Source organism: Dermacentor silvarum, chromosome 6 (genome assembly GCF_013339745.2).
Source record: "Dermacentor silvarum isolate Dsil-2018 chromosome 6, BIME_Dsil_1.4, whole genome shotgun sequence".
Lineage (NCBI taxonomy): Eukaryota > Metazoa > Arthropoda > Arachnida > Ixodida > Ixodidae > Dermacentor > Dermacentor silvarum.
The window spans coordinates 152,630,178-152,702,266 of record NC_051159.1 but is presented as its reverse complement, the minus strand read 5'-3'; the positions used below and the strand labels follow the sequence as shown (position 1 = coordinate 152,702,266).

Sequence of the window (72,089 nt, the reverse complement as noted above, 5' to 3'; positions counted from 1 at the left end):
ATTCACTAAGACAAGTTCGAACATATAAATTTCTCTCTAGAACTCAAAAAGCGCCGTCAGATTGTTGCTCCAGGAGGTCATGGGAAAAATAATAAATTAATAATTAAAAAAATTAATTTGAAGACCACCGTCAGTATGGTTGTGTCAGAGTGCAGTTGTGTCTCTGGTTCTTTGTTGTCGGGAACCTCCAAATGAGTTGCGTAATTTTTATTTTGTTCTAAGCGTCCGCATTTCTGGTAATACTTGCACTATTTCTCCATAGATATGTTCCTTGATTATTCTTTTTTATTTTATTTTTGCACAGATTCCGGTCGCATCCGGAGAACTCCGCCTTCTTCTCACGGAAGGATCCTCGTAGCTGCTTTCATCACATATTGATGACAAAGAGTGAGTTCATGTTCATGTAAAATTTTATTTCTCCTTCCCACTCTATGCCGTCACATACTTAACGGATCAGAAGCGGTCATAGTCCTAGCTAGGAAACCAATTTTCTAAACCAGGCTTTATAAGCATTTATTTTAGCACCGTTCTAGATTGACCTCAGATACATGCACGAGGTCCAATAATCCTTCTCATTTACCCGGCTTAAGCATGTACAGCCTCTCTTGCAGCAAAATCCTCGTTACCAAGTTTTCCTCACTGTCATCTCGCGGAACTTCTTTGCCATTTTTAAATGTTCTTTTTAGTCTGTTCTCTCACTGCGAATCATACCAAACTATATTACCATGATTCTCATCAATGTTATTTTTAATCACGAAACTCGCGCCTAAGTTGCATTTCACGCCCAAGAAGGGCTACCAACAAAAGGCGAGCAATCAGATCTTTTACCGGCCATCACAGAAAAAAAAGAAGAAAAAAGAAAACCTGTCTGGTTTCGTTAAGTGCATATTTTATTCGTTTTATTACTTGAGAAACTGTAATCCTTAACGTCATTAGTCGTTGGCGCTTTTCTTTGTGTAATATTCAGCAATTCTTGATTACGAGGTTTTAACCAGATGAACCCGGTTGTCAAGGCTCTATAGTTTGCTTGACATGCGAGGCTATAGTAATAGTTCCTATGTAAGCATGCATTGCATTTTTATGTTCTCAGTAGTTAGACCCGCTCGGTGTTCTAGTCTGCCCCATAATGATTTAAATTATCTGCGGTGTTTTTCTCGGTCAACACTATTATTGGTCTTGGTCTTGGTTCTTTAATGCAGAATTGAAGGACTCTTGGTTAAAGCTTTACGAGCTATGTGATGGCGTCCAAGCCAGCTAGCTTCGTTCTTCTTGCCGAGCAAGCTGCTGTTGAATGCAGCCTGTTCTGGATGATAACGTTACGAAAAATGCAGATGAAACGTTGAATGACGTGTTTGGTCTGAGAGGCTTGTCACTCAGGTCTTTTTCAGTCCCATTCCTGACATTCACGTATTAGTCAATTGTAAGGCCTTTTATCGCACACCGAAATCAATATTATTTATTTATTTATTTATTTATTTATTTATTTATTTATTTATTTATTTATTTATTTATTTATTTATTTATTTATTTATTTATTTATTTATTTAGTTATTTATTTATTTATTTATTTATTTATTATGCCCTCAGAGCCTAAGGTAATATACTCGTAGAGGGGAGTGGTTGCAGCAAACAAACAAAAATACAGTGAGTTACAAAAAAACGTTACAAAAGCTTTTGATTATACAACGTATGTAAAGCGGTTAGAAATTATTTCAAGTTAGTGTTTTATGGCGCAATTGGGCCAAGTAGGGCCAAAGAGCGCCAAGCTAGTGTTAATGAGTTGGCAATTTTGCGATCAAATACAAGGTAGACGTGATCGGGTTGTATATAGGGGCCTTATAAATACAGTCGTTGTAGAAGTGCGTAAAATGTATCTGTAAAAAAGTATGGCAATTACTAAAGAAGTGCGCTATGAACGCAAAAGTGACATTACTGATGGATGATGCGATAAACTAAAGTATGTTAGTGGTGAAAATTAGAAGCATTACTGTCTTAACACTTAACAAAGCCCTCAAGAAACTCAAGCGCCTGGAGGCGTGTCCATTATGCGTGTATCCTATTAGTTGTTCGTTTTACGTGCATCACGTTGAACTTGTTAACGTAATTTTTTTTTATAATCCAATCTTTGTACCAGTTAGCTATAGTGTTAGGATCAGGCTGGAGGTGGTTAATGTCATCAGCAGGAATTATTTCACGAAAGATAACGCAATCCTCAGCAAAAAGTTGTATGTTAGAGAACGAGGAAGGGAGATCGATAACATAAATTAGGAACATGAAAAGCCCCAGCACCGATCCTTGTGGCACACCGGAAGTTATATCCCATATCGGTGAGTTAAAGCCGTTTGGAGTAACAAATTGCATGCGATTCGTAAGGCGCACCAAGACGTTACTGTCAAGGTTAAGTTGATTTAGTTTATAAAGCAAGGGCTTATGCAATACCTTATCTAATGCTTTTGAGAAGTCTAAATAATGCAATCTGCTAGTGATGAGTGATCAAGAATACGAATACGATGCAATTTGTGTGCAAATAATGCAAGCTGTGTTTCACAAGATAATGTTTTCCTGCATCCATGGTGTGTTGATGTGAAAAATGCATTAGATTCTAGAAAGCTAACAATATTCGTGAATAATGTGTGCTCTAGCTTATCATACTATAGTGAACTGTACTATATTCCTATTTTATACTATTTTCTACCCGCTCTTAGTAAACTAACGGGTATAGCGACGAAATGAATGCGTGAAAGAAAGCAATGCATTTCTTTGCTCTATCTGAAACGACATGAATAGTCGTGGCATTGAAGAAAACTGACATCACAAACAGAAAAATAGGGCGCGACCAAATATGACTTCTTGACAATGACGAAGTAAACTATGACCGCACTCACCGTGGCGATTGCCGGTCGAACTTGCGCTCTCAACTTTCAAAAGAGCAAATTTGAAATATCTTAAACGAGAATCAGATAACTGGGCTCAGAAATTTTTTTACCGTAGTTACTGAAATGAAGAATGGAGCACTATGGTTATAAGGTAGATACTGATAAAGCGACGATTTTCGCCAGCCACGACGGCTTCACTCTGTATAATTAGGTTCTACAGCAATAGTGCGCTGGCAAGCTCGAATCTTGAATATACTTAGGAACAGTAGCAAATGGCGGTAAATAATAACATAAGCGAATAAGATAAAAGAATACCAGAGGCGCAAATCGAGTGCACCATGTGCTCCTCAGATGGTTGCTTTTGCCTTTTGTGGAGTGGTTCACTGGGCTGCATACCAGCTATGCTTCAATCATTCAGCACTGTTCAAAAGCGAATGCAGGCTTTTGCGGTAAAGAGGGGAGGACAGGAAGTGTGAGCGTAGTACCTTTACTCAGATTATCCATGTTTATGACCATCCGGCTTTGACAAGATGGCTACTACCTTGAAAAGCACAATACAAGATTTTTGGGGAGGTTGTTTTCCATTTCTAGGAAGAAATGACCTTTTGGGTGTCCTAAGTTTTTTTTTATTCATGTAGCCTAAAGGCCCTTTTACAGGCATTATATATGGGGTTGAGAAAAATAGCAATGAATGAACATTATACATAGCACCGCAAGTAAAAGGAAGAAACCCTACATGGAATAGAAGATTGAGATATACGAATACAAGATTGAAATATACAAATATAAGTTTGAATTACAAGCTAAAAGTATAGGTCGTGGAAACGCTTTTATTTATCAGTATGCATTCAGCACTTCAGTTTATTAACAAAAGGATCGTGATTGTTCTCGATAGCGATTTCAGCTGGCAGTCTGTTCCAATGATAGATGGCAAGGATAAGTGGTGACTGATGCATAAGTTTAGTACGAGCGAACTTTGGCTGCACTTTAAAAGCGCTGATCTAATTGGGGAAAGACGCGATAGGCCGTTTTGATATGGGCTTCTGTGAATGCCGAGGGATTATGATATAGTCGGTGAAAGTGAGATAGCAGCGTAACAATTAAGTCTTGTTCTTTTGAGCATGCATAAATGTAGAGATAATTTAATATCAGTTATGCTGTAGTAACGAGAATATTTTTTTTCATGACAAATCTAGCAGCCTTATTCTGTAGCGATTCGAGTTTGTTGTTGAGGTATTCTTGATCAAGATTACAAATGATAGCGGCATATTCCAGTTGCGGTCCAACTAAAGTAATGTATGCTAAAAGCTTGGTCGCCTGGTCTGCGAAGTACAGGTGTCGCCTGACAAAGCCGAGGGTTTTGGACGCTTTGCTACTTATGTAATCGATGTGCTGGTGCCACGTCAGGTCTGAAGAAACGTGAACGCCTAGATATTTCACTGTGGACACTTTTTCAATGGCCGCGTAATTAACAGTGTAAAAGCAGTATGGGGTACACTGGTCGTGGTAAATGTCATGGCTTTTGTTTTAGAGGTGTTTATCTCCGTCTGCCATTTTTCGCACCACTTAGCGATTTCATCAATGTCCGACTGCAGCAAAATTATTAATCTTTCTGTAAATAACACAGTCGTCAGCAAATAACCGTATACAGTGAAAGTAAGGTTATTGCTTAAATTAATAATGTAGATAAGGAAACAGAGCTGGCCCAAGCACCGATCCTTGAGGCACGCCAGATTTTGCAGGTATTAGTGTGGAGCAATATTAATTTGCAGAAACAAACTGCTATCGGTTGCCTAGAAAACTGACCATCCAGTTCATCACATTCCTGCTTATATTAAGGTTATCCATTTTCAGTATAAGACGATTATGAGCCATCTTATCAAACGCTTTTACGAAGTCGATGAATACAGCGTCTATTCTAATTAGATTGTGTACAGCGTCATGAAGGTCAGCCGTCAGTAAAAATAACTGTGATTCGCAGGAACGACCACGGAAGAACCTGTGCTGGTTTTGGAGAAAGAAGTTGTGCTGATCTAAGTACTTCATTATATTGCAGATGAAATTATGTGTTCAAGTATTTTACAGGGTATGCTTGTTAATGAGATAGGTCTGTAATTTGTGAGTGCAAAACGGTCTCCAGGGCCGGTATTTTGTAGCGATGACTTTAAAGTAATAATGCCTTTTCGCGCTTATCGCGCTTTGTCAGTGGTCAGAGCGACGGTCCGCTCGCGTTATCAACGGGCCGTGAGCGGTGGATGATAAGACTATTCTAAAATAAGTCATAAGGCATCGCTACAAAATCGCGGCCCAGATTGAAATATAGGTATAACACGAGTAATTTTCCATGCATCAGGCACTCAATCTGTCTCTATAGACTGCTGAAATAATGCAGCGAAAATGCGGGCTATTGTTGATTTAGTTAGTTTGAGCAGTTTGCGGCAAATACTATCAGGACCAGGGGTGCTATAACGTAAAATGATTCCAAACTGTCTTGATTCCAAACTCCTGACGTCAAATTTACGTAACCACCGACGCAAGCATCGGGCGGTGACCCGCAGCGTTGTCTGAACAACCCAATTAAACACTCTCCTCGTTTATAGGAGGTCACCTTTGTTCGCTGTCAAAACCAATAACATTTTCTACACTCAGCGGTTTTTCTTATCTGATTGGCTGACAAGAGGCGAGGAGCATGCTCTAGTGGGGAGGGTTTCGATGGGGCCGAGCCAGCACAGTGAAAATAGATAACCGCATGAAGAGAGTGGTGCCGGCTTCTCCGATTGGTCCGCTTCGCCTTAGTTAGCTTGCGGTGGCTGGTCTAAAATCGTGGTGGGGTGCAACAGAAGGATAAGAATGCCGCTAAAACGGATCCTCAGCAAGGAAGAGTTGGCAGAGCGATGTCGTATGCATGCCGAAAGGGCTCGATAACGTTTTACTGCCACGCAAAAAGGTTTATTATGCGCAAATAAATACATGCTCACCGGCAGATCCGAGTAGCGAGGGCCTGAGCGATCGGCTTTCGCAACGGGGCAGTCTGTGGCATTTCAGAAAAAAAAATTCAGTTTTGTTCGGCATATTAATGCATTTATTTCGCGTACACGTCATTGTGACGTGGTGAGTATTCGCGGTTTTGTGAGGTTGCGTGACAAACAGGCGAAGTGGGCGTAGTAAAAAAACATTGGACCAATAGCAGAGGGTTAATGGTGAAAAGGCGTCGAATCAGGAGTGATTATTTTTCCTTTGTGCTGTTTAATCATGCATAATGTGTGTACACGTTATATCAGATGGGGAGCTATCGCGGTTTTCGTGACGTGGCGTGACAGACAGGCGAAGTTGGGAGTGGCCCGAAAATGTTTTGACTGGCTGGTTTGGTGGAGGCTGATTGCAGAAATTGGAATCAAAGCTGTTTGGAATCATTTTAAGTTATAGCGCCCCAAGTTAACGAAACGACCATGAGAGCACCAAGACGCAGGCGACTGTTTCATGACCTACATGACACCCATGTCATTGCATTCATGTCGTGAGTCCTCAAAAGTCCGTTTAGCTAGACCTCAGGGCGAAACCTTAGTCATGCTCATCACTATGACTGCGGTCATCAACCTTTATGCTTTTCCTTCACCTAGTACCATATCCGAACCCATCCCATTGTTTTTGAGTGTTAATGTTTTTCGCTGAGTCATTGTCATTTTTGCTGAGTCATAGTCATGACTATGACTTCTACCACCACCATTTAGTGTTTCTTTCACTTAGTACCCAAGTCCGAACCCATTTCAGTGGTTTTTGAGTGTTAATCTTTTTTCGCTGAGTCATTGTTTTTGCCGAGTCACGCTCATGACTATGACTTCAAACCATCATCCTTCAGTGTTTCCTTCACTTCGTGATCTCGTCCGAACCCATTCCAGGGGTTTTTGAGTGTTAATCTTTTTCGCTGAGTCAGGCTCATTACTATGACTTTATACCATCCTCTTTTAGTGTTTCCTTCACTTAGTACCCACGTCCGAAACCATTTCAGTGGTTTTCAAGTGCTAATCTTTTTTCGCTGGGTCATTGTCATAGCCTACATTACACGCATGTCATGAAATTTATGTCATGACCTATCATTTATGTTGGTCGTACACTCTTGTCATGCAATGTCAATTTTGGTACCTACCAAGTTATTGAAACAACCATGACAGTACCAAGACGTAGGCGGTTGTTTCAGGAGCTACATGACACGCATGTCATGACATTCATGCCATGACCGATCATTTATGTTCGTCATACACTCTTGTCATACTATGACAATTTTGGTACACACCAAGTACACACGGACGGACGGACGGACGGACGGACGGACGGACACTGTCAAAGGGGCAAATGTTCGCCAAGAAATGCTTCGCATTTAAAACTGCTCACGGAATAATGACAATTCACTGTTCAGTTGATCAACGTTAGCACGTGCGTAGTCGTAGACAGTTTTCCTTGGTGCTTCTGGTTTGTTACTACTTAACACGTATTCATTAAGACAATCTGAAACACTAAGACAATCTAAAATGTGCACAGTCATATTTTCAGGATGGGTTGTCAACACGAGGTCTAAAATCGGCTTTCCACACGTCGGCGCAGAAACCACTTGTGATAAACCAAACTGGGAAAGCAGATCGATGAATTCTTTACATTCGTTTTTCCTAGTATCGCCTTCGGCTGTGCACCTCCGCCACCTTCGGCTGGGTAGTTAAAGTCGCCAGCAACAATTGTTACTGATGCTGGACACTTATGGTGAATGAAACTGAGTGATTCGTTCAGGTTTTCGGTGAAATCACCAGGCGAATCTGGCGGACGATAAAATGCGCCTACGATACAGGTTACAAAATTGGACAGCTGCAAGGAAATCCAAAAAATGTCTATGCGTGACGAATTGTCAAGTAGTCTAGCTTGCAGGTGTTTTTTACAGCTATAATGACACCACCGCCGCGTGAGATGCACCTATCCTTCCTAAAACAGAAAAGTTACGAGACATAGATAGTTCATATTCGTCAATAACGGGAAAAAAAATACATGGTTCCGTTGCCAAGACAATGTCTGCTTCACAGCATTCGATGAGTGCGGTAACGCTGTTCTGCTTTCTTAGCAAACTACGAAAATTAGACACGATGAACGACACTTTCATATTGGTACAATGCTTCGCGCGTCAATTTGAACTATTGATTGTCTCATAAACTGGAAGGAAGACGACCCCTTGAGTTGAAATATCAAATTTATAGAGTTTATTACCAATGACAAATTTAACGAACAGTAATTTGTACTTCTCTCCGGGTTTCGGTTGGTTGCGTACAAAATCTCTGAGTGTTTTTCTGATCATTTGAATTCGAGGTGAAAAGTCCTCCTCGATCCAGACACGAGCTGAATCCAGGTCTTTTAGCTTAAATGCATTTTTCAAAATGTTAGTCTTGTCCTTGAAACTTGATAGGGCGGTCATAGCCCTACTTTTTCTGTCCTATTTGGTGCGCGCGTTCTATTTCACCTGCTTGAACGCCAACTATTTGCGGATTATGTAGTACAAAAAGAGTTTACCGTTAATCAATCAATCAATAAATCAATCAATCAAAATGAGCTTTATTTATACAATGCAAAGAATGCGTACAAAAATAGTTGGACCAATAGCCTATGTGTCTACTACCTGGTCCAATACAGAAATAGCATATAGGTCAACCACGTACATAATTTCTCGGTGAATAATAACATTGCGTACATGAACAAGTATTAATTTGTTTCATTAATATTGTTTCATTGCTCCAGTTGTATCATAGTGCTCTGTTTATGGTTGCAGGTCCTTTAAACTAGGATGCGGACAAAACACTCATTGCTCAACACCTAACTCCTTACAAAGAAAAAAGTGTAATGAGCAATTATTAAGTAAGAAATATTAGATTCTATGGTTGCTTTTCAATTCTCGTTGAATGTCCGTGAAATGTCCCAGGGTGGATAGCACACGAAAAAGAAATATGGGGAGGGGGGGGGGGGGAGGCAATGCAAGATAGTTCGACCCCCCTAAGGAAAGTCCCACGAACGCCTAGGCTTATGGAGAATAATGTCTGTGTTTTACTACAGACCCCACTTGTTTTACGCGTGCAAAGACAGGGCGATGTCCCTGTAAATCGGTTTCGATGATAAAACAACCCTGCATTTCGATGAGCGCTGCTTGAAATAAGCCGCTTACAACTTTGTTCTGTAAACACTTTCCTTGAAGTTGCCAGCCTTTCACCTAAGGTGCCAAAAAAAGAAGAAAAGAAAACCGTGACGAATGCGTTCTAGGTCGTTGTACCTGCCACCGCTCCCTTATCCTCCCTCTTCAATTTTTATATCATTCATAAACTTGCCTACAATTGAAACCCGGGCCAGGACAATAGAATGATTCTATTCTATTCCAACTATTCCTTTATACGCTTCGTCTGTGGTACAAGCAGCCTACGTTATCACCAGGATCGACGGGTCAATGACCGAGGGTGATGGAACGATGGCGGATGACGTAACGGTATAACGGCCAACAGAAATAGACCCCTGTGAAAGAAATCGTTATGTTATGCCAGCCCGCTCTTCGCGTGAAGTCTAAGAGGGTATTTACATGTGCAAATCTGGACCGGTAATGTAAAAATTAATTCTATTTTTTTCTGTATGGTTAACCAGTGGTAACGCATGCGAAGCGCCCCTGGGACGGAGAAGCAGAGCGAAAGCTGCGGTCATGAAACCAGTGCCCGACTGTCGATGAGCAGTACCTTGCATAGTGCGTGTGAATGAGCTAGACTCGAGTGTTCTCTCTCTATATTTTTTTCACTCCCCCAACCCTCTCCCCAGGTGTAGGGTAGCAAACTGGACAAAGCCGAATTAACTCTCCTGCCTTTCCTTCCATCCTTCTCTCTTAAAGCTAACAAAGATAAGTCATTGCTAGATGCTAGCTAGAGCCGGCGCCCCTATTTTCTCCGAGCTCTATAATAACCGAAAATACCTATATACGAACGCAACGATTGCAAAATGAGCTGGTTGGTGCATATTTGCGTGAATTCTTGGCGTTTGTACGAAAAAAAAGAAAAAAAGAGAAAAAATAAAGAAAGAAAGAGGCGCAAGACCAGGCAACAAGATCACAGAATACTTTTTGTTAGTGTGTGTGCGTGTGTGTGTGTGTGTGTGTGTGTGTGTGCGTGTGCGTGTGTGCGTGCGTGCGTGCGTGTGCGTGCGTGCGTGCGTGTGTGCGTGTGTGTGTGTGTGTGCGTGTGTGTGCGTGTGTGTGCGTGGGTGCGTGTGTGCGTGTGTGTGTGTGTGTGTGTGTGTGTGTGTGTGTGTGTGTGTGTGTGTGTGTGTGTGTGTGTGTGTGTGTGTGTGTGTGTGTGTGTGTGTGTGTGTGTGTGTGTGTGTGTGTGTGTGTGTGTGCCCGTGTGTGTGCGCGTGCGTGTGCCCGTGTGTGTGCGCGTGTCTGTATGTGTTGGTGTTAGTGCCTGCGTCTGTACATTGCGGGAGTTCGCAGGTTGTTCTGCACCCTCTACACGAAGGAAGAAACTACAACTTCAGACCGTAGTTGAAATGGCAGCATGCATACGTCGTAAAGGCGGCACAGCCCTAGTACCTAAGCTGGGCGTGATAAACGTATTTTCACGTTACTTCTGAGCGTAAGGGCTAGACTGGTAAGGGCTTTAACTGCGCCAGAGCTTAAGTTATTCATACACACACGCACTTATCACTACCACATTCCGCACGACTAACTTTATTTCTTTTCTGTGCCACATGTTTTTCTTTCATTGACCGCTGTTTCCTGCGTCCTTCGAGGAAAGTGTTTGCAGGAGGGCGAGCGTGATGAACGACAAAAATGAAACTATAGGCTATAGAAAGGCAAGCTTACAGCACAGTACGCGTCCCGCGTCATTTCGTTTCGTAATTTGTAGAGATGCCCTTTTCTTGAGGCTTCCTGCTCATGTGCCGGTTGTGCACAAGCTCGCTAAAGGCGTCCTTCATCGACCGATAGCACGGGCATGAAAACATGTCACTAATGGCTGTCAGACCCAGAGCAGCGCCCTGACAAGCGGCCTGTCTGCACGGTTTTGACATTGTGCCCGAGAAGAAAGGTGAACTTAAGTTCCCTCCGTTTCGCTTTTTGTCTTAGCACGTTTCCTGTGGGTTACACAATCTGTTTCTTTCTTTCATTTTTTCGCTACTTCTTTTGCCTGTTCTTATTCATTTATTTATTGTCTCTCTGTGTTCGCTGCAAGGCGCTTCTTGATCGCCGGCTGCTTATAAGATCACGTGTGTGACGGCTCTTGTAACACTCGCTTTCCTTATCTTACGTTTTTACTACTTCGTATCAGGACTGTGAGATGTTATCCCAGGCGATAGGAGTTGAAAAGCATCGCCACTTGTCCGTAACTGTTGTGGGACGGTCAAGCGGTGGTCCCGTCTCTTCACTCATTATTCGTTGCCAACCGTTACCAGCGATTTCGTAAGGACTGAGATGAGTGCAGCGTGTACAATATCCTGGTATTTTTCCTATACTGTACCGCTTTGATCACGACCGTCCTCGTACTTAGCATGCTCCTCTCTTATTCGAAGTATTATAATACATGTACATGCTGCAGTAATGCCTTTACAATATATCGGATGACAGAAAGAAAAACGCAGAAAGATCACTATTAATCATTGGTAAGCGCCATTATTCCGCTAATGGCTATCTTTGTATCTTTCTCTCGGCGGCATATCCTTCTAGTCTAAGCAGCCAGCAGGGACCAGTGTGAGCAGAGTTTATATTGATCGACACGTTTTCATTGCTGGAAATTGCGAGCCGTGCGATAAAAGGAGCGCACGCGCATTTCCTTGCCTAACTCTTGGAGCAGCGGTTAGGTTGTGTATAGATGTGATCACTATCTTCCTTGTCGTAGCGCTGGCTGTATTGCGCTCTCCTCCCACCTTCCATTCAAATAGAAATATTTGCTTTTGCATGACTAATAGCATTCATTTATTGTGAGCAGCCGATCGAAATGGAGACCGACTCCCAGAAAGCTAGCAAATTCGAGCGCAACACTAGAGCGGCGCCAACGCATGCACCCCACAGCGTCCCTCCTCACGGTTTAGCTCGCTGTAAGCACCGCGTCTTAAAGGCTCCACGGTGAGCTTCCGATGGATCCCCTCACACGTCAGAGTCGTCGAATGGGACTCGACGATTCGCTTGCCGCAGTTGGGGGAGGGGGGGGGGGGAGAGGGGGGTGTTGTGACACTGCTCGTCAGAAGCTGTCACAAAAGATATAATTCTTGTAAAAACAACTCTTTGTTCGCAAGACTTATCTTGCACAAGTACCGCCCACGAATAGCCATTGCGGCGGCGATAGTTTTGTCACCGTGTTGATTGCTGAAATGTGTGGCAGGCGCCCCAACGCCCGCCAATGAAGGAACGCTGGTGTGTGATTAGAGTTTTGCCTATGAGGGCTCAGGATTCGCATCTACAGAGCGTCTCTTTTACATTAGCGCCGACCACAATTGGCCATCATGTCGAGAGAGAGAGAGAGAGAGAATAAACTTTATGCAAAAGAGCACACGAGCGTAGGTAGCTCCTCCGCTCTGCAGTGGGTGGTCCCCTCAGTCTAGGAGTCCAGCGGCCATGATGCCAACGGTCGTGCCGTCATCAAGCCAGTCGCTGTCCTGAGTGGCCGGTTGCTCGAATGCCCGCCAATAAAAAAAAAAAAAAAAAAAAAAAAAACGCTCTTGCCCAAGAGAAGTTTTGCTAACATGGAACCTCAAAAGGCCATTAAATAAATATTCTAATCATGGTAAAAACGATCTACAGCGCAAAGGACAAGGACTGACAGAGACGGCAAACACTGCGCTGACTTCCAACAATATTTTATTGCCGTTGCCACATCATGTGTACATGTATACAAGAGGGGGCATGCGCAGAAAATGAACGGTGGTCAAAAAAGGGTTGCTCTAACAGCAAGTCATTGGTACTCAGTATATGGTCCCGTGAAAAAGAAAGACGTACATTACTAACACTATTTGTTCAGGTATAATATATCTACAACATATAATGTATAGGTGTTAGTAATGTGTTTTTTTTTTCACGTGACCATATACTGAGTACCAATGACTTGCTGTTAGAGCAACCCTTTTTTGACCACCTTTCATTTTCTGCGCCACTTACTTGCATAGTAAGTTTCTCGCACGTCATTTACACATATCTACCCCTACTCGCACGCAAACTTACACCTACTCTATCGCCTACGTATCGATAATAATTGACTGGGTGCTCACTTGAATTCATGGGCTAAAACATGAGTGACGGCGACTACACCGACAAGACACGAATGTTGGAAGCTGAATGTTTCGTGACGGTCCACAGAGTAAGCGAGGGACTAGCGATAATACGTCTTTGCTACAAGCAGCCACAAAGTACGTACAATTTGCATTACAAGCTTTGTGCGCAGCAAGAACAAATATATCGCAGCAGAGCACACCAGCCAGCGATTAGCTGAAAATAAACAATCAGGTAGCGGCTGCACCGAGGAACCGAGGAACTTTACTGAGTCAGAAACATGACAAGCCACTGCTTCAAAATGTTCGAAGAAGGAAGAGTACACTGATCCTGTTTTAATTCATAAGTCGAAAGTTTGGAAAGCTTGGAATACATTTCTAGCCCCGCTTTTAGTACAAGCACCGTGTACGCTGCTCGCGCCGTTAGGCAAGGCGTAATGAGCTCTGAAAGCACTTACATGTCCTCTAAAGCTGTGGCCAAAGCTTCGTGTCGTCCACACAGTCGCCGTATACGATATGCGTTGAAACAAGGTTTTGCTACGCCGCACCGGCCTCACATTCTTGCATGTAAACACGGAGGCAGCGGAGGCAGCTGAGGCAAGCAATGGACGCGTCACCACGTGCTCAAACATGACAGCGCACACGGGAGCGCCGGTAAAAGGGTCAATAACATTAAAATACTCCACAATGGTTCTGAAAGCGAGCATTGGCAAAAGAGAAAATTTAGGGTTAAAAGATTCAGCGCGTTCTTGAATAGGAATCGTGAAGTCTGTGCACTGGTGTAGTGACAAAACGGCGTCGCATTGTCACATTGTTTTTAGCGCTTGCTCTTGATATCGGGCGTTTAAGCTCATGTCCTGCCTGCAGTTTATTGGAAACATAGGGGACAAGATGCGATAACAATTTGATTAGTCGAACGGAGGGTGGTACCTCGAGTGTTCGAATTACAAACGATCGATGGGTGATTGTCCCCCCCTTCTGCCTCCCTCGACAGCGATTTTTCCGCACGTGGAATTTTGTAGGCCGCTGAGACGACCATCGCACTGTCCACGGCGAGCAAAGCACCCCTCACTTCTACCTTTTTGTTAGGCGCGAAAACTGGCCTCATCCACTGCCTTTGTGGTAGCGAGCTTATCGCTTCCTCCCCGCCCCCAATTTCGCCCCTTCACAGAGTAGAAGGTTGTTTAAATAAGCGGGGCAGATAGGCCTACTGCAGATACTGGCCACCCTACCTGTGAATATTGCCAATGCCAAAAGGTCTTTCTCTGCTCCACGCCGTTTGGAGACTTGGATGCGTTCTCAAATGAGCGAAGGACGCTTGACTGGACTGGCATTGTTACATGGTCATATAGGGACATTGCCATTGACCCGACAAAAGGAATTCAGTAGTGGTTCGCAACCAAAGAGCGGACAATAGAGATTAGTGTTTGTGATCTAAGTAGCTTGCATAGGTTGGGTCTTTGCAAGATTGCCGAAGACGCCAACCCTTATTCTTTTATAACAAACCTGTGAACCTTGTTATCGCAAACGGACATCTTTGTTCTTGTATAGATATTGCCTTTCCGTTGCATGTGTTGCTTTTCGATTCTTCTGTTTTCATTGGTTAAGATTGTCGCCTGTTCCGATGCAGTTGTATGTTTATTTTTAGTAGACGTTACTGTAGTAGTTTTGCTTCTGTCTACATATCTGTATAATATTTGAATTTTCTTCTCCCATAGTTTACTTGTTGTTCATGACTCATCAGTGTTATACAGGTGTCAACACGACCACTTTTGATCTGATTGGCTTCCTCGCGCAGCTTGCGCAAATGAGCCAATCTCGACCGATAAATTCGATCCGGGTCGGGTTTGATAGCAATCAAAAGTGCGCCGTGTGACATCCGCATTACTCTACTTCCCCACAGGAAAAGCTCGGCAGGACTGTTAGGGTAAATGATGAAATCGCCGCACTCTCATGGTTAATGCTGCTTGTATATTTTTCCCAATTCCTTCTTGTGTTCATATTTGTAGCCGATATTATCCAGATTACTGTATAAAATTTTGCAGCGAAGCTGTTAAGGGCTCACTCTTCGATGGTCGCGTCCGGCAGTAGAAAAGAACTCTCACTGACCGTATGCTGTATATGCGAGTGAAAGCGCGCGCGGGCGAGGGACGCCCGCTTTCACGGAGAGCGAACGCACGGCGGAGAGGAAACTCGACTTAGGTGCGAGTGAAAGCGCGCGAGGGCGAGGGACGCCCGCTTTCACCTTTCACTCATTCTTTAACAGTTCAAATAACCAATTACACCATCACATCTTTATAGTCATAATTGCAAATACATAATTCCCACCATACAGCTTCGCTGGTCTTCCATCTCCACCCTAGTGGAAGGGCTGACAGTTTTTTTTTTTTTTTTTAGTTTTTGGGGCTTTTACAAGCTTTGACCACGCTCACCGGTGTCAATAGATTGTTTTCAAACTGCTCACATGGTTGTATGCGAGATGTTTTTGATGAAAAAGGCACTAAATATTATTATTATTATTTGATTTGTACACATATACACAGGAAAGCGAAAGCGAGGAGCAAGGCTGGCAACTGCCATAGGAAGGGGCACAATGCCTGCCTACTCTTCCGAAAGCAGGAGACAAACATAGAAACGAAAAATAGGAAGGAGGGGAGGAAAGAAGAAAGAAAGAGCGAGATGACAAATCTCAAAGAAAACAAGAATGCAAATGAGAACAAATCATGACCATTTGGTTGCGGACGTGTGGTTATTTGCCCCCCCCCCCCCCCCCCCCCGACCGCATTAAGAAACATTTTGCAAGCTTTTTATTTTTCCATTATTGTATATTGTAAAACAACCGAGCATCAGGCTTAAAAGATGAAATGTAATTAATGATTGTGTCCAGGCACAAGAATTTAGTTTCATTCGTGAAACGTAAACAGCGCAGCACGAATATTTGCTTTGAAAATGCACGCTTCGAGCAAACATCGCGACCACTGTCCAAATTTTAATTTGTTCGGAAATTACTCTCAGTGTCTAATTATTGGGCTGCCTTGAAGGAACGAATAATGTCAAAACAGATCTAATTAGGATTCCAGACAACCGGGCAGCGTGCGCCCACATCATTTTCATTTCCATGACTGATTTCTCAGCGGTCGTGCCAGATGTTCTCGTAAATCGGAATTTATATTATGTGGCATTTAGGAGATGTCTTTAATTGTCTTCGACTACTCCTTTTCACACAGAGATATCAAAAGATAGTTTTAATGCTACCTTCATATCGTTAAAACTAAAAGTAAACTCCAAACAACAATAACACAAAATCCAGTCACATAGTAACACTAATGCCACACTAAAACTGAAAGTCAACTCAGAAACAAAGCAACACAAAGTCCAGTCACGTAAGTACACAAATGTCGATAGAAATTCCGGTCACATAACTACACTAAAATCAGCGCACATAAGAAAACACGGATTAGATTCAAACGAAGGTATACGAATGCAGGCATAGAATAGACCAAAGTCGGTTCAAATTAATCACATAGAGTCGAGCTTATGCTTGTTAATTTAGTTAGTTAACGAATGTTTCCAAGTTTATAAAGCCGACAAAATTGCTATACTTACTTCGTATAGCTGTCTAAAAATTTGATATCACTTGAACACTTTACTCAATAGTTCCCGAGAATATTGCTTGCTTTTAAAAATCTTTGTTGGGCCAGTAACGCTCGTCTTTGTAATTAATATGTTGGACAAGGGCGTAAGATCTTCCTGAGGCCTAAAGACCTGAGACCCAATGCCATTAAATCACGAGCTAAACGTTGTCTCTGTGTGTCGCGTTGCGGACATTCTAACACAAGATCTTATATGCTCATCCACGTGGGCACAAGTGCATTCCAGACTATCGGCTCTTGAAATTTTATTGTGATAGTAATTATATCGACACTCCAAGTGAATTTCAGCCGTCGGCGTCGTCGTCGCCGTGAGGTTCCGTATAGAGTCCAACAGCGATGAAATCGTAGCCGCGCGCTGTATGCTGTATGTGCGAGTGAAAGCGCGCGAGGGACGCACGCTTTCACAGGGAGCGAACGCACGGCGGGGAGCAAACGCGACTTCTTTCGTCGCGCAAAAGGCCGTAGGGGGGCGGGAGAGAGGGAGGTGAGGCGACGTTTAGCTGCGGCACCAAATGCGTATTTATATAAAAACGTTGCAAGGCGAGAAGGTGGTAAAGACTTCCTACGCTGCTCGACGACTGCCTCGTTCCGATCTCGTCGAAAACCTCCGAGCCGCCCTCAGAGGCACCGGCAACAGTCACCAACGCCGCGCGCCTGTTCGGCGCGAACGCGGGAAAAACACCGACGGCATCGACAACACTTCTGCGCGTTGCTGGTGCTGTTGCATGTCCAAGTTTATACAGCTGATAAAACTAATATCCTTACTCCGTATAGCTCGCTACTAATTTGCTATCGCAATTGATGCTTCGCCTTTCGAGTGAAACTGCGACATTTTTTTGTAGAAAGTGTTTTATATACGTGGTATACGGAGCCGCAGATGTTCAATGAGCGTTCCAAAGGCTCTGGTGGAATCCAATGTGGACGAGATTTTAGATCACAGTGAAGGGTGAATGGGATGCAAATCAGAATATTTCGAGTTTTGATCAAGGCCATGTCACTCTGCAACCACGGGCTGAGATCTGTCTTAGTATATACTGAGTTACAATTCGCCTTGCGTTCGAGGAGACCATGCGTGCAGTTAACATGCGCTTGTCCAGTTGCCTCGATCATCTGCTGCAACATTGCCAAGGGATATTGCAGTGGCAAGGTATCGATTGGAAAATTATTACGCGATTCTCTTCGCTCGGTTTTTTTTAGTTACTTTAGTGTGTGGTAAACTAACACCAAGTTTCGCGAATTGCTGATGTCACCATGAAGTGACGAAAAAGCTGCCTACGAGTGACGAAGGATGACCCATTGTTTACTTTTTCGCATTGAACTTATGTATCGCAACAAAGGCAATATCGCAAGAAGTCCTGCTGTTGTTATGATGCCGTGTGAGGCTGTTTAAACGGTTCCATTCCGAAATGACAAAGGCGACTGTAGAAAATTTGTTTGACAAGAACCATCTGTATACGCCTGAATATAACCAGAGAATCGAGAGTATATCTGGTATAACCATAGTTGTCGTGCTCCTAGCATAAACATATCTCATTTGCTAATAATTCCTTCAACTGAACGTTCAATTTTCAGGGGCGACGAGTCACCGTGGCGGGTTGGAGATATATGGGAACCATAATTCGTAATGTGGTAGCAGATCTTTCGGCACCTGAATCACCATATTGACGCAAGCTCTGTCTCTCTCAATATCGTCGAAATATCCGTGCAAGTTCTTGTCGAGACCGCGTTACTTGCACTTATGGGATGTTTTCGGTTTCCTTGATTCTAAGTAGCTGTCTAATTATTTGCTATCGCAATCGATGTTTCGCCTTCCGGGCGAAAATGGGGCATTTGTTTAGTAAACTTGAAATCAATCGCTTAATTTATTACAAAAACAAAATCCAAGAAAATATTTATCATGTATTCTGCTCCAAGTAGCATACTTTATGATTAGGTAGTAACACTTGAATCCGATGTAGTTCTGAAAGCACCACGCTTACAGGGAACAGGGCAAAAGGACGGATCAAATAGTGAGTACGCATGCTACTCGCGTGTCCCCTCCTCCAGCGCTGTTCCCTCTATACGTACATAACTTGCTTAGAGTGCGCTGTCTTAAGCTTGATTGTTATGTTAGGCATGTAACACTTTGTAGCGGCAGTATTTTCTTTTTTTTTTTCCAAAACGTAGTTATAAAAGCACGCTTTGTTTCATCGTCAAACGTTTTAGTGTCCTCAAAAACCCGGAGTTATACCTGCCAGCATTTTATTCTTATAGCACTCCAGGCGAATTTCCGCCATCGTCGTCGGCGTCGATGTCGCCGTCGCCGTGATGTTCCGTACAAACTCCAAGTACGATAACATCGTGGCCGCATGCCGTATGCTGTAGGTGCGAGTGAAAATGTGCGAGTGCGAGTATAAATTTGGTGGCTCGATCTCGCGTGCGCAAGGGAGGAAGGAGGGAAGGAAGCAAGCCGTCTTCTACCGCGCGCGAGGCACGGGGGGAGGAGGCGTTTTACCCCAGCGGCGGGTGCGTGTGGCGCGGCTGAACACTATATACCGCGCGGGCCCTATCTTGAAAGCTATCAGCAATAGGCACAGGGGCTAGGCTCGCCGAGGGCTCGCGGGTTCGTGTGCACTGTGTTCTCGCCACTTAGTTCGCGCTGAAGCGAGTGGCAGAACGAAGGGCAATTCTGTCGCTGCTGCTGCCATTCTTCCACGCGCCAGCGTTTTGACAGCGAGTGTCCGCGGTCACCTAGTGGGATGTGTCCATGTTTGCCTGGACAGGCGTGACGCTATGGTTGGCAATTTAGTTAGGAAACGAATGTTTCCAAGTTTATACGGTCGATAAAATTGCTATCCTTACTTCGTATAGCTGTCTAATAATTTGCTACCGCAATCAATGTTTCGCCTTCCGGGCGAAAATGTGGCATTTCTTTCGTAAACTTGAAATCAATCGCTTAATTTATTACAGAAACAAAATGCAAGAAAATATTTATGATGTATTCTGCACCAAGGGACTCCGAAAGGGAGCTCGTTGCTGATAATAGCGAAACAAAATATGCACATACAAACGAGAAGCTTATGCACTTCCTAAAACAACTGTTCATTGCGTCGACGTTACGGTTAAGCCCGGCCTTTTGTAAGCCAAAGTTTTGTCTTCTGAAAGACCGGGCTGTGAAACAAGCTGCTTATATAAAAAATGTCACAGTTTCGCCCTAAGGGCGAAGCAATGAATGCGATAGCAACACAGCAATGTCATACGAAGTAAGGTGAGCGGCTTTGGTAGCAACAACACGCAGAACTGTTGTCGACGCCATCGGCGTTTTGCCCGCGTTAGCTCAAAATGCGTGCGGCGTTGGTGACTGTTGCTGGAGCCTCTAATATAAATAGGCACTTGGTGCCGCAGCTAAACGTCGCCTCCCTTCCCTCCCCCTCCCCCACGGCCTCTCGCGCGTCCGAAGAAGGCGCGTTTGCTCTACATATATGGTGATTGTAAAGGAGAAAAGAGACGCCTACTTCTGCAGCCCTTAAGCGAGCACGGCGCAGAACGCGCGTTTGTTCTCCGCCGTGCGTTCACTCCCCGTGAAAGACGCGCCCCTCGCGCCCTTTCACTCGCACATACAGCGTTCGGCGCGCGGCGACGATTTCATCTCCAAATGACGTCATACGGAACCTCACGGCGACGGCGACGGCGACGCCGACGGCAGAAATCTGCTTTTGAGTGTCCATATAATTGCTATCGCAATAAAAAATCACCGGGAAACTCGTTCAATCAATTATGTTTTGACAATTGTTTATGGTAGCCTCGGCAATTATTTGTTATAACTTGTGCGCTTCCAAGGAACTCAAGTCAGAGAATGGAACACCTTAAGACAGGGCACGTCGGTGACATTTGGTTGCACCATACACTCTTAATCTGGTTCCACATAAGTTCCAGCTAGTAAGCGGAACTTTTTTGCAAAAATAGTTCCGCTTACTTATGTGTAACTTGCGCCCCAGATAAAATCTAAAATATGCGGAGCAGTGTTTCGGTTATTTTTACTTTGTTTTATACGCAGCAGCGTCCCATTTATTTACTAGCTGGATCAGAGTTCCAGTAATTCTATATAATTTCATATACTACGTGGAACAACGTTTCGTATATATTTTCTGTAAGTTTACCTGTAATTGTGTTCCACAAGAACATATGTGGGCAGCATTGCAGCAAAGCGACAACTGTTTTATAATCAATGTCCTTACTATATTATACTGAAAAACAATCTTGAGATTGTTGGTTCAGGTATACAACTAGTGTATAAGAAATATCAATGCTTACTTCTCTAATATAAATGTCATTTCGATTTAGTTATACTAAATATAACGGTGACGCGAACTGTTTTCTGTATAAGCGGATTCCACAAGATGCCCCATCATTAAGTCACCCATATATTTATTGTGCTTAAAAATGGCAACATAAATTTTATGTGCATCTGGAAACAGCCATGGTATTAGTGAGTGCTCAATAGCATCAATGAAATCATTTGTAAAGTATTGAGAAGAGCCGCAGTCAAGACGTGTGCATTCCGGTGTCGTGCTATAGGATTTGGTGTAGATGCATGCCTGCATTATCCAATAATAAAACACATCGCAATGCTGCACAATCTATGTCAGGTTACAATCACAATAGCTGATGCAAATGCTTTACGTGGGCATGATATGAAAGCTGAAGCCTAAGAAGAAGTAGTTTAATGATTGGAAAATGTAGAGAGGTCGGCCGGAAAATGGAGCATCTGGCCTGCTACTCTACGTAAGGGAAGGGGAAGAGGGGAAGAAAGAGAATCGCAATGGAGCATGATAAGGGGAGGAACGAGGTGAAAGGACACATTGCATGAATGTTATTTCTGAAGGCACTCAACCCTATGAAATGCTACTCACCGAGGAACAATACTGCTAACAAACCCTGCTATTCTGGCTGACAGTAAAGAAGGATGGAAAATTCTTTTGAACACTTTATTTCACAGAAAACTTTCTGCAGCAGGGTTAGGTGGAAACAAATACACTATATATACATAATACAAAGCCAGCCTCCACACTCAAAGAATAAATCATAGTACACAACTATATACAGGGTGTCCCAGCTATCACGCAGCACGATTTTTAAAAATAGGAACGGCGTTATGCGAATCAAGCCTAGTGCGTATTGTTTGCAGTACAGTGTAGTAGCCACCAGCAATTTTTTGTTACTGAGATCTAATTAGTTAATTGTACCTAATTATCTAACTCGAGAAGTACTGTCCTAATTAGCAAGTGTCAATGAGAAAATTGTACAGCAACATGAAAAACTCCCGATACAGCTTTCTGTTGCTCAATACGTGCTGCATAAATGTGTTTTTCCGAGCGTGAAAGGAGCCCGCGAATACACGCAAAGTGCCTCAAGCGGCCAGTCGCGCGGCCATTCTGCGTGTATTCGCGGGCGTCTTTCACATATAGCTGGAACATGAGATCCAGATACGGCGTTGCTTCCCAGTCGTAGGTGGAACAAATAAAAAAAACATGAAATTCGGTAACCGGAACAAATCCCTGGTTTTGTCTAAGTATAACTCGTTCCACTTAACTAAGCAAAAAATAAAAGCAAAAACAGCTGCTGTTTCGGATAAAACTGGCGAATCAACTCGGATCCACATAAAATTCCCGCCCGTTGCGGTTAAATTATCTGGACTATTGTTTTAACTGGAACCTATGTGCAACAAGATTAAGAGTGTAGTTCACAGGTTCTCGATGTCATCATGTATAGGTTCATCCGCGGTTTTCGTAGCGATCGACTGTATTGTGTCAGCTCGCCCCAATGTCGCAATACCACTTTCACCTCACTAGTGGTGGCTCCAGATAGGCGTGCCGCGCACAAGTGGCAGAAAGGAGCACTATATTGCGAGCCACTCGAAATGACTTCCTACGCGAGGAAGTCGAACAGGCCCTATTCACGCTCTCGAACATTTGAGAGACACGCCGTGCTTGCCCGACACAGGGGAAGCACGGCGCTTCTTCCTACAATCGACACAGGGCATTGAGCAATAACCTTTTCTCTTAGAGCAGGGAGGTATACCACGGAAGAAGGTTTCCGCCAGCGGTAGCCAAGTGCGTCGAAGCAAGACATGGAAATACCTCTTGAGTTTATTTTTTATAAGCCTTGTTTCAGCTATACGATCGCCGACGGCATAGCAACCACCCTTTCATGGGTAAGCACGTGTTCTGGTTTGTGGAAACGCAGCAGTCGCCGTTTCGTGTAAGGTTGGAGCTGCGACCAATTACTTTGTCGACGAGGGATCTAGTTGCTTTCTTCTGGAAGGATCGAGTTCAAAAAGAAACGAACAGAAGTAGGGCAATTTCTGCACTGTCCAAGAAGATTGCATCGCAGCCGTTTCTTTTACGCGCCCTGAATAAAGAATGAGTGCGCGAGAGTCTCACTTGGTTATTGCCTGATTTGGTTCTGTCGTTGCCACACAAGATAGAGAGATCGGGGCGCCAACAATTTCAAGTTTGCCCCAGCGTACACGACACGCTTGGAACTGAAGACGGCACCAAGTAGCGGAAACGCGGAAGGCCTGACAGCGTGCTGTTGGAAATTAGAGCCACCGGAGTGGAGTAACTTCTCAAAGGACAACTTCCACTGGTTAGTGAATAAGTAATTTGTCAACGTGTTTAATAGAGAAACCATTCACGACTGACACGCGATCTCGCTAAGACTATTTGGGTTTGAAAGTGGCGCTGCATCTTTTAAAACTCAAGGGCCACCGTGCGAGCGATCTCGAACGATTTATATCAGTGTTCGCCGCGCCGCTCCTTAGTGACTTTGAGCAGGTGCAAGTACACAGTGTGAGTGTGTGAGTAGTCAATGAGTAAATGCAGAATGACAGCATGCGAGAGCTTATAGAATAAGAATTCCATTTTGTTAATGTTATACGAAAGAGAAATATTCAACCAAATTTCAGCAAATGATTGGTTCATATTTCACACTGAATTTGAGAATAATGTTGATACGATAACGTTGATATTTCACACCAGATTTAATACCGAATACAAGCACTTTCAGTGACCTGGGGCTCCTGGCAAATGCGTTCGTTACTTTATAACTATTCCAGCGCTTATTTATATAACATTACATTTTGTTTAGATATAACAACTTTTAACAAAAGGTAAGTCATGTGAAGATTGTTCTGTATGGTTATTACAGTCATACACAGAACCAACGTATTACGTAGTTTCTGCCAAGCACGGGTTGCGCTTAAAGCAAAGATTAAAAAACAAAAACAAAGTAAGACAAGGACAATCTTGGACTGGCAGATATATGTTGAAACAAAGAAATGAGTTCCCGTGCTGGGCGTGCCCGCCAAGCTATTAATATTCTAATTTTGAAAAGCAGTTACCATGAAATGAGGATACATCTAGTAAGATCCTAGCAAAAAAAAAAAAAAAGATTGTTCACAAAAATATTCTCATTAAGATTATTATCCGAAGAATGACTTAGATGAAAATCTGACATTATTTGACTTTCTACTTTCCCACAAATAGCACGCACTCAGAGTCTTACTTTCTTGCCCTGCTTTGTGCAGTCTTAAGTTTAGAAAGTGTGATGCATGCTGGGACAGCTAGCTGGTGCCCTAACCTCACTGTCTATTGTGTCAACGACAGACCCAAATTATAAAATGTCCAAATCAGGATCACAATATTTCAAGATAGCAAATCACTTCATCGGTCCCCACTATAAGGGCAAGTGCTCCGAGGTGCCCATATTTGTTTATCTTGCGCCAAACTGTGTAATTTTGGAGCCTCTTGACAGCAAATATTTTAACTGATCTCGTATACGACTTCGATGCTTTTCACATCAATGGCATGAAATATCATAATCTATATCCAATAAATTTCGTTTCGTGCGAAATTTGGTTTGATAGTTTTTGTTTGGTATTCAGCGATAACCTCAGAAGCGTTCGCTTTTCGTGATTGTTTCTGTCGCTAAAATCAAGACAGTCGCCTTTTCTGATCAACAGTCTTTTTTTTTTGTTTTTTTTGCACACGTCGTAGGCACGTGGTAAATATATACAGGCAAGGCCGGTAGGTCACTTAATGTCACATTAGTCAGTCAGCGAACGTGGGGTGTGCTGATTAAACCACCTGTGCTCCCGTAGTTAGACACCTACGCGCTTTTAGTACGGCGTGACAATTAGTTGCTCTTAATGTACCTTTTATTTCTCCTCATCGGCAGCTAGACCTGCGTGAATTGGGACACACATGTCGTTTTCATTGTGAAGCCCCAGTTCCCGACCGTGCGAATGAGCCTGCTCACGTCATTGGCTGCCATAGCAGCGGCCGTTACTAAATCTGCTCTTCAGCTCGCAACTTTTCTCGCTTTTGCTCGACGCTCAGGCCTGCCTTTATCGCCGGCACTTGCTCAATGCCTCCAGAAGCTGCATGACCCGGATTACGGCGCATCTTCGTCCGGCACGCCTGCTTCGCTCCGGCGCGCATAATCCTAACGAGGCTTTGTCACGTCCCACCGAGGAGCTCTGAATGGCCTATCGGACGTCGGAACTTTCCTATACTGACCATCCATGCTTCACGCCACGAGGTGCGCGTAGCGGCAGAGTGGTCCTGCCGAAAGAGATAAAAAGCATAGGTAGTGTAATCCGGGCTGATGAGCGGACTCGGTGGCGCAAATCGCAACGTGAACACACTGTTTCGGGGAATATTCGGTTCGCTTATATTGTCGTGAAACACGTCTTAGGTTTACGCGACTGTTTTGGTGTTACTCTGAAAAAAAAATCGGTTAATTTCAGTGATTCTCCCAGCTCTGACTTCATTTACTGCGACATTTTAGCTTCTCCAATGATTGAGACACGCTGAAAAAAGATTTATTCGAACTTCCATCATCTATGCATACGGCCGTTCGCGCCCGCCACGACCGCCTTCGTATTCTTCTCTTCTGGTCGCGTTCACCGTCCGGCATTTAGCACTGTAGCGGCGGCGCTAGCGATCAAGAAACTTCTAACAGACAACAGCAGGTTGTCACAGCGGACACTAGCATCTTATCAAGAACGACTGTCCTTGCGATGTCCACAACGCCCTCCTCGTGCGCACCTTAAAGCTCTAGAACTCTAGAACGTAACGTAAGCTCGTCTTAAGAGGCAGAAATATGAGGGAAGGTGTGCGGGGGAGGCCGGTACACATGCCAGAGAGTCGCGAGCCGCACTTGGACCCGCGAGCACCCGTATGCAGCTCACAAGTCGCCGCCGCCGCTACTGCTGCTGCTGTTCTTACTACTACAAACACTACTACTAGCATTACTCCTATAACTACTACTACTACTACTACTACTACTGCTAATAACGATGATGATGATGATGATAGTAATAATAATAACAACAACACTCAACCGTGGACGCCTTCTCAGACAATTTTTTTTTCGTTTCCACTTCCTTCACTCGATGCTACATTTAACTCACCCTTACATACTGGCCAGGAGATTGTATACTCGTACGTGGCCATGTTTTCTACCCACACAAGGCCGTCTGATGACGTCTCGCGTGCTTTTTTCTTGTCAGCTGTTCAGAGCGGCCACCGCACTGTCTACTTTACGGCCACCATCGCGGCCCGAGTATCACAAACCGTAAAACAGGCACACTGACGCCAAATGAGGACAGCGACGGAGTTAATGCCGACTTACTTTCGAAACAGTTTCGCGCCTTCTGGATGCCTGGCATGACGTTCTGAATGATTGGTTATTTACGCTCGTTCTCCGTCTGGTATTATTAGCACGGTAGTGAACGAGAGAACTTCAGAAGTCATAATTTGTACGTTCGAAAGAAATCGTGAGAATTAATGCAGCCGTGACGCTGCGACGCTGGCGGAGCTGGCGAAATAGCTGACGGAGAAGGCGAAATGGGTCGCGCACCTATTAAGCAGGAAGCGCAGATGACGCCCCCTTCTCTGATGACGTAGGCGGCGCGAGCATGCACGAGGCCCCACCTGGGCCGGTATTTTGTAGCGATGCGTTATGCTTTATTCTATGCTAGTCTTATCATCCACCGTTCACGGCCGGCTGATCCCGTTGATAACGTGAGCGGACCGTCACTCGACCACTGACCAAGCGCGAAAAGCGCGAATAGGCATTAGCATCGGAAAGGCATCGCTACAAAATACCGGCCCTGTTTTTGCACCAGATGCTTGCCTGGGATGCATCACGTTGTTTTATCAATCGCTCTCGACAATGTGATATGGTGCCTCACTTATGAAGGGAAATAAGTATCCTATTTAGGGGGGTATGAGATTCTGCAGTCGGAAATGATCACAAATAAAATTAATTTCTCACCAAGAGAAATTAATTGCAATCAATGCTCGCTTGAGCCATCAACGAGCGTATACGCGTCCTGTACCGGTCTAGGAAAAAAATAACACGAGGTTAATATATAGTTGTGATTCTTTATGCACGTTTCGTTTACGTGATACTTGTGTGCACTAGAAAACACACTCACACATTGCGTCTTAAGCATTGCAACGGCGACATATGTGGGGACAGGATGCTTCTATACAATGAAAATCGTTCAGACTTTCTGACTATGTATGCGTTATGAAATTGCTATTCGGGAATATTTCAATGTACTTCAAAGACGCGCTAGATTAAGAAAACGAAATCTAGTCCCTAAAATCTACGTAGTCACTGCTGAGTTTCGGCTCATCTTGCATTGCTTTGTTCGTCAATGAACTGTCCTTCCCTGCTCATAATTTAATCGCCTACTTGGGCGTCCGTACAACTTAAACTTCGCAAGTACAAAAAGTTTCACCACACAAACCATCACTCATGCGTGTGTATTGCGCAATTAGGTGTGTAAGGTTCATTTCTTCGAATACGCCCTCATTTGTTGCCTTTGTGGGAATATATTTTAAAAAAAGAAGGCCATATATTTCTCAGTTCTAGCTCGAAACAACTGCATGAACTGCTTTTTAATGTTGAAAAGATTTACCCTTCGGTAAGATCAACAAGCTAATACACTTAAGGTTTACACGCAGTTATAACTATCAAAATAGCAGTGCAAGTAAGCGTGTAGCAGACGTGGCTCCATGTGCGACATTTATGGTTGACGCCAACATACAGTCTACAAGATGGTCTGTCTGCACGCCTTCAAACAGTATGGCGCAATGAGCGTAGATATGTGAATACAGCAGCTTATTCGCACGCTTTCACATTGCATGGCACGGCGATAGTTCGTAAAAGCTTGAGTGGTCTACAAACAAGTCTATACTCCGTTTCATACATAGCAGGCAACGCTACGAAGCCTAGATAGACTTCTCTGACTGTTCGCATCCGCGACCAAAAAGTAGTGCGCCACACATTAAAAAAAAAAAAAAAACACAAAAAACATTGTCGCAGTTTCACCCGAAAGGCGAAGCATCCATTGCGATAGCAAATTAGTAGAGAGCTATATGGAGTAGGGATAGTAGTTTTATCAGCTGTATAAACTTGGACATGCAGCAGCACCGGCAACGCGCGAAACTGTTGTCGACGCCGTCGGCGTTTTGCCCGCGTTCGCAAACGCGCGCGGCGTTGGTGACTGTTGCCGGTGCCTCTGGGGGCGGCTCGGAGGTTTTCGACGAGATCCGGATGGGACACTCGTCGAGCAGCGTCGGCAATCTTACCCACCTTTTCGCCTCGCAACGTTTTATTGCGATAGCAATTATATGGACACTCAAAAGCAGATTTCTGCCGTCGGCGTCGCCGTCGCCGTCGCCGTGAGGTTCCGTATGACGTCATTTGGAGAAGAAATCTTCGCCGCGCGCCGAACGCTGTATGTGCGAGTGAAAGGGCGCGAGGGGCGCGTCTTTCACGGGGAGTGAACGCACGGCGGAGAACAAACGCGCGTTCTGCGCCGTGCTCGCTTAAGGGCTGCAGAAGTAGGCGTCTCTGTTCTCCTTCACAATCACCATGTATGTAGAGCAAACGCGCCTTCTTCCGACGAGCGAGAGGCCGTGGGGGAGGGGGAGGGAAGGGAGGCGACGTTTAGCTGCGGCACCAAGTGCCTATTTATATCAGAGGCTCCGGCAACAGTCACCAACGCCGCACGCATTTTGAGCGAACACGGGCAAAACGCCGATGGCGTCGACAACAGTTCTGCGTGTTGCCGATGCTGCTGCATGTCCAAGTTTATACAGGTGATAAAGCTAATATCATTACTCCGTATAGCTCTCTACAAGTTTGCTATCGCAATTGATGCTTCGCCTTTCAGGTGAAACTGCGACAACTTTTTTTATATATAAATACGCATTTGGTGCCGCAGCTAAACGTTGCCTCCCCTCCCTCCCTCCTGCCCCCCCACGGCCTTTCGCGCGACGGAAGAAGTCGCGTTTTTTGTCTATATACGGTGATTGTAAAGGAGGAAAGAGACGCTTAATTCTGCAGCCCTTCAGGGAGCACGGCGCAGAACGCGCGTTTGCTCTGCGACATGCGTTCGCTCCCCGTGAAAGCGCGCGTCCCTCGCGACCTTTCACTCGCACATACAGCGTCCGGAGCGTGGCGACGATTTCATCGCCGTTGACGTCATACGGAACCTCACGGCGATGGCGACGACGACGCCGACGGCAGAAATCCGCTTTGGTGTGTCCATATAAATGCTACCGCAATAAAAAAAATTCTAGGTACGTGCCATGTCATTCCATCTAAAATAAGTCGGGTATTATCACGTCGCAAAGTACGACGTATTTATTGCATGAAACGATTCGGAGATCTAAGCCTATATACCATCAAACGAGCGGAATAACATCTTTCTGCGACCAGCGGCCACAGTGCATCACTTGCGCTCGTGACAAAAACATAGCACGTCGCCTTCTAGAAGCACACATATCAACAAGTAATATGTGATTTGCGGTAACTTGCGTACACAAGTTGTAATTGTAATATATGAAGTACTTATTTCGTCGTACACCTTTCAGATCAAGATCAAATGCACTGAAAAATGCGCGGAGTGAGACTTGTATGGCCGCACTATGCTTGAGTAGCTTCCACAGTGGGGAGCGGCTTTTTGCAGGGAGTTCGATGCGATGAAGAAATCTGGGGACGTTTTGCTGGGGAATCTTGCTTCTAAATGGGCCTTTACCTGGATAATGTGGAAGATGACGTGCTTTGTTTAACCACCGCTTAAGCTTCCGTCCTAACGGAATCATAGCGAGCAATACAGTTTTGTAATGGCGAAGAGTAACTTCTTTGTACTCAGTCGTTGGTTCTTGTCACTGGGGTGGACGTAACATAAGGTTTGGCGCTTCGAAGTGCCAGAACCATTGGCGACGGGAAAATTACGCGCCACATAGACACGCTCTGCGTCTGCGCCGCCCAGCCATGAACAAGAACGGCAGTACAACCTGGAAACAAATGTTTTACAATGAAACGAATTCGAATTCGTAACAATGTATCATTATATTCATTGGTCTGCGATCGCTAAAGCCGCATCTACATAACTCCCCTGCCCCTGCTCTTCGCTCTCCTTCGCAGGAATCCCCAGCGTCAAGGATAGGAAAGCAACATCTACTGCAGGATCCGAAGTTGAGATGTTATAATAATGGAGAAATATTAAAGAGAAATCAGAAACAAAGAAAAACATTTTCCGCCTTCATTCCACCCTGTGAGAGCGGATGTGCAGCGAAGCTGTTGCTGACGTTACACAAGCGCCACCACCACAAGGTGTCGCACCTTCGAGATCAATGTAGCGTCCACGACCTCGTTCGCGCCCTTTCCGTTAGTGCGTTGATGCCGCGGTGCACTTCTCGCGGCGTTCATACGCTTGCGCATAAACCGCGTTCATGAAGTGAACGTCTCTGTAATTTTTTTAAAGGGGCCCTGAACCACTTTTTATCGAAGTGGAGAAAGACATTAGAAGTGAAAAAAGGCTATTTCAGAATCACTTTGCCGCAAAATGTACTTCAATGCGTTCACCAGAAGCGGAGTTATCGGCAATCAAACACGACCTCCGTTGTGCTCTCCTTCCTCCTCCTCCAATGCCTTGCACTGCGAAGGCTACGACGAAGACGTCACCGTGACGTCCGAGACGTCACCGTGGTTCCCAGTTCAAATTTCCGATTTGGTGCCTACGCCGCGCTAAACGTAAGCCAAACGCGGCTGTCCTCAGAGAGCCGCAGTGCGCTTAGCCAGTGGACTCGTGGCGGCACCCCGCGGCGACCGTGGTATAGCCGACCCCAGCGACCAATAGCAGCCGCGTATTTACGAAATAAAGCACACAGAAAAGATCGAGGATCATAGGGTTTTTGAAACGAGAGCGTTTGAGAAAAAGGTGACTTCGCGCTCCGCTTGCGAGCTCCACGGACCGCGTACGACAGCAGAACGTGGCTGAGATGTTCACAACAGCGTATGCTACCCGCGGACTATGTTATGTCACCAAGCCCGAGGTGTTGTTCAGGGCCCCTTTAACAGTCTTGCCCGATGTCAATTATGGTGTCAGCACACTCTGCGCGACCGATGCAACGGACAGAGCGCCAATACATCAGGGACAAATACATCGTGTGCACACGTTCGTCACGCGCTCACGCAGGTGTGCCGGAGTGCAGTACATACCCTTATTCTAGTAGACCCTCTGCCTGGCGCAAGTGCGTTATTGAACTGATTCAATTTCTCAAAGTAAAGTGTGTCACAAAATTTGTTAAGTACGACTTACACACAACCTGCAGACACGATAGCATCTGGTTGTAATTTGAACATACGAGAAAACAATTCTGTTACGCGGAAACTCAAAGTTACACTACCTCTGGAGACGAAAATGTTTCTCTGTCGACGCGACGGTGTACACTCATGGACGCGGAAAATTTGCCGGGGTAGCTGTATACAGCTTGGCTGTAAAAATCTACTGAAACGCGATTTATTACCGGGGACCTCGGAATCCATGAGCGCGACGTTTTGGCGCGGCGCCACTACAAACAAACGGATATTCACCCTTATTCCGAAGTATTTATCCGCTGTAGCATATAGTGCAACTCGTCTACGGACAAATCAAACAAAGCGCGGTCTCGTCCGTATAGTATTGTTGTGTCTAGGCAAAAGCCCATTTATAAGCAAGATTCCCCAGAAAGAAGTGTCCATATATTTCTCTGATCGTACGGAACTCCCTGCAAAGAGCCGCTCCCTCCGCAACGTTGCCCGTATGTATGAAACCGGTTATAATGTTCCGCAGCTTTTCCCATCTATAAACGCATCGGGTCTCGAGCACTCGCATTATCGACCGAGAGTGACTCGCACTGAAAGGTTAAACGAGCGGGTGGCACTGGTTCCCATCAAATAATCTATACGGCATATAACATATTCGGCTAATTACTTTCCATGTCACATAACAAGTGCCGAAACAAAAACGGACAGCATGAATGACAATCCGGTGGTCGACAAACATGACGCACTCACAGAAATTGAATAGGGCTATGTAATTAGGGAGTAACTGCAACGCCGGCCTATACAGTCGTCACACAGCAAGTCAGTGAAGGCACTCTTGAAGTTTTCGCGTTCGAGTGGACTTTCAGACAGACTATAGCTCTCACAGACGTTTCCAACCTCCTCTTTTCTTTTTATTTTTTTTTATTCCTTGTATTTTTTTCGTGACTGCTTTTCTCTCCCCTATTCTTTCCGCCTTTCATTTGCCCTTCCCCCAGTGCAGGGTAGCGAACCAGAATCTTTTCGGGTTAACCTCCCTGCCTTTCCCACCCCGTTTCTCTTTCTTCTTTTTAGTGAGTAACCGTAGCAGTGAATTAAAAACATAACAAAAAAAATGCTTGTGTGGATTTGTTTGTTGCATCCGTTTCGTCAGAGAATCTTCCCACTTTTAGTGCAAGTAAAAAACATTCTAAACACCGAATGCGCCATGGTTATGATATGTGTTGTTGAGGATTGTCATTTCTTGTCGAGCCACTCTCGGCGTCTGTTGTGAGGTTGGTCAATAAGGCACTCGCTTGCTGTTCGTCTATACTGTGACGGTGCCTGATCAAGATGGAATGAGTACGTCATTGCGCAAAGAAGCCTACGGCGAAGGTATAGACAGGTTGATCGAGGCACTTGCCAATGTCGGTGTGGTCGTTAAGCAATTCCGACCCATTTCGACATCCCACAGGCCGCCAAGATGGGACGTGACGGCAAGAGTAGTGCCCTTTATTACAATGTATATACAAGGAACCTGTCTTTGCTGAGAGCTCGTAGAATAATGGCGTTGATGTCGTGCCGCTTCTAACAATGTCATGACTCGTAAATAACCCCTGCAGCGCTTCTTGCTTCTTTGTCAGATGTTCCTGCGAGGAACCCTTCGATACGTTAACGTTTTTGGACCATGAGAAGCTGTAGGAGTCACTCGAACGCATTGTGTCCCAGAGACGGCTAAAACCGTCTTTTGCTGACGCAACGAATGGCCGAGACAACTGTAACATGAGTGCCTCCTTTGTTTCCGAGCTTCTTTAGTGTCATTGGGCGGGGAGAGACGGGGCCGGTCTGGGGGAGACATTTGCTTTGCTTTCTTGCGAGTGGAGTACGCTGGCAGTGTATATATAGCGATGGTAATAAAGAAGCACTCCGTTTACAACGCTGTCTCGAGTACTGGGAACTTACTGGGAGGCCACCTATTATATAGATCCACGTCCTCCGCGTTTTCCAGCGGCACTGTTCCGTAAAGTTTGCTTTGCTCGTTCTCCTTATTAGATTGAAAAAGTATGAGCCAGCCGCAATCTCGCGGACTATATTCCCACGTTGCGGTGACGCCACAAATGACGTACGCACGTGCCTCTACGCTTGATTAAAGCGCGAACGTGAGCAATCAGACCATGGAAAGACATAAAGCGAGCGGCAGGCTATCTTGCGTTACGCTGGCGAGCTCACGAGGGCTATATATGGCGAGGATCTGGGCTGTCGTTTTGCTGCGTACGGCTGTTGTGTGCTTTTTCTTTTTTTGCTGTAGGAGGAATAGCAAGATCACTCATAACAGGAATTTGAACCTATAAAATCAAACGACAAACTTGAAGGCACAATAGAGAGAAAAATTATTTCGGATGTATTAGCAAATTACGCTTCTACAATACAAAAAAAAAAGCTACTCTTGCCATGTGAGGGGGCTCCGTATATACAAGGCATGACCGCTACATAAAAAAAAGGTACTTTTATTTTTATTCAGCGGCCGTGGACAAGGACGCCTGTGGCATCAAAGATCCTGACAGCCTCTGCTCGGGCATAGTTAAACGTTTATCACTAAATACGGATGTATTTATTATAAAACAGGCCAAAAAATGAACTTATCAAATTTCAAGAACTTTCAGTGAGCCACAGTGCTGCAAATGGGAAAAATACCTTGAAATTGGTGGCGTCTCACTGACGTACCGGCGCTTTGCCTCTGAACTTTGACCTTTACTTTCTCTTCTAATAATAAACATATTACCATGAAATAAACGACAATAAAGTCTCTAAAGAATATTTTATCAGTTTAAACTGTTTTATGTTTCTCTTTTAGTCCCCTTTAAGTCTACGCACCGCTTCGAGTACTAATTTTATCTCAGGTAGAATGTAAACCGCCGGCGCTTTAATTCGAGTCATCTATCATCACGAATTTCCCTTTATTCTCGAAAACAATCATTACATAGAGTTTCATAATAGGTATTTATTTAGAAACTCTATGAATCATTATAATTGATGTCCTTTGTGGTCAATAACGGTACCGTGTAAAGAAGAAGGAGGTTATTATTATTATTATTATTATTATTATTATTATTATTATTATTATTATTATTATTATTATTATTATTATTATTAATTCTTTTTATTTTATACCAGACAGCATTCCGCGTTTCCTGCGCGGCCTTGCTGCATTAGAGACTGTCCTATGGCGCGACTAAAAGACAAAAAGACATTAACTATAGGTATTCTGCTTATATCAATATATTTCAGAGTTCATTTCCTGTGTTTTGTATATATGTAGATAATCATCTTGTATGATTATCTCCATTTACGCCACCTCCACGTTGTCTGTTTCCCCTTTACAGCGAAGCTGTTAAGATGTCAGTCTTCGATGGTCGCGTCCGGATGTAGAAAACAACTCTCATTGACCGTATGCTGTATGTGCAAGTGAAAACGCGCGAGGGACAGGCGCTTTCACGTGGAGTGAACGCACGGCGGAGAGCAAACGCGACTTCTTCCGTCGCGCGAAAGGCCGTGGGGGGACGGGAGGGAGGGTAGGCGACGTTTAGCTGCGGAACCAAATGCGTTTCTTGCGACCGGGTGCAAGGGGAACTGGCGACTCAATCTCCCATGCGAAAGGAGGACAGTGGGAAGGCAGCGAGGGAGGGAGGGGTTGCGGCTTCTGCTCTGCGAGGAACTTGTGCTTTGCGCGGCGCCGGGCGGTGGCGCGCACCGTATCTTGAAAGCGATCTGCAACACGGCTCCTACCTTTGTAGGCGCTGAGCTTTCGCCTCTCTGTTTCCGTTGAAGTGATAGACCACATGAACCTTCGCTCCCTGCTTCTGGCGCGCTTGCTCACGCCAGCGTTTTGACAGCGGTTGTGTGCGGTCGCACAAACAACGCGCAGAACTGTCGTCGACGGCGGCGGCGTTTTGTCCGCGTTCGCACCGAATGCGCGCGGCGTTGGTGACGTGTTTATGAAGAACGTGCCAACCTTTGCCGTACACCTTATGGCGGTGTACCGTAGCGACCATAAGGTCATGGTCCCTGTGGTCACTAAATAAATTAAAACCACCGGATCGTATATATTACTCGTTCTGTAATAGTTCCAATAACCAATTACACCATTACATCTTAATAGTCATAATTGGAAATACACGATTACCAACGTAGTACAGCTTCGCTGGTCTTCCATCTCCACCCCAGTGCAAGGGCTGACAGTTTTTTTGTTTCTCTATTTCACATTGTTGTGTCTACCATGTTTGTCTTCCCTGTGCATTTTGTCTCGCGTATTACATTTAAGCGACGCTTTATAGGCTCATAGGTGTCGGCGCTGGTGGTGGTTTCACGCTGAAAAGTGGGCCGATCCTGGTGGTGGTGCAGAAAGGGTCCAAGCTCTATGGCACATACCAGGGACAAAAAAAGAGAAAAAGGAAGTGAGAAAGAGAGAGAGAAATAGAGAAAGAAAGGGAGAATGGAAAAGAAAGAGAGAGAAAGAGAGAACGAGAGAAGGAAAGAGAGAGAGAAAGGAAGAAGGAAATCACAAGGAAGGTCAGATACACACACGACAATCTTCGTTTACCCCCATTTTCTCGACAGGGGAAGGGCTGGTGATTTTTAAGTGCACCAGTACAAAAGTTCCATAGCTGTTCCTGGGCACTAAATAAACATTTGATTGATTGATTGATTGATTGATTGATTGATTGTTATACTTATCTACCTGTCTCGGGCCTGCAACGAGCACTGACACGTAATTGACGTGTTCCACAGAAATTTGGCCACTTTCCAAGCAGCACTCGAATCTAGTTCATGATTTATTTCCTGGTGCATGGTATTTGCACTATTTATTCTTGTTTGTTGGTATGCATGTGTCCACCTTGTTCCATGTGACGCTTAGCGTGTGCTTGATGTCCAGACCTCCAGAATTCTCAATTGATATTTTTTTCTATGTTAAACGTGTTATACTTTGTAATGTTATGTTATGTAAAGCTATGTTATGGTATGCTATGCTACGTTACATTGTGGTATATTGGGTATGTTATATATATTGTAAACCACATTGTATAGAATGTGCAATTCTTCATGTGTGGCGATGTGAATATATATAGATTGTCCTTGACACGTTAATAAAGTGATTGATTGATGGATGGATACATTTTTTTACAATGCACACTTTCTGAGAATGCAAGAAGTGTGCCTTCCTTGTTTGCCCATTTGTACGCATGCAAGGTCGTAATTTCGCTGTGGCTATCATTTAAAATACTTGTCGTCATGTCGCCATGAAAGCTTCCTGGTAGCTTTTGACATAAGACTAACATGGGCTCTGACAATATCCAAATTGTACTTTCGCATTTGAATGATTTATCATAATTCGCCATAGAATCGCACGCGCTGATAGACGAAATGGAGACAGACCTAATTCTTTTTTTGCTATTTTACTTCGTCAGAAATGGTACTAAATTATCGATATATGTGTTACAAACTAAAATTACTATTGTTCCTGTCGTTCTAATAATACGCCAATATTCCTCGTACGCAGAAGCGCTGCAATAATAACATTGAAGCCTATATCACATTGAAATCTAATTACTCACAACAACAATGCACGAATAAACTTGAATTCCATATAGTATAACAATAATGTACCCAAGGACAGGCATCAGGTGTCCACATTGGAAGGCGCCGTCAAACGGTATCTCTTTCATGTGACAAGTAAACAGCGAAGGAGTCGAGTCATGCGTTCTCGGTATAGGCTTACTAACGCTTCTGGGAAAAAGTCAGGAAGTGGGAGTGGGGGTGGGAGAGAGGTGAATGGCTGTTTGCACGCTAAAGACACACGCGGCGAATTATGTGCTTTCTTCTCTGCTGGAAGTACTTTGTTTACGCGACCGCCTTGGAGACTTCTTGCAAACACGATTCTTCATCGAAACACATAAAGTTCATAAACGAGTAAACTGCCACATACTAGGGGTAAGTTCAGTGTGGCCTAAGATCTTCCGTAACGAGCACCTCATTTCATTACGCTGTCTATGCGCACGTTAATGAGCAAATAGAATACGCTTTATGCTTGGTCATCATCATCATATATACTTGGTAAGTGTTGACAAAAATTAAAGATGAACAAATTCAACAAGATTGAGAATGTTCAGCTGTTACAGTTGGCACCTTGTTCAGCAACATGTCTGCTTTGTACCTTCGCAAGACAAAGGCTGTCTCGACAAGTGCGAATTGAAACTACAGATTCATTACCAAAACCTAGAGAGGACCAACAAAATTGAAGATGGCTAGCGACTCTAGCTCAACGTACCACTTAACGATGTTTAGTGTCAATATATTTTCTGAAGTTCACTAAGTATTGCATGTTATAAATGCAACATTTAGGGCATATGTATAAGTAGCACCACTGGAGCCGATCGTTGCCTGATGCCGGCTTTGAAGCAAACCCATTTGACGCAAATCTCTTTTAATGTGGAAGGTCTTGCCTCCTTTAATAAGGTATCTGACATCTTACGTCCTTATGTCTTAGAACGTGAAATCAACGTGATCATTTCATTGCAGTATGAAGCAAGATAGCATCGCTGAATGTAAAACAAAGGAAAAGTTGAGGTCCCACAGCAACGTAAATGCCATGATGCCACTCCAAGCTCCTTACTTCGAGACAGCTCACAAACGTAAAAATAGCTGCCGCAAACAACCGGTCTGAAATTTCAGCGCATCCTTGCAAATAGGTCTCTGAAACTAAACACGCGCTCTTACATCAACTCCGTTTTTACCATGTCTTTCGGGCGTGACCGCAGACACAAGCAGCCGGGCTGAGAAATGCCTAAACTTCCATCGCGGGTTTTTTTTTCCACTCTCACTGACAATATGGAATGTTTTCAATCACAGATTGCGAAGCCCGATTCCGACCGCGAGCGACGCGTTCAATTTGTATTGAAATTGAGACAGCGCTTCGTTCACTCACGTCTTACGCATTTTACTGTATGCTTCATTTTTTTTCTTTTAGTTTGCCAATAATCCTTTAGATTGCTCTACACTATTCCGTACACAGTTTTCTTTAATATTTTTATGAAGCAATCCGTGTGCTGTAATTTAAGAAACGCCATTGTAGTACATGAATCCATCAACGAAAGTGAGTCACACGCGCAAGCACGCATGCATGCACGCACACAGACAGGTACATACATACTATTTGCATATAGCGGCCAAAGTCAAATTAAAAACGAGAGTCTGATATTCCACGACGTTTTGAGCAATATTATTCTAGCCGAGCTGCTGCGACTGCCACGCCGCGTAGCGCTGGTGCATCGCTCAAGGATTTGAATTCTCTCTTTCGTCTCGGTTCGTTTCTTGCTTCTCCTGCACTCATTCCCATTCCATCGCCGAGTGTGCTACACTTCGCCACTGTTGGCATGTGCGTTTTCTATGTCCCTTTGCTTATTGTGAATTTGAACGCTTGTATAACAGTACTGTCGTTAATTGCTCTGCGCTGCGTTCGAGAAACATACTGTACAGAAATGTGGACGCTGTTGTAGTTAAACAAGAAAATGCGGTCACGTTGTCATCCGGCCACAGAGTGCGCGATACCTTTGTCCTAACTGTCCGTCCTGCACGAGACATACTTAAACGGGATCTTTCGATCTCGCGTCCACCTTCGTTCCTAGCCATTCTGTTTTCAGCATGTTCATTGAATCATGATAAGAACATTTATTCGTGAGCGCACTCGGCCGCACTTACAGCATATAGTTAGGAGTGTAAGCACTAGGGGGTTCCAGTGAAGCTGAGTGTGAACTCGAGGTGGTGCCGTGGCTGTCAGGATAGTTCAGTGAATGTGAGGGAGTTTCCCTTGATTTTTCTGATGCTTCTAGAATGGCTGAGACATTGGCACACAGTTACTTATCTTCGTTTAATACCGTGCACCGCATGAGGCTGAATGAGCGTGCCGTTAAGCACACTTTGACTTTAAATGGCTCAGATCGGCCAGAAACTTATCCCACGCACACACACAAAAAAATTAACCGCGCCTGTACCGGCCCCACTGGTATAGCGATGGGAGCCGCAGGGAGATAGTCTACATGCCTTAGAGTTACTGAATCTTTAAGACGTCTGTACCACCAGCGCCGGGCTGGGGCAGTGATAAACAGTCATGGTCATTTTAACTCCGCCCCCTTCCCTCTACCCCTCCACGCAGGTATTCGTTTACCGCGCTATGCATGGCATTATCTCTCAACCCCTTTTCGACAAGAAAAGTAATACAGGAATGCGATGTTGCTTTGAATAATTAACAGTAAGTAAGACTGGAGCTTGAACTTCGACACTGGGCTCAGGTTCCGTGCTTGTTTGGTTTTAGTTTGAGCTCCCCAGTTTAGGAACCACAGGCAATGTCACAAACTTGTAGCCTGCTCTCATGTGGGCGTAACCATCGTTGTAATTAGGCTCGTCAGTTTTTATTGTAGTCTAATAAGTTAACAGCCCAAACGAAGACGGGACGACAAGAAACACAGACAAGCGCTTCTGTTAATAGCTGACACAGACCAGCGTATGTTCTGTTCATAGTTAGCGCGTTTTCTTTCGCTTGCTATTGTGGTTTGTTTTTGTAAAAACACTAAACATGCCTCCCTCGCGACAGGCATGTTTCTGTGCACACCCCCATTTGCAGGATGGAGAAAATTTACCCTTTATTTTTAATAAATACCTAAATACAGGATGACTTACAACGAACCACCTGGCTAATAGCATCTTTAGTATACCAATTTTTATACCGATTATTGAATACGCTAACGTCCTTTGGATTCCGCCTTCACATAAATTAATAAACAAAACAGAAGGCGTGCAAGGAAAATACGGTAGGTTGTTCTGTAACAAATACCATTTAGCTGACTCCCCTTCAGAACTAACTGGCAGAAATAGAATCCTCACCTTACTTTTTCGTGCTAAATTCGCCCGCCAAAAAAAAAAGTCATCACCTTTTTCACAATCAGCTTAAGATTGATAGTTCCCAGGTACATACCTAACTCAGAAACTACACAATCAGGCCGCAAACATGCCCAGATTTTACAGCAATACCGTTTCAATAATGATTGTTTTAAATTCTTGTTCTTTTCACAGATGATTGGACAAGAGAATAGCTTGCCGACAGTTGTAAGAATTTAGATAATGTCCTATGGCTACTGGGAAACAAGTTATGTGACCCCTAGAAATTAACTGTAAGTCTAGCTCTCTTGTCACGTGCCATTCTACGTAGCATGTTTATTAAGTCATGTATTACTGTCTCATGCATTTTAAAGCGAAGCTTTATATGGCTAGGCGAAACGAAAGAGCGCCTGTCCGTCGCCTGCGTACAGAAAACTATCATTATCAGCATTGACTCGAGTGTCGTCGTATCTTCTTCCGCAGCTGGCTCAGTTGTCGCTCATCAGAATAGAGTTCTCTCTCTCTCTTGTCGCTCATCATTCCAGCGTAGAATTTCACTTCTCTTCTGTCGTCGTAGTGGGGAGGCCGCGTTTGCGGCGGTAGGAGCCATTAATTGTCTTATGTAATGGACAGATTTAATTTTGAAGAAATTTAATTTCGGAGAATCGCAAGCGGCAATAGCGGGCGAATGCTGCTAGCCACGCCGCCGAGCAAACTCGAGACATCGAACGCAGGCGACAACGGCGGACTATGGGCATACCGTCAGTGACGTCGTTCTCTCCGTCGCAGCCGAACGTTTGTGTATCCTGATTAAGAAGCACAAAGATGTAACCAATAATTGAGAAATACTTTAATGAACCATTGGGACTAACCCAGTCCGCACGTTTCAACTTCACTGGTTCACCATCTGTACGGATTGCTTGGGCGGTGATTTTTTATTGCGATAGCAATTCTAGGAACCCTCCAAGCGGATTTCTGCCGTGGGCGTCGTCGTAGCTGTCGTCGTCACCGTCGCCGTGAGGTTCCGTATAGAGTCCAACGGCGATGAAATCGTCGTCGCGTGCCGTATGCTGTATGTGCGAGTGAAAGCACACGAGGGACGCGCGCTTTCATGGGGAGTGAACGGACGGCGGAGAGCAAAGGCGACTTCTTCATTCGCGCGAAAGGCCGTGGGGGGACGGGAGGGAGGAAAGGGAGTAGTAGTGGTTTATTTAAGAAAATGACGCCTATTTCTGCAGCCCAATAGGGAACATGGCGCAGCGTCAGGGGAAGGGGAAGTGGGAGATAAATATGTAAGGAAAGGCGAGGTTTCGCTGCCGTACCAAATGCGTATTTATATAAAACCGTCGTGAGGCGAGAAGGTGGTAAAGACTTCTGACGCTGCTCGACGAGTGCCCTGTTCTGATCTCGTCGAAAACCTCCGAGCCGCCCCAAGAGGCACCAGCAACAGTCACCAACGCCGCGCACGTTCGGTGCGAACGCGGGCAAAACGCCGACGGCGTCGACAACAGTTCTGCGCGTTGCTGGTGCTACTGCATGTCCAGGTTTATACAGCTGATAAAACTACTATTGATGCTCCGCCTTTCGGGTGAAACTGCGCCATTTTTTGTTATATGTGTCCCATGTTCTTTTCGCTTCGGATTAAGCATCTGTTGTATTATAATATATTGTATGAAATTGACTGGCTCACTTTTATTGTCATGTCTTGGTTATGTTTGTGCCCTTCCTGCAGTTTTCTCCGTTACGATGGGTTGTAGGTATAAACAAATAATAAGTAGATTTGTTACGTCCAAATTTATTTGTGTTTACTATTTAAGCTAACAAACTTCACTACTCATATGTGACTTGTGCGATTGCCTTCATATTATTTTCTCTTATTCTCAGGAAAATATGCTGTCAGTTGTTGTAACCATCACGACTATTGAAAGTTTACAAAACTAGTGGTTTAAATAGTTAAATCGGGCATGGATATCAGCCACATGCTATGCATCCGTCAAATCATATGTACCATGTTGAAGTCAGGTTGCTTGCGGTTGAATCTCATCACAGGACAACAAATTAATTTTTGATTTTTTTTTTTGTAAGTTCCTACGGCCAGAGTGAAAGACGTTTTTCAATCTGTGTAGTTGAGGGCACAAGCCTGCCATCCTTCATATGCAGCCCATGATTGCGAAGCCAAGGTAAACCCTGTCTTACAATACTGTTTCATTTAATATTTTTATCGGTATCATGCCGGTCTGCCGTAAGTTACAACGTCTATTATTACAGTCAGACTTCTTTCACGGGTAGCAATAGCGCGCTTCGGCTTCGAGGACCTGTAAGAACGCTACTCTTTTTAAAGAAAAAGCATGCTTTTTTTGTTATGCATGTCGTCTGTGCTTTAATGAAAATAAAATTAGGTGTCCTAGAACCAAACTTAGTAATGGCGCGTTCTATATACATTGCTCCTTGCAGTTCACTAAACTGTGCCAATCGAATTTATATGATGATGGCACTGCTGAATGACTTGTTTTGTATTCCGCATATCTTCAAAGTAAGAATAGGAATTTGCTTCAACAGTGGCCCAAACTTAGCGAACGCTAGTCTAGCAGCGAACAAAAATTTTAATCCAAGTGGCGTCCAAGGTTCGACATTGCATAGAGTCGCTGACACCATTTTCTGCCTACGGTATGCCGATTGCGCCTGCTATCCTTTAAAACTCTAATAAGCCATAGGGATGCTTTGGGAACAACCTAATGTGCTATGGTCCTTCAAGTAATGTTCCATCAAAATATTTTATAGTTAGAGCAGCTGAGACAAAATAATGTGCACGCGTCTCGAAATGGTTATTTACTACTTGAAAGAAACACTGCTTTTCTAATCTATGCTGAACTTGGCAGTAAATGTATTGGGCAAGAACAACAACTTTAATGGAGAACTCGAAACACACCTAGGTCATATAGGCCCCATAATGCAACCCTCTAGATTTCGAAAAAGAACGGAAAATGAACCTTGCATATGATTACTAATCACTACTAATGTGCTATTCAGGCTTACTGTCCCCACGCGTAAACCATTCAAGTGCTTTTTTGCGGTGCTGTTCCGAACGTTTGTGCAAATATGTCGCACAGCCATCGGGGCAAGTTCTTACTTGTTTCTTTTTAGTATTTTTTTAATAGTGCGTGCAGTTGAAATATCTCAAATGGTGCATCAGAATATTTTTTTGCCTCTTAAATGCAGTTTCACGAAGCATGTATGTAAATTTTCGAAGCTCTCTGTTGGAGAGATTATTCATCATTCGTGCTAAAATTAGAAGCGCTTATAAATCATCGAGGCTTTCTTTTTTGGTACATTATTCATCGTTATATGGTGCTCAAAATAAAGTATTGGCATTCGTAATCAAACGTAGAACTTGTGGGCAGGTGAGTTCGCGGACTCGGCCGTGGATCTCAAGAACACTGAGACTACAAACATCCAAGGTTTAATCGTCTTCCAGCGAAGCCCAGGCCGGCTCTGACAGCAGGGCGTTCCGAGCGCGCACCAGAGCTCAAACCGTACATCGGGCCTCGGGCAGTTGTTCTCCCAGCAGCTGGCAAGAAGCGCCCCAAAGACGTTTTCGCTTCCGAAAGACTCACGTGCAAACCTTGAGTATCTACGCAGTTGTACTAGAGCCTGCGTAAACCAAGGAGCTGCGGGTCAAAGTGCTTGAGCAATCGGGTTAGTTATTCTGACACGACATCGCGAAAAACAACTTAAATTAAGATTAGTATTGCGGGGGCGGATAATTTCTTCATTGTGGTGCCGGCTGCACTGCGGATTGAAGCGCGCTTTTTGAGTGTAGCGAGGCGGAATGACAAGGAAAACCGGGAGAAAAGCCCAAACATGGATGAGATGGCGCGCTGTCGTGCTGTGAAAGCCTGCCCACGCATCGCAGAGCTAAAGTACCACTTTTATTTCCATCTGAGTGAACAACCCTTGCCCCGAATTCTAGATATAGAAAGGCTTAAATAAACAAAAAACGAATATCTCATCTCTGCTACGTGCAGGGCTTGCTGCTTCAGAGGTTGATGCAACACCGAGGATATGAAATAAGTAATTACAAATCACGTCATTAAAAAATAATTGAGAAGGCATGTGACAAATGAGGGACGCGGGTATATCTCTTAGTCATCGTGTTTAGCGCAAATAGAGCAGTGGAACCGATGTTACCCAGACACAGCGTCATTTTACCCGCGTGACCAAAGAATGTAATACAGCTTGAGTTGTCTGCGGCTGAGCTGGCTAACCTCGCTGTTTTTCCATCACTTTTTCCTTCTCTTGCTGCATCTGAGTACGCCAAGTGACGTTTTGGCTGCCGAAACACTGGCTGTAAATCGCATATCACACAACACGTCCTGAGTCCTTTCCGGTGTCCTCCATAACAGACCGCACCTCAAATTTATCCGCCATGTCGAAAACATTTTGACGAGGATCCTCAAACGATGAGCGACACTTTCTCGTTTTGACTGTCTACTCCTGGGGTGACTCAGATTGAGTTTGATTGAGAGCGCAATGACACCAGAGGGGACAGAAGAGAGAACGGAGCGCTGACTTCCAACAGTTTCTTCTCTTTTCAGAAAGCATCGCTATACAGGGTGTTGCACTTAACTTGGGCCAAACATTAAAGATATGCAAACGCTACGTAGCTGGACAGAACCGATGTAATGTTGTTTGCCGTCGCTTGGACATGCTCGCATTATTTTTTGCATTCCGCCTAATTACATTCGTCTTCATTAATTAATCAACTTCTCAAATACTACAATTACATGAAAAGTGTCAATGGGAAAATTGTAGAGCAACATGAAAAACTCCCGATACAGCTTTCTGTAGCTCAATACGTGCTGCATAAAAGTCTTTTTTTTTTTCCGAGCGCGAAAGAAGCCCGCGAATAAACGCAATATTGCCGCGCGACATGGCCCCTCGAGGTACTTTGCGTTTATTCGCGGGCTTCTTTCACGCTCGGAAAAAAAAAGACTTTTATGCAGCACGTATTGAGCTACAGAAAGCTGTATCGGGAGTTTTTCATGTTGCTCTACAATTTTCCCATTGACACTTTTCATGTAATTGTAGTATTTGAGAAGTTGATTAATTAATGAAGACGAATGTAATTAGGCGGAATGCAAAAAATAATGCGAGCATGTCCAAGCGACGGCAAACAACATTAGATTGGTTCTGTCCAGCTACGTGATATGCGCATACATTTAAATCTTGGTGCATGATAGTTGGGACACAGAAGCACAACAGACATTCGCGAAACGCAGCGAAAAAAAGCAAAAATTCAGAAAAATTCTACGTAGTGATAGGTCGATGTATCTCATCTCCTTGTCAGTGGGAGTTGGATGCAGCGTTAAAAAAATTTTTTTCTGCTTCCTTTATCTCGCTCGTGACACGATCTCTGTGTTTTGCGATGATAATGCACTCTGTGAATATTGGGTTGCATCCACACGTGCTTCAATGTGCAGAAAGCCATCCCTATTGTGTGCAGTCTACATTGTACAAGTGTTCTTTCAACCTTTCATATACGGATCGGCCTGTCAGTTCGATGTAATATTTACCACAGGACTGAGGAATATCATATACTATGTTATTGGCGCACTCTCTAAATTTATTTTGGTGTTTGATAAGGCACCTTCGGTCCTATACATGCTGGGAAGGTCACTTTCCATTGCCAAATTTTTCCGGGACAGCGAAAACAACTTTGATGTTTACAGGCTGTGCGACCTTTTTCACACTGTGCGTGATTCTTTGCATGTACAGAATTACTGCAATTTCAATTGTATATTTCTTACTACAGCGAAGTTGTTCAGGGGAGTTTAGCAACGCTTGGATGGATGGATCGATGTTATGACCGTCGCCTTTAAAACTGGCTTGCGCCATCAAGCTTTTTTTCTTATTTTGCGGAATGTCTTACCTAGGTTATTATTTTTTTTTACTGACAAAGAATTCCCAGAATCAAGCTTCCTGATCCATTATTGAGAACGTCGTTTTCGTACGCCTCCGTTGTTTGTGGTCCCCGCTCTTTTCTGCCACCAAACCCTACTGAAAAATCCATATCCCCCATAAGACCCATATCCAATAATCAGATATGAAACATACAGGATCCGACATTAAAAAAAAACTGTTTTTCCCATATGTCATATGATGTTAATGTATATAGGAGTTATGGAGAATACGGAGTTTTTTCAGTAGGGAACCTCCAATCGCATTTTACCAATCTCTGATGTGGACATGTTTACTTTCCCCCTGCTATCTCTGAACCCAAGGGTTTCAAGGAGGCCAGCGGAGCCTAAACCGAGAGCCGGGTAGATATATCTTCACATTCTAATAAAACATGTGCCATCGTTTCTCTAGCTTCACCGCAGCAAGCACATGCTTCTTCTTTTGTGTACCTCGCTTTATAAGCGCACGTTCTGAGGCATCGCAATCTCGCTTAATTTGAAAAGTAAAGAGCGTGACTTTGAGTTTTCATAAATAGTTTCTTTCCTGGTTTCGTTTTTTGCATCTTACGTAGTTATTCATAGCAGGTTTCTTTTCCATTGACTCCGCCATCGAGGTAGTCTCAGTCCCTCTGACTTTGCATTTACCGTTCTTTGTTGCCATATACTATACCGGTCGTATACTTGCTAGTAAGCTTCCTGATTGTTTTCCTCCGCTGTGAGCCATTATGTTCCCTGTACAAACACTTGAACACTCTCACAACCAATTTACTTTCTTCCATATTCCTCAGTCCTCTTTCGAAATCAATTTTACTCTGAGCTTCCTTCAGCGTATATCCCCTGTACAGCTTCAGTCATAGTCTTCCCGTGAGCGCCCGATGGGAAGTGCCCCCCTGACCTTTGGCTGGCATCGAGTTCTCATTGTACCTCTGACTTCAGGCAAACAACCACATTTCCAAATGCAAGTCCATGAATCATTACACGTTTCCGCATACCCCGTAGCACTTTATACCTATCCCCATATCACTCTGTATTTCAGTATGGTCGCATTTCACTTCCCCTTTGCTATGATTGTTTTTCCTGTGTTTCCATATATATATTGCCCTCGTTTATCCATACATCGAGGTATCTATATTATTTTACCCGATGTATTTCCTTGCCCTGCACTGACACAGTCTGCTCACTGTTTTCATTGAATACCAGGAGACCTGATTTTTAAACGCTAAATTTAAATCGTAAAATCTCACCTGGCTGTCCCCAGATATTAACCAGAGTTGCATATCACTTTGCCTGTCAGCATGGAACACAATGTGGTCTTCATAAATGAAATGTGGGCGCTGCTGCTCTATTATCGTGCCCGTCTGTTTGAGGGATTAAACCCGATCTTGATTCTTTCTAGTGACCTTTCCATTCTTGCCATGTACGTCATAAACAACAGCGGGGATAAAGGGCAATTTTGCCTTAGTCCTTTAGAGATATCAACTTTCTTCTGCTCTTGCCGGTCTAAGCTGGTCAGCGCAGCTCTTCTGGTTGACCTCCCTGCCTTTCCTCTCCTTGCTCTCTCTCTCTCTCTCTTCTCGCTCCTCATCCCTTCCCTTTCAACCTAAACGACATTTTCTACGTAAATCTTCCTCAAGAGCTGTATACAGTCAATGTCAAAGCCTTCTCCTTCCAGAATATCCCACAAAATGTTGCGTTTAACGTTGTCATACGCTCCGGTGATGTAAAAAAAGGCCACATAGAATAGCATCAGTTCTTCTCTGGATATTGCAGCACACTGAGTAAGAACAAGTAAGTTGTCACCCAGACGCCTACAAATTCTGACGCCATTCTGAAGTTCTGCCAATATGCCATTGTGTTCTGCCCATGCTTGCACTTTGAAGTTGATGGTCTTCGTGTGGCGGCAGCGACATCTGGAGGCAGGATGGTTGTCGACGAAGCACAGGCGCACTGTACAGAACAGAGCAGACTCAGTATAGAGCCGGCGCACCATTCATGAGCATGCGTCGGATATACCGATGAGTATAGAAATGCTAAGAGAGAGAGAGATAGAAAAAATATTTATTGTTAATGAGGTGGGGTTACTTCCTGGTAGGATGGAGCCCTTGGTTCAGGGCCACCCCGCGTGCCCGCTGGGTCAGCCGTTGCGGCTCTTGCCGGTCTAAGCTGGTCAGCGCAGTCTCACAGGAAGAAGGTGAAGGTGAAGGAATAGGGGAGTAGCGCGGAGGGTCTGAGCACTCCCAGGTGCAATGATATACTGTGGGTTTTGCTCCACAGTAGGGGCAGTATGAGGGATATTGTGTGGGGTGGAAGAGGTGAAGGTAAAAGACACAGGGGAATGAATTGCTCTGTAGGTGTCGCCACGCGACGGCATCTTCTCGGTTAAGAGACTGGTGTGGTGAGGGGAAGTGTCTCCTGCTATCTCTGTAATGTTGTAGAGTTTGAGTGGTTCAGTGGTTCTGTCGGTGCGTCATCTGGATTGGACAGCTCTTCCAATGGCGCCTGGTTAGCGAGCTCTCGGGCTACCGCATTAGCACGTTCATTACCGTGGAGAGAGGCGTGTCCAGGTGTCCAGACGATACGCACCTTATGCAACGCTGTGGGGTGTAATGATGTAAGGATGCGGTGTGTGTAGGGTGTCACCATCCCTTGTGTCAAAGTTCTGCACGCGGTTTGGGAATCAGTGACCACTGTGATGGGTCCATCCGGTGCCGGTATGGTTGAAGCGTGTACGATGGCTAGGGCGATAGCAGCCTCTTCCGCTGTGCCACTGTCCACAGTGTTGAGTGTGGCCGAAGCTCTCAAAGTATCTGTGCTATCTAGTACGACTAGACACAGAGCACGTCTTTGTGGGTACCGGGTCACGTCGGTGTAAAGGACCGGCGTGTCTGATATGTCATCGCCAAAGAGTCGAGCCAGAGCTTGTGCTCTTGCCTGTCTCCGGCATTTATGACGGTCATGGTGCATATTTCGGGCATCGCGGCCACGGGAATTTTGTCTCGAAGGCTAAGTGCAAGAAGTTTGCAGTCTTCCTGTTCTGGCTTTCTTGGTGTTTGGTATCCTAGACAGGATAGAATGAGACGCCCCTGTCTTGTTCGTTGGAGGCGTTGTAACTGGCTGTTAAGGTGGCCTTCCACTAGTTCTCAGATGGTGTTGTGTACCCCGAGTCGTAGTAGGAGCTGCGTGGACGCATGTTGGGGTAATCCCAGCGCTGCTTTTATTGCCGTACTGAGGAGGGTGTCTATCTGGTTCGTCTCAGTCTGAGTCAGGTTATGGTAGGGGAAATGGTAGGTTAATCCGCTAATTATTAGGGCTTGCACGATTCGGAGTATATCTTTTCCTACGAGTCCTTGTCGGCGGTTCGTAATGCGCTTCATCATGTGCGTTACTTGGGTGATTTGTTGGTGCAGTAGGTGTAGGGTATCTGTGGCCTTCCCGTTGTGTTATATGTGAAGGCCTAGCACACGGTGTCTGTGAACCCTATGAATAAGGCTGCCATTGAGATGCAATGTGAGACGTGCTAAGATTTTATACAGCGAAGTATTTGAAAAGATTCGGCAATGAGAAGTAATTGAACCAGCTATAGCGAAGCAGTTGCAAAGTGTTGGGTAGATTTCTGGCTGCTTAATAAATTCTGAGGTTTTGCATGCCAAAACCATGATATGATCATGAGGCAGCCATAGTGGGCAACTCCGAGAAGTTTGTACAGCTGGGGTTTTTAATGCCCACTTAAATCAAGTACACGAGCGCTTTTGCATTTCGCCCCCATCGAAATGCAGCCGCCGCGGCCCGGTTCGAACCCGCTACCTCACGCTCAGTAGCGCGCTGCCACAGCCACTAAGCTAACGCGGCGGGTCGGGTTGTTTATTGAAGTGGGCACAAGACCTCGAGTATGACGAAGGATCGAGTACGCTTGATATATACTGAGACGTTTCAATACGTCTAAGATACAATACGTCTCAAGCTGCACCACGGAGTTCGACAACATTTTGTTTATCAACCGTGCCCTAAACTTCCGCGTTCCACTTTGCTAATTTCATGGTGCTCGTGACTGCCGCTTTCCGAGTTCTTGTGCGAGTGGAAGGTTGTGCGTTTTTTAACACGAAAGTGATTTATGCTGGGTTTCACGACTGATTTCCGGCAACGGATGAGATGATGATGATGATGATGATGATGATGATGATTTATTGGCATCCCCTTCGAAACGGGGCGGCGACAAATAGTCACCTAGCCTGCTTGATTTAATCAGGTATACTATACATGTTCTTTATCTAGCATTTTTGTATACCTCTCATTATTTTTCTTTTTCAAAAAATTACCTTGTACCGCTGCCTATGATTTTAAGAGATCAGGTCGTATCCATCTTTTCCCTGCTTTTTTTCCACCAGTACTCTAATCGTCTCTTGCTGATCTCTACGGCTGATCTGTTTATGTTTCCTTCCACTTTAAACCAAAGCGCTTCTGGGAGTTGCACGTTACCTACGGTTCTCGCTGGGTTCTCTTCTGCTCCGGCGCCGCCATCTAGGAGCGGTGAAGCGAAGCACTGCATCGTGGCACTAACGACCGCCGACAGGGAGCGCTTCCATAGTCACAGCTAGAGATGGGCAAAACGGCTCACTTCGGTGAGCGGCTCGGAACGGCTCAGCTCACTGAAATGAACCGGTTCATTTGAACGGCTCACCGGTTCACTTAAACGTGTCACCGGTGTTATGCATATTCTATAGTTATGCGGCTTTGAAAAAAAAAACGATATATGCATAATTGAATAACCAACCGTGTTAATGGTATTTTCACTATGTTTACAGATATTTTAAAGCATGAATCTTTAGTTGTAATGAAACTTTCTTTTCTCATATTGAGGATAAGATGTTTATAATACTGTAACAGACAGAATGCGACGTACTTTTCTCAGAAAAAAAAAGCAACTTCATCGGGTTACTTTCTCCCTCTTTCCAAAAGAACCGCCGCTCAGTTTTACTGAACCACGGCTCACTCGTTCTTTAAAAAGAGCGGCTCAAAAGATCCGGCTCGCTCCTGAGCGACCCATCTCTAGTCACAGCGCAGCGGAGGCTCCATGGAGCGCGGTGTAGCCTTAGAATAAACAACCAAGTGTAGCCTCGTGCATGGAGTTTCATACAATAATTACACAATAAATAATTATGCAATAAAAACGTTAATCAAATTGTCCGATGGCAGGGTTCGAGCACAGGAACTCTAGCAGAGAAGCCCGATATTTAAACCATTACGCCGCTGACGCATGCATCGACACGAGACATAAAACGCCCTTATGAATTTATCGCGGGCAAGCCAGTGCATTGAGACGCATGGCGCGTTTCGATTAGGTCGCCTCGACAAACTGAACCGTTGTAATTATAGTAGCGATTGTGCTTGTTCGCAGCGTCTTCTGCACTTAGAAAAGTATAGATTGCTCTGATATTTACGGCAATGAAGCCATATAAAGCGCAATAAACGAAGCCACAAGAGCGCCCAAATCCAGAAGCACGAAGACAAGACAAATCCATGTACTTCTGTGGTCTCGTGTAGGCAGTTAGATTAGCGCCCCTTAAACCTTTACGTCGGATTAGCCTGTGGCGCCTCGTCGCCTACGGATTGCGGCTTCAACGTGCATCAGCAGTGCATCGCCTACTGCTTCACTTGCGATGACACAATTTAAGACAACTGCTGCGTTAAAATGCACAGAAATGCAATGACGTCGTCGGGTGAATCTCACAAATTTGCTCCTGCGAGAGAAACGCCAGCGTGAAGCAGAGTGCCTTCGCGCGTTCGCGGCACACGGTGCGAACTCTGCCACGGGCATTCCTGCAGCTGTGCCCGTCGCAGCCCGACTGGCTGCCGCAGCCAGTACGGAGCCGGACCAGAATGATCGCACCTTCGCCGAAGCCACTCTCCAGCAGGACGGCGCTCACCAACAGAGACGCCACGTGACAAGCAAATCTGCAACATGGTCGCCGGCCCGCAAATCGTGCGCCATTCGCTTCAGCGGATCGGGAGTTCTGGAATCAAACATGCAACAGCTTCTGTGAAAACACGTTTCACTTTCGTGTTCTACTGATTCTTATGAAAGACCATAATTTGTTTCTTTTAACACGAAAGTGTTTTATGCCGGGGTCCACCAAGACTTCACTGACGTATTTCCGTCACGGAAATACGTCATACGGAAATACGGAATGACGTTCTTACAATGTACACGAACATAATACAAAGAAAGAAACCAGAAGAAAAAGTTCCACAAACATGCAAAATTTGGAAATCGAACCCACGACCTCTCGGTCCGCGACGATAGATCGCCGAGCGTTTAACCCATTGCGCCACAAACGCATTTGCAGAGAGCTACACAGACGCGCCTTATATATCTAACACTCCTCCGTGTACCCGCGCTCTTGCTCGGGGCGGTGCCGCCGCCTACGAGCAGAAATGAGAAGTACTGCATTATGACACTAACGCGCACCGACAGTGAACGCTTCGGTGGTCTCAGCACTACGACGCCTCGATGCCAGCATTCGAAGGGACGCTGGCATCAAGAAGCACTACCAACGCCACCTAGGTGGCGTTCACCGTACTCAGCACAGCGGAGCGTGGCCTCCGCAATTAGCTCTGAAAATGTTTCTGAAGTTGATCGCGGAGGCTGCAATTACGACGCGCTGTACGCGCTGATTTGACTCGGTGACGATTCAGTTACGTGCTTTGTCTTGCGCGTTGTATTAGTGTGTCAGTTACGTGCTTCGTCTTTCGCGTTGTGCTAGCGTGTGCAGCGTAGTGCAGCTTCCATATGCACGACGGTTGCTCATGGTCATCGACGTTGGTAGTCGTGATGGAGGAGACGTGCCACCAGGCGTCAGCGTGGGTGCATCAACGCCTAAGGGCGCTTTAGCCACAAAACACCAATAGACATTATATATCAATGTGCAATAAACATTACACTACTTCTGTGAAGACACGTTTCACTTTCGTGTTCTATACCGATTCCTATATAAGAGGGATCAACCACATTCTTTTTTCTTTCTCTCGTCCTTTGATTTCTTGATATATTTCAAACATGTAGTAGCATGCAAAGCCTTTTACTCGGCGATCATCGCCGATCATAAAAATTTCTCTCACCAGCGCGCACGTATTTTAGCGTAATGGTTGATATATACGGTTTCCTTGATACATTCTTGGAATGTGCAAGTTGTGCGCACGGCGGGTGGACTATACGGTGTTAATAGCTCAAGATGGCAGTGCGTGTTCGAGAGACTATTGCCCTAGGCTAGCGGTCTGTCTTAACGCGGCACCAACATTCTGAGCATATTAGCTCACAGCACCCAAATGCAAAATATTATCTCTTTTTGTTCACTACTCTATCTGCAGAAGCGACGGGATTATTGAACCTCGTTTTTACCTGTGTTCCCAGTACGACGTCCTGTATGGACCTGTCTGAACAGCGTTAAACCGGTTGGACTCGAGACCGTTTTCGGAAGCGAAGATCGTTTAGCCGTTTGGACGCGTTGCACGTCGCTGGTCAGGGAAGCAACGAAAGTGTTGCTACAGTATATGAAGTCGCCAGGTCTCTCTGCAATCGTTGATAGACTCGGTGTGTGTCATCATGTGCATGTCAACTAGTGGTATTTATCTCCCTTTTTTTTCTTCCACTCTCTTCGTCCCTATATTATCTTTCCTCAGTGCACAGTATAGCAAACTGGGCGTCCGTCTGGTTAACTTCCCTGCCTTTTATTTCTTCTCGCTGTATCTATGAATATGGCAAATCAGTTCTGCGGAAGCCTGCAATGCGGGGGAAGGTTCATGAAAAGAAAAACTGTCATCCACCTGACTGTCGCACTAAGCTACATAGGAAACAGACTTCTTATAAAGTTTTGCAGTTGAGAACGTCGTCCTGACCCGGTGTTCGAACCTGGGCCAGGACAAGTTCGCTGAATCTTAATTATGAGAGGGAGTGAGTGCCGTTGAGTTTCAACAGCGAGCCACCGATTGTGATATCACGCGAAAGTGAACGGGTGCGATTTTTGGGTTGGGAGCAGTGGAGCTCGCGGGAGTTTTTCCATATCGCCTTGCGTCATCGAACGCGCAACATCTCACTTACAAGCAGAAAAATACAGCTGGCAACTACTACAGGTGTAGATGTACGTAGAAGTTTCAGTCAATACCTTTATCACGGCAGTGAAGTTTTCGAGTATACATGACGTTTCACCCAAAACAGGTACTTCCCACTCATGGAGCCTTCAAGAAATTTTTTTGACCTCCTTGAGCACAGCCTACAAACGCTGTCCTGTTTTTCAGGATGCGTGGCGCCGTCTCTGAGAAGGTAAGGAAACATGGTGACGAGGTGTTGCGCCTAGCCTCCACGTGGCGGGGCGAAGACACGAAACAAGGAAACGCTCTTTGAGCCATTAAAACCTGAAGCTTTCTTTCACATACATTCAGTTTATGAAAGGAATATAAGAATACTTCGTGAAATATCCAATTACGCATTAAAGATTATGAGCAGGTCCCTAGCTGGTATCATATCACCGTTTTTTCGTGCGCCGTCATGTATATAGTGACCTAGCCATGCGGCAGGTGTTATTTGTACAAATCAGCGTAGCTCGCCTAGCAGACAACACAGTGAGTATGGATTTCAATACGCTTCCAGTATACGTAGTATCGAAGCGGGGCAAAGTAGCTGTTGCGGAGTCCTACATGATACACGTCATTATCGTTGATAAACACTACATCGGAGCTGCTTGCCGGACTGATATGCATAGTGAAGCTGCATTTAATTGTGATTTGCTTCCAAGCAGAGCTCGTGGTGGTGGTTTTCGCGTACCAGTGTTGGTTATTAGGAATGATCATGGGGCGGTAAGATTGCGGAGGAAAGGGAGCCGGCTAGTTGGGGAGGAGAAGTGTCATGTACGGCGTAAAATCTGCAAACAAATGAGAGGAGAAGAGAGAAAGGATGCGTAGTAAGGCAGGGAGGTTAACATGAAGTAGTTGTGGTTAGCTACACTGCACGGTGGGAAGATAATAAAAAAGAGAAAAAAGGAAGATGAGTGTCCAAAAGAAAGTGAACTGCTTACAGTATCTAGCGGTAGCAGGCAGCGTTATTAAAGTAGATTGTGTAGGCCCGTGGACCTCGGGAACTTCAGCTTACCGTACAGCAAAATAAGAGGATAGAATAAACCTGTTGACAGAAAGTAGTGAACAACAATATAATAACTAGAAGTGCGCAGCATAACGCCTTTGTTTGTTTGTTTTGTACTGAAGAAGAACGAGCAGTATGCACTGCTTCAAGAAAGACGACGGCGACGAGTTGGTCGAAGCCGTGTGCCTGTGTTGCCTGCGCTGTGTAACCTCACGCTGCAGTGCTCTACGCTCTAATTAATTAAACTAGAGTGCATCTTTACATTTGGTGGAGGTGCTGGGCCCTTTACCGACCTGGAACTCCGCAGCCGGACGCTCCCTCCCGTTTCTGCCATGCCTGAGGACGCCGAGCAGCCCGATCCTCCCCAGGCATCGCCTGTTGTCTGCTCCGGTGTTCTACGCCACCGCGATCCTCCTGTCTTCAGTGGAGCCGACGACCATGACGTCGAGGACTGGCTCTCCTCGTACGCCCGAGTAAGTGCGCATAACAAATGGGATGACAAGGATAAACTGACTAACGTCATCTTCTATCTTTCTGGAGTCGCTCACCTCTGGTTCCGGAATCATGAATCCAACCTTACCACCTGGACTGCTTTTACTAATTATTTCAAAGAGGTCTTCGGTCGCCCTGCTGTGCGAAAGCTTCGTGCGGAACAACGCTTGCGTGGTCGCGCTCAGCAAAAGGGTGAAAACTTCACCAGCCACATTGAAGATGTCGTTGACCTTTGTCGGCGCATTAACCCCACTATGCCAGAAAGGGAAAAGATAAAGAATGTCATGAAAGGCACCGAAGATGATGCCTTCCAGATGCTCTTGGCGAAAAATCCTCGAACGGTTGACGAGGTGATCACCCTGTGCCAGAGCTACGACGAGCTCCGCAAACAACGACTCACTACGCGCCGAGCTGCCGCGCCGGACGACACGATTTCGGCCCTCACCGACAGTTTCAATGCTGTTCCCGCCCACTCCGCGTTCCTCGACCAAGTCAAACAAATAGTTCCCGAGGAAGTCGCGCGTCAGCTGTCCCTTTTGCCTGCTACCCGGTCGTCTGAGTCCTCCTTGTCTCCGAAACTACGTCGGGTCATACACGAACAAATGAGCGACGCACTACCTCTCGCTCATGCTACTGCTTCAAGAAAAACGACGACGACGAGTTGGTCGAAGCCGTGTGCCTGTGTTGCCTGCGCTGTGTAACCTCTCGCAGCAGTGCTCTACGCTCTAATTAATTAAACTAGAGTGCCTCTCTACAGTTTGTTTGTTTGTTTGCCCTGCCGTCGTCGCCATCATTGTCGTCGTAGTTGTTGCCTCAAATCATAGGTGATACGCTTGAGGGGCTCTTTTCTCTTGTTTTCTATTGTTGCTGTTTTCTTTTTTCTGCATATCGAATATGGCCTCGGGGGCGTGCAATTTCCCTGCATCATCTTCCTTTTCACTGCATTCTGTGGCGTTGTGCTAGTGGGTGTAGACCAGCTGGTGAGCACATTCATCGAGGAGTCTTTCCTACTTCGAGTTTGCTGTATAGGCTTCCCCGGCATCATCTTTGCGCTCAATGTACTTCAAAATTACTACTTACCGGTAGAAGCGGGTACGTTAGGGGAGTCGACATCAACTTGCCCTCGGGACACGTCTTCCGTGTAGAGCTGGTGCTGGTTCAACTTGCACAACCGAATGCCTCGATCGTCGGCCCTCTCGCTGGTCACTTACGTCTACAGCGCCATAATGCCCATCTCCGACCTCGTCTGAAACCTGCTCGGATTGCAACCCGTACACCTGACGCGGCCGCACCACAGCTCCTACGACCGTCGGCGTGAACCAGCAGTTTGCTAGACGCGATGCCATGCGGCGCAATCGTTGCGTCTATCTTACTGGTTGCGTTGCACACAGACATTGTGCCGTGTCAATTGAAGCAGCTTCTGAACAGTCCCTGCGTCACCGCTGTGCTCGTGATAGATCATCGCCAGGTGACGCAGTTGTTCCTGCCGGCATTGCACTCAGCGGGAACTCTTCACCTGGCCTACACTGTGCTATCGTTGCTAGGCCTCGGCTACCACCTCGAACACAGGATGGGCACCCTCCGCTTCCTAGGTGCTATCTTTGGCCTCACGGTATTGATTAACGTTGCTTTCTGCCTGATGACGTATATCATCTTGCCAAACTTCGAGGAGGTCGCCGGTGTGCTCGCCTTTGAGATGCCTTATAAGTGCTTCATAGGCTTGACAGCGACGCTGATTGCCATGAAGGGTGTTTACACGGTTTATTACCCTACGAGCTCGTACTTGTTCTTGTGCATTTTGGTTCCCGTCCCCAAGCTCTTAGGTCCCCTTTTTGAAGTTGCTATACTTCATTTTGCATTGCCATATGTGTGGATAGTGGGAAACGTAATCGGCTTTTGCATTGGGCTCTTGGCAATACTATCATGATTTGATCGGTAACTGCTGCGTTTCTCTTTGATCGTTTTATTTCTTCAGCTAGCATCATTGTAAATAGGAAGTTATGATGTTTTAGCTCGCTACATGCCCTATCATCGACAAATGAAACACAAACAAGTTAGAGCTTTCCAGGCCACGCACTATAATGTCGTGTTGTACAACATTTTGTGATGTTGGTGGGATCTTTTTTGACATTTAGTTTGAGGCCTACACTATCTTACTGCAGGACATCTAGCGGTACCAATCCACATACTTGAGTTTTTCGTCAAGTTAGATGCTTGATCGAAACTGTACTACCTGTGCTTCAATTAACGAAACTGGCCAACTTTTGCCACTTTTGACTGGTATGTAAAATGTTTTGCGCTTGTAGGTCCCAGAATGAACAAAGCATTGCATTTAATGAATGTTTAATCGGTGATGCATATTATAATTTATATTGAAAAGCATTTCATTAGTGAGCATAACTGTACTGCATACATTTATTTATCTAATTGCTGCAACTTGCTTGTCAAATTGACACTCTTTATTTGCATTTCTGTCATCTTATTTCTGTCATCTTATAGCCATATTCGGCCCTCTAGATTGGCGAGACCCTGATAGAAAGCATGAAGCAACATGAAGCCAAGAAATAATTTATTCTCTTAAACGAGGTGACGTAGTAGCAAAGAGAATCTCATGTGAAAGGAGTGAGAATTTCATTCATGGCGAAGTTGGTGGCAATGTAGGCAGCCTTATTGCATGTGTAACCTTATTGTTCTCAATGGGTCAGTGCTCACGTCAAAGGCAATGAAGGATGCCTAGTTTTGGTCTGATTTGGTCTATTTCCTTACACATTACATTCTGCGGAACACGGGAAGCTAAAGCCCCTCCATACTTGTTTGCACCATCCCGGCGCCTTTGAATGGGAGAGGGGGGGGGGAGGGGTGAAGAAGTTGACAGCATCAGCAGCGCTAGCAGCGACATCTCGTGATACTTTCTTCAACCGCAAAATTTCAGACATGACCCGCGAGATCGGGAAGTGTGCGGTGCACGCACCGTCCAATCTTGGAGGCTGTGCTTCAGAAAAGGCCTTGTCTTTCCTACTGCTCTCGTAAAACGAAAGAGAGAAATAAAGGCAATTGTGTATTCATGATTATGTTGTTGTCAATGCCTTTATACCAGCAGATAAGTAGCACACAGCCCATCATTCTATTATCAATTTTGTGCACTTGCGCTGAACCATACCTTTATTCGATGGCACCACAACGGCAGCGTCTGTTTCCACCGATATTTTCGCGAACGTTTTAGCCTGTATAGACAGGCTAAAACTCTCTACTAGCTGTGTGGCTCCTTTCAGAAAAACCCTTCTTGTGTTTCCTTCTTTTACAACGGAAGCTTGTTTATGTCTAGCCTGCACGTCCGTCTCTGTTCGCAGAAACTATCATCATCAGCAATGACTCGAACGTCCTCGTCTTCTTCCAGAGCTGGCACATCGGCGCCCCTCGGCGCAACCGCGCGAACGCGCTCGTGCCATTGTTCCCACGTTTGTCGTCATCGTCTTCTTTCACAGCTGGCTCCCTTGCCGCTGATCCTTCCAGCGTAGAATTTCACTTCTCTTCTATACGCAGATGATATTACTATACGGACCAACACCGGCAGCATGGGACAAATGGAAGAAGCACTCCAACGGGCAGCGGATATTGTGAAGCGCATCGGCCGCGCTTGCGGACTTCGATGCCCCCCTACTAAATTAGAACTCCTGGTATTTAGGAAGCGTGACAACCAAATTCCGTTGAATATCCAACTCCATCAATCCCCGGTCAAGTAAGTGGACACTATCCGCGTTCTGGGAGCCCACTTTAATAATCAGGGCAACAACAACGCAGCAATTCAAAAGCTCCGCACTACGTGCACCAATATCTCCCGAATGATATCCAGAATTGCCAATCGACACCCTGGCATTAAAGAAGCGGACATACTGCGTCTCGGAGAGACCTTTGTGATCAGTCGTGTCACTTACAGCTTCCCGTACCTGCGCATTCTCAAAAGGGACAAAATCAAACTGGACCGCCTACTCCGCCCTACATGTCGGAAAGCCCTCACTCTACTACCATGGGCCATGAATGACAGGCTCCTTGAAATGGGCATCTATAATACAGCGTCAGAGCTCTTCCAAGCTAATTACATGAACCAAGTAATTCGGCTCACACGCACCAAAGAGGTCGCGCCACGCTAGAAGCACTGGGCATCAATCCACCCGCGCAGGTCACCAGCAAGCGATCACTACCACCAGAATGGCAGCAGAATATCATCACTCGCCCGTTGCCACGTAATATTCACCCCGTCCACCACGAAAACAGGAGAGCTGCCAGAGCCAAAGCCTACGACAAGTATTCGGATCAAGCAGGCGCCTTCTCTCTGGATGCCGCCGGACGCCTGCACAACCGCTCCACGGCAACCTTTGTACACAGGGGACATCTGGTAGACTGCATCTCGGCCACCGGAATAGACATCACAGCAGCCACGGAAGTTGCAGGTATAGCCTTAGCCATGCGTAATCCAAGAGCCATCTTTGTCCTCACAGATTCCCAGGCGGCGTATCGTAACTTCGCAAGAGGTCATTCGGCCACCTCGCACAGTCAATACTGCAACAGGCTGCGGCCAATCGCCAAGTGCGTCAGTGGAAACAGCTGCTGTGGGTACCAGGGCACGCGGGAGCCCGAGGCAATGAGATTGGTTATGCCTCCGCCCGAGAACTTTTACACCGGGACTCCGCCGATTCCTCCACAGCACAGCTGACAAGGACGATTTGTTGGACGAATAAAACGATAAATGTTTTATTCTCTCTCCCTCTATTTTCGTAGTAATGGGGATGCCACGTTTACGGGGGTATGAGCCATTGCTTAAGGCGGTATGAGCCATCCATTGTCTTACGTGACGGACAGATTTAATTTTGAAGCAATTTCGTTTTGAAGAATCGTAAATGGCAATAGCGGGCGAATACTGCTAACCACGCCGCCGAGCAAACTCGAGACATCGAACGCAAGCGTTTGTGATTCGACAACAACTTGCCCCTCATCAGTGTGATCCGCTCCGACGAACAGCGACACAATGCCTTGGAAGTGAATGAACATTACGCTACCAGTTAAGAAGACCTTGGTGAACTTAGAGTGTGCGATACATGTAAGGAATCTTTAGCCAAGGGAAAACTGGCCTGCGTTCAGCACTGTGAACGGGTACATATACCCTCCATTTGTTGTGGTAGAGATAGCCTTCGCTTGTTATCCATCTTCACGGAGTGGAATGGCCGACGATTTTTTTATATATCTCTTGCAATGAGCGGCTTGTTGCATTGCAATCAGTTGGCATCCTTGACCAAAAAATCTCTGCTTATAGATTCTTGAATACATATAATTAATTCAGAATTGACAAATAGAACTTGTATCCAGAAATATTCATGGTGCTTCTGGAGGCTCATACTAACGTAGTGGCTGCATACGAGTGCTGCTATAGGTAAGTATGACTCTAATGTGAGTTTTAAAAAAGTGGCCAGCTACTGTTCAATTCTACATTGATACCTTACTGAGGCTCTTTGAATTGTTGCGAAAGTGCCATCATTTATGTATTTAGACAGACATAAGTAGTCTGATGATTATAAATTGTTAACGCTATCAATTTTGATAGATTTAATATCTGCCTTTGGTGCATATCTGCAGGAAGGACGTTTCTTTTGAAAACTGGTCGTTTGGGCACAGTGACATTGTGGTTTTTGCCCAATGGGACTAATTGTAAGTTCATGGGTTGCTTTTCTTCCGGAGCTAGCTGTGTTCTGATTGAGATGCAGTGCAAATTTTAACCAAAGTGCGTAAGCAGAGTTCTCTATTAGGCAACTCTTGTATCTCACGTGCAATTCCTAGGTGTAAAACACGGTCATGAGTGCTGTTCTGTAAATTAATATAATCTCACAGTAAGTCCACTAAGTACACCTGCTCTGGACAACACGTTTATACAATTTCAATGCACCTTTAGTGCTTGTGCAGAGCAAACCTGTCATTTTTCCAAAGCCGGCACAGCCTTTCCTGTGAATGCAGGTATTGCTATGAAATAGATTGGCAAAAACTGCTTTCATGTGCTTTAACTACATTACTTCAATGCTATTCGCATTGACACCTACATTCAACAACCACCCTACTATAACTCCTTTTGGCTATGCGGGGTGACTTATCAATAAGAAAATAATAAAGAAAGAACAGCTTCCGCGGCCACCGGAGTCGCACAGGTCCCTGGACTGTGGTCTTGCCCAGCGTCGGACCATGGCCCATCTCTTATCGGAGAGACAGTGACACGCTCTGCACCGTGACCACTAACTGAGGCGAGTGTCATACTGCGAGGCATGGCTTGCGCTTGGTGACCGGATCGTCGAATCGACTCCAACAGGGTCATCTCGCGCTCGCTCTTGGCTTTCGCCAAAGATGCGCACGACTAAGCGGGTCTGAAAACGCCCAGAGCTTCCTGAAATAATCCGCCTAATAGGCTGACCCAACCTAACTGACCGACTCAGCAGCACACAGCAGGATCAATATCCACGCCAATCCCGGGATGATAGACAAAGAAAGCTTCTCTTTAAAACTGGGTGCTCAGAGCAAGTTCTAACCCGACCTGTCAATTTGAACTCGCTGCCTCTAAGACCCGCGCCGACCAACAGTGACTGCCACTTTGGCATGGCTTGTGTGGCGCCAAAAAGTGCGCGGCCAGAGTTGCGTCGTCGTTTGCTGCAAAACCAAGCAGCGAGGGCTCACCTTGTTGACGGGTAGTGATGGGTAGTCAGGGTAGTGCAATATTTATACGTTTACCTTCCGCGCGCACGGTGTGATATACGGTCGGACGGTCGTGTCTGCCCTGTAAAGCGAGGCATCTGAAACGCGATGAGCACAAAGTGCACGCTTGGGATACGCGGCTGTGTGCTGTGCGAAGTACGTTCAGGAAGGTTGGGTGTGAGTCTTTCGGTGTCCCCAGCGGAAGACAGACGGTGTACGACGCTAGCGGAGAGAGTTGCCCACATGAGGATGGGCTCGAATCAGTGCGTCGGTACGCGGAGATTTTCACATCAATGTACGCGGTGGTCTTCCCTAACAATGCAAAGAAGCCTTCCTTGGCATATTCTTAACGGCTTACTCCAGGATCTCTTGAATCAGTTTAACACAAACGTAAGTATACCAACGGATGCTTCGCAGAGTGATGTAAAAGCCGGAGTTGGAATTCTTTATCGTCATTGGATTTGTTTTTTTCTGTTCGGCTCCCAGATTTCACTTCAATATTCCTAGCGGTAAACCTGTTCTTGTCCTAGCTTTGCGTAAGCTACAGTCATCCAGGACAACCGCGGTAATAATCACAGACTCTATTGTTGTGCACCTCATTTACTGCTCCCGGCGGGCAGCATATATTGAAAAGTAGTTATTGAAAACTAACTGGCTCCAACTCATTTCCGGAGTTTACGATCAGTACGTTTATCTGGACACAGAGGTATATTTACGAATGAAGCGGAAGACAGTGTGCCCAAGGCTTCCATTAGTAGCCCTGTCTTTATACTTCTTCCAATGATTGGTTTTATCACGTCTGCCAGGTTTAGACGATACACCCTTTTGACATCAAAAACAAATCTGACATCACCCAGAGAACTGCGCCACTTAATATTCCCTTGAAGCAGGAAATTTTGCAAATACAGGCAGACAGAAGTGACATTAACAAGACTACGATGTCAAGTTCCACCCCTTGACGGACTGCTGGCGTTTCTCCTCCCTGAGAAAGAGGTCATTGCAAATTACAATGCGACAGCTCGGCATGGCATTGAACTCTCCGGTACTGCTGTCTTTTGGAGTTACTTTTATTGGACACTCACACGGGGATGTATGCATCCCCACAGAGAAATTCACTGTTGAATGAAACCGATTTCATAGTTAATCGTATTCTTCATTTCATTCTTCCATTATTGCCTCATTTATAAACTTATGTACATATTTTATTTCTCTCTTTCGTTTTATATGGAATGACTGTCTACTGAATTGTTTTGGATTTTGTTCACTTTAATTTATTCAACAAAATTATAGAGTTCTAAATTTATTAGCCCACATAAAAAATCCGCCCGACTCTTGGCCAGCCCCCTGAGTGGGTATGTGCCAAAGACGTTAAAGTCATCATCATCATCATCATGGAGGCACAGGGGTACCGGTGTGGCGCGTTGCCGGATGGCAACGCGGTAACGCGAACGATGTCCGTGTATTCTCGTGCTAAATCCTAAAAGAAAATGAATCTCGAATATAGCTTCGGGGCCGCGCAGATCGCCTACGTCATCTTCCTTGTCACTGCACTCTGGCGTTGTGCTAGTGGGTGTAGACCAGCTGGTGAGCACATTCATCGAGGGGTCTTTCTACTAAGAGTTTCATGTAGGCTTCTCCAGCATCATCTTTCCGCTCAATGTACTTCAAAATTACTACTTACCGGTAGAAGCGGGTATGTTTCGGGTGCCTACATCAACTTGCCCTCGGGGCACGCCTTCCGTGTCGAGCCGGTGCTGGTTCAGCTTGCCACACCGAATGCTTCAATCGTCGGCCCTCTCGCTGGTATCTTAGTCGGCCTCACCTACGTCTACAGTGCCATCACGCCCATCTCCGACCTCGTCTGAAACCTGTTCGGACTGCAACCCTCGCGCCTGACGCGGCCGCACCACAGTTCCTACGACCGTCGGCGTCAGCCAGCAGTTTGCTAGACCAATGGCTCCTAGGAGGCATTGGCTAGACGCGATGCCATGGGGGGCAATCATTGCGTCGATTGTACTGGTTGCGTTGCACACACACATTGTGCCGCGTCAATTGAAGCAGCTCGTGAACAGTCCCTGTGTCACCGCTGTGCTCGTGATAGACCATCACCAGTGGACACGGTTGTTCCTACCGGCATTGCACTCAGCGGGAACTCTTCACCTGGCCTACACTGTGCTATCGTTGCTAGGCCTCGGCTACCACCTCGAACACAGGATGGGCAGCCTCCGCTTTCTAGGTGCTATCTTGGGCCTCACGGTCATCATTAACGCTGATTTCTGCCTGATGACATATTACATCTTGCCAGACCTCGAGGAGGTGGCCGGTGTGCTTGCCTTTGAGATGCCTTATAAGTGCTTCATAGGCTTGACGGCGACGCTGATTGCCATGAAGGGCCTTTACACGGTTTATTGCCCTACGAGCTGGTACTTGTTTTTGTTCATTTTGGTTCCAGTCCCCAAGCTACTAGGTGCCCTTTTTGAAGTTGCTATACTTTATTTTGCATTGCCACATGTGTGGATAGTGGGAAACTTAATAGGCTTTTACACTGGGCTCTTGGTAATACTATCATGATTTGATTGGTAAGTGCTCTGTTCTAGTTTGGTCGTTTTATTTCTTCTTCTAGCAGCACTGTAAACAGGAATTCATAATATTTTAGCTCTCTACATGCCCTATCATAGAGAAATGAAACAACAACATGTTAGACCTTTCTAGGATACGAACTATAATTTTTTGTTCTACAACTTTTTCTGGTGTTCGTGGGACTTTGTTCTGACTTTTACTTCGAGACATACACTATCTTACTGCAGGACATATAGCGGTACCAAATCCCATGCATGAGTTTTTCATCTGTTTAGGTGCTTGATCGAAACTGCTATTGTCAACTTTTCAAACTTCAATTGGTGAAACTGGCCAACTTCTCCAGCTTTTGACTGGCATGCGAAATTTTTTACACTTGTAGATTACAGAATTAACAAAGTATTATATTAAGTGAATGTTTATTCTGTGATGCATATTATCATTTATATCGACAAGCACCCTATTAATGAGCAGAACTGTACAGCATACCTTTATTGTAGCGAAAGCTACACTGGCCGCGTTCTCGACGTTTCGCTGTGGCCGGTGGCCGCACCGCGAGCTGACCCGTTGCCTAGCAACTGCCGCAGCTGGCTTCGTTTCTTTATGGCCGGACCACCCCGCGGCGTCTTCACGGCGTTTGACCACGCCGCAAGCAGCGTCTGACATGCATCTTTCGCCAGGCGAACTGCTTCACTGGAGAGAGAGAGAGAGAGAAATAACTTTATTAGCTCCAGCGGTTTTGGGGACTAGGTCCCCGCCTAAACGGCGGCCAGAAGCCCTTGGGCCCTGGCGGCGTCTTCAGCCAGCTGGACGGCCCAGAGTTGTACTTCCGGGTCAGAACTGAGTAGTACGGCCTCCCACTGCTCCTCATTATCTATTTTGCGGCCCTGTCGAGTCACCTGAGGGCAAGCCCACAGGATGTGTCTCAGATCCGCCCATCCTTCACATAACCGACATTTGCCCTCATATTTATCTGGATAATACCGGCTGTAGGCCACGGGATTCGGATAGGTTTTGGTTTGAAGGAGGCGCCAGGCCACCGTCTGCGGCTTACTGAGTGTTGGGTGGGCGGGGGGATACCGAATCCTCGCCAATCTATAATATTTGGTGATTTCATTGTAACTAACCATGCGCTCCTCTCTCATCTCTGGGTGAGGCTGCTCTCTGGCTCGGTTAGTGAGTTCTCGAGCCAATGTGTGAGCCGCCTCGTTCCCAGAGAGGTGCAGGTGTCCAGATAATTTGTATGTGTCTGTAGTCTTTCAAATTGGTTAAAATCTTAATCGCCTCTGGCGATACTCGCCCTCTTAAGAAATTTCGCACTGCTGCTTTTGAGTCACTAATTATGTGTCTGGCCGACGAGGAAGCTATCGCCAATGCGATGGCTGATTCCTCTGCCGTTTCTACGCTGTGCGTTCGTAGTGAGCCGCCAGCTGTCATCTTGCCTTCTTTATCAGTGATTACGACAGTCATTTTTTGCTCATTTGGATATTTCGCGGCGTCTACGTAGACCACGTCCTTGATGTTTTCGTATTTATTTCTGAGGGCCTTTGCCCTCTCCACACGCCTTCCCGCGTCGTTCTCCGGGTGCATGTTTCTGGGAATTGGTAGAACCTTTATCCTTCCGCGTATTTCTCGCGGTATATCCATCTTGATTCCCTGTTGCGTTGCATAGCCTATATGGAGGCAATCAAGTATCGTCTGCCCGTAGCAGTCTGAGCTAGTCTCTCGTATTGGGCCGTTTTGTGCGCTTCTATTAATTCATCTAGGGTATTGTGTACACCTAAGGCAAGTAGTCTTTCCGTAGATGTACTGACAGGTATTCCAAGCGCTTGTTTATATACTTTCCTTATCAAGGCTTCAATTTTTGCTTTTTCTGCCATGAGGAGGTTCAGATAAGGAGTCACATATACTATTCGGCTAATAGCAAAAGCCTGTACTAACTTAATTAGGTTGGCTTCCTTCATCCCGCTGTGTCGGTTTGCAATTCTTGCGATCAGGCGCATTGTTTGTTGCGTCCCTCTTTCTAAAGCCTTTATCGTTTCATTATTTCGCCTGTTTGCTTGTATCCGCATGCCTAGTACCCGAATACTGTCAACTGCTGGTATTTGTTGGCCCCCCGCGCTTAGTCGTATTTGGGATATGCTGTTGTCTTTACGGCTGCTTCTTTGTGGGTGGTAAATCAAGAGTTGCGACTTCTGTGGTGAGCACTGAAGGCCCCTACTGCCAACATATTCCTCTACTCTGCGTATTGCTTCTTGGAGGGTAGCCTCGATGTATCCGTCGCTGCCCCCTGTGACCCACAGCGTGATATCATCAGCGTATAAACTATGATGTAGCCCTTCCACTGTGTTCAACTTCTCCGGGAGGCCGATCATGGCCACGTTGAAGAGTAGTGGCGAGAGAACTGATCCCTGTGGTGTTCCTCGGCTCCCTAGTCTTATATCGTCCGAATGTATGTCTCCGATCGTAATTCGGGCCTTTCTGTTTAATAGGAAGTCTCTAATGTATTCGTAGGCCCGTTTACCAACTCCTAATCCTTGGAGGTTTCCTAAAATAGCTTCATGTGTAATGTTGTCAAAAGCTTTTGCAAGATCTAGGCCTAATATGGCTTTGTTGTCTCTTGTTTTTGAGGCTGTGTCTATAATTTGGTGTTGGATTTGAAGCATGATATCTTGTGTGGAAAGTTTACATCGAAAGCCTATCATCGTGTGCGGGAAGAGGTTATTGTCGTCCATGTATCTTACTAGACGCGTGAGTATCACGTGTTCCATTAATTTTCCCGCACACGATGTTAATGATATTGGTCTTAGATTTTCTAACTTCAGCATTTTTCCTTGTTTAGGGATCATGACTATATGCGCTGTTTTCCACAGTTGAGGTATAGCCCCCTTCTCCCAGCAGTCGTTCATGTATTGGGTAATCGCCTTTATAGAGGGATCATCGAGATTCCGTAGCATTTTGTTGCTGATACCATCGGGACCCGGGGCGGATTTCGGGCGCAAGTCCTGCAGCGCCTGTCTAACTTCTGCTTCCGTTATAGGCATGTCCAATTCAAGGTTTTCCTCTCCGGTATAGTGCGGTAAGGGAGTCTGCGCTAGGTCGCCTATGTATAGTGATTGGACTTCTTGCAGTAATTCTGCTTCTGTACCTGCATATTGGTGGGTTAGCTTATTGATGTTGTGCCTTTGTGCAATTTTGCCATTTTCAGGGTCAATCAAGTGCCGTAGGATATTCCATGTTTTTGCCGAGTTTACTTCTCTCTGCATTCTGTTACACGTAGCTTCCCAGTTTTGCCGCGTCAATCTATTTGTGTGTTTCTCGATTTCCCTGTCTAGTTCGGCCATTTTCCGCCTAAGATTTCTATTGAGCCGTTTCCGTTTCCATCGTGTTGCTATGCTGTTCCGTGCTTCCCATAAGTGTAGCAATTTTGCATCTGCTTGTTCTAGCCCAGCCTCGTCTGGTATATTCTTTGTGGCTCTCTTTACACTATTGAGAAGTTTCTGTGTCCAGACCTCAAAATCCTCAATTGTGTCGCCATCTTCGTTTGTTTCCTCCGCCCGTATTTGTCGGAAAAGGTCCCATTCTACCATGGTGAGGGATTTTCCTTTCCTTTGCGGGGGGCCGGCCTTTATTACTGTCTCAAGAATGTAATGGTCACTCCCAAGATTTTCCTGGATGTTTGTCCAATGGGCATCAGGCATGTTTTTGATAAATGTTAGATCTGGCGTAGTATCGATGCTGACGCTATTGCCTATTCTGGTAGGTGTTTGTGGGTCCGTTACTAAGGTAAGGTGGGCTCTTTGCGCCTCAAGCCATAGATTCCTGCCTTTCGCGGTGTCTTTTTTGTACCCCCAGCACTGGTGTGGAGCATTAAAGTCTCCGAGTATTACCACTGCCTGGCGATTGGCTATAGTTAGTGTTTGTGTAATTAACTCTCCAAACCTCATCTTGTTGCTTCTAGGGCTGCTATAAACATTTAGTACGAATAAACTTCCCTGATGTTGTCGTTTAGGGATTATCTCGATCAGGACGTGGTCTACGTTTAAAACCCCTGTATCGTGCGTTAATACCGCTAAATTTCTGTTCACTAGAGTTGAGACGGGCGTTTTCTCGCTCGAAGTACCATAGATTTTATATCCGGACAGTTTGGCTGGTCCTCCCGTTTCCTGCAGAGCAATGATGTCTGGCGCCTCCTTGTTATTTATGAACTGCTGAAGGTTACTCCGTTTCCGACGGTACCCCCTGCAGTTCCACTGCCAAATTTTGTAATGATTACGCGACGCCATGTTTACTGGGAACTAGTTCACCAGGGGCTCTAGTGACGTCGGTCCCCGCAGGCCTATCGTAGGGTTTGTGGATTTTTATCGGTCCTATTCCCGTCGAGCGTCCACTTTTTGCACGTTCTCAAGCATTGTAACCCGAGAATCGATTCTTTCAATAATCTGCTGCATTTTTCTAGTGGTGCTTGTATGCCTACATACTGTTTTTGTACGGTTTCGGCCAGTTTGGTTATCATGCTCTCGATCTTTTCAATTCTCTCAGTTATATCATCTGTGCTAGATTCCTCAGTATTTTTCCTCTTTGCTGGAGGTGCTCCTGTTGTGCATTTTGCTGGTTCTCCTCCCAAAGTTGTCGGGGGATTGGCCTCTTTCCCTTTGTTTTGACGAAGTTCCTTATTTTCTATGCGGAGGCGCCGGATTTCCTCTCTCTGTGTCGCGTTTTCACGAATGACCCCCTCGAGTGCTTTCCTAATATCATAGATTTCTTTTTCTAGAGCGGATCTATTCCCGTTCTTCGGAGCAGAGGAGACCGTATCTGCCCAGCTCACCTTTACACCTTCGTCTGCTGGCGTTCCTCTGGTGCTGCTGGTCGCCTTTTGTGGTGACGCCTGTCTCCTCGTCCTCGATGGGGACCGGGACCGGGTTCTTGATGGAGACCGTGACTGGCGATGTCCTCTGTGTTTCCCTTCCGGAGGGGGAAGTCTTGGGAAGGAGCTGGAACGGCTTCTCCTTCTAATTTCCCTCGTCGGCGTCGCGTTGTCTTGTCTTGTACGGAGGGTTTCATGGCTTGAGCGGTTCCCTTGGTGGTCCGATGTGGTGAGTGTGGAGTCGTCCCTCGGTTGCTTGGTCCCTTGTTGTTCGTGCTGCACACGCTCCCAGTATCTTTTTTTCAGTAGGTACGGTGTTTTGAACCACTCGCGGCACTGTTTGTCCCCTGTAAGGTGTCCCTTTCCGCACAAAGAGCATCTCGGATCACATTGGTGGTCCTCGGTGGGATTCAGCATTCTGCAGCCTCTACAGTGCTTGGTATTGGGTGCCGGGCAGACGTCCGCTCGGTGTCCTAGGCGACCGCATGTAGTGCACAGCTCGTGTTTCTTTCGGTATAACACACAGCGGTATTCCGCGCCTCTGTAGTACACGTAGTGCGGCACGTAAGTGCCTTCGAACACTATCACTACAGAGTCCGTTCGGCCCATGCGTCTCGCATGGAGAATTGTCGGATTTCTTCGATTTACAAGACTTTCCTCTATGTCTTCTGGCGCATCGTAGTCCGGGATTCCCCTTATAACACCTTTGGATGTGTTGTCAGGTGCCGTGATATACGCGGCTGCTCCAAAGACGCCTGTTCCAATCCGGATCTCTTTTAGTTGACTGTAACGCTTCGCGTTTTCCAGCTTCGGTGTGCTCATGATGAAAGTGTTTTGCTTTGAGTTCACTCGAAGAATATCTTCTTCCGCGTCTTTCATAGTTATTCCTGCTGCACGCAGAACGCCGTCTTTTATAATCGCAGAGCTCTGCATCGTGTCAAAACCTCCTCTGGGACGAATGACTACCTTGTAGTCCTCCTCTGGTAGCTGTGGCTGTCGTGGAGCCGGCGTTCCGTGCTTGCGCCAGCTGTTGCGTCTCGTTGCCAGCCGATGCGTCTCGTCGGCGTTCCTTAAGCTGTCGCCGATACTCGAGCGTTCCTTAGTCCTAGATTTTCGGCGGGTGTGTGCCGCCATCCATCCTGGATCCTCGTATTCTTCAGGGGAGATTGTCTCTCCCTCCACTCCGACGACGTCCATGTCCTCTGCCGGTGTTGGCCCTTGGCGGAGTGGGGCCCAGTCTCCACTCAGGCCAGGGTGCGGGAGACCCGCCGGCGCAGCGGGTCGGTGTCGTCGTATGCCAGGTAAGGGTTAGCTGGGCCGCCGGCGTGGCGGCTCAAGAAAGTCGTTACTGTGCCCCAGAGAGGAGCCCTCCTGCCAAAAACTTGTCGTTCTCCGAAGGCAGTGATGTTCCGACGTCTCTCTTCGTCGAAGTACGGTTTAGAGTCTTGAATTTTCGCTCACAATCATGGAAAATTGACGGAGCCCATGGATAGCGCGGCTTCTCAGCTCGGCCCCCAAGCGGCGAATCCTGCTTCACTGGAGAGGGTCCGGAATACCAAGCGCGCGAAGCTAGCGTCGGAGACTGAGGAAGAGCTAGCCGTTCGGCTCGCAAAACGCTTGGACTTGTCGGCGTATAATTTGTACCTGGCTTATATCGATGAGTGGACACCTAAGTATAATATCTGCAGCTAAATGAAAGGCTAACCAAGAGAAACCAAGACTTAATCCGGCTAAACCGAGCTTTCGCTTTGCATATCCAGGGTTAGCTGAGCTAAGCCGCAGCCAATTTTTTTTAATCTAATTGCTGCAACTCGCTTATCAAATTGAAACTTTTCATTTACATTTGTGTCATCTTATTGCTTGTAACCATATTGGGCCCTCCAGATTGGTGAGACCCTGGTAGCAAGCATGAAGCCAAGCAACACAAAGCCAAGAGAATAATTTATTCTCTTAAAAAAAGATGATTTGGTAGCG

At 45.6% G+C, this 72,089-nt stretch overlaps 1 protein-coding gene across 1 annotated transcript; it reads left to right on the top strand.

The window, feature by feature from the left end:
* The first annotated feature begins 48,407 nt into the window (after positions 1-48,407).
* On the top strand, positions 48,408-64,771 carry LOC119456976 (uncharacterized). Its single transcript, XM_049669160.1, has 3 exons — positions 48,408-48,447; positions 56,903-56,997; positions 64,192-64,771. Exons 1-3 carry the CDS (start codon positions 48,408-48,410, stop codon positions 64,534-64,536), a joined length of 480 nt encoding a protein of 159 aa, XP_049525117.1. The 3' UTR covers positions 64,537-64,771.
* Positions 64,772-72,089: the final 7,318 nt, after the last annotated feature.

Bases quoted from the DNA above. Each gene is read 5' to 3' on its own strand.
- LOC119456976 (XM_049669160.1), top strand. From the start codon at position 48,408: ATGGAGCCCTTGGTTCAGGGCCACCCCGCGTGCCCGCTGG. The intron at 48,448-56,902 runs GTCAGCCGTTGC...GCGTTGTGCTAG, and splicing joins CCACCCCGCGTGCCCGCTGG to TGGGTGTAGACCAGCTGGTG. The intron at 56,998-64,191 runs GTACTTCAAAAT...GGGGCCGCGCAG, and splicing joins GCATCATCTTTGCGCTCAAT to ATCGCCTACGTCATCTTCCT.